We start from the raw sequence: 72,089 nt of genomic DNA on the forward strand, positions 1-72,089 counted from the left end.
GAATAAGGCATAAGGAATCACACTATTAACTATTTACCTAATAATACTTAGAGTACACATAAGCTGGTTCATAAATATGCATATAGTTTTTAAAAATCCATTTGGGTTGACAAAAGTCCCTCCAATAACCAAGGACCATATATGATAAAAAAAAAGACACAAGGCATGAGAAGTCCTCTTTTAAGTTCTGGATCATTATCCAAAGGACTCCCAAAATATTGTAAGATGTTACTATTGCTCTTGGTTGTCCCCAGGGCCTTAAGGTAAATCCCTATTGCTGAACCCCTGATCTTTTGAGAATGTAAGAAACTTACAGTTTAAAAATAACTTTCCTCAAAGGAAAAAAAAAAGAAAGGAAGAAAGAAAGAAAAACAAACAAAGAAACAAAGAAAGAAAGACAGTACAGCACAAATAGCAAAATCATAAAATAATTTATTACTTTCTTTTGGTAAGCCTCCATGTTTAGGGTAGGTAAAAATCTTCTTCCTTTTTTAATATAATGAGAAAGAGTCACATAAGCTTTTAAGTTATTTGATATCAGGAATGAAGAAAAGTGAAGGAGAAATAAACATGTTTTTTTTGTTTAGATCAGAAGTGAGGAATGAGAAAAAGACTGGTGAGAGAGTAGGTTTATACACTTAGAAGCCGAACCACCATGTGGGGGAGAATGGTTATTAACCAGCTGAAAAACATCCTTGAACAAATGCTGAGAGGAGGTATAGTTGTGAGCCAAAAACAAGAGGTGAGGCCTTTGGAGACTTGGAATATTTTGACTGTTCATGGCTCCACTTTGAGAGGCTCCTAGAGAGAACCACTCCAGGGAAGACTTTGGGGATCCGGGCTCAGACTGAGGTTCCAGGTTCTGGTTGCTCCCGGTTTCAGCAGAAGAAATCCTGCTGATTATGCCAGGAGAATCATTCCTTGGAACTGATACCCTTACGGTTCCATTACTGTATACTTTACTCTTCTTTTCCTATTGTTTAGGTTAGTCGGGTTATAAGTGAGGTAATCTGGGTTAATAAGTTTGTAATAAAATATGTTTGCTAAGAAAATTGAGCCTACAGAAAAGAAAATCACTAATTTATTATAAGTAGAAAGAATCTTAAAGTCCTCCTGAATGATTATCAAATATGTTCTTCCAGAATAATAACTTAGAATATATGCTAACTAAAGTAAAGGGTGTGGGGTCAATATTCTTTGCAAAAGAGGCATAATGTCAATTAAATGACTACATTAATAACAATAGCCTGTGGAGTGCTTTCTGATGAAATACACAGTGTTTATATTTCCCTATGAAATAAGGGAGGGAATATTTAAATGTCATAGTGCCAAATGGGAATAAAACCTAAGTCAATAAAAGCTTGTGGCATACAAAGAGAGTTTCAAGAAGAAGGTGCATGGCTTTGAACTTATGATTCTTCTCAGAGTGTTTTCAAATATTTATTTGTTTTTGTTATTTGAGACAATCTCACACTGTAACCCAGACTCTTCTCAATTTCACAGAAATTCTCCTTACTCAGACTCACAAGCAGCTGACTCAGCCTTCCTATAAATCAATGGTAGTTCTTTCTTTGCTGTAATAATATTATAATGATACTCAAAGTATCAAAACTAGACAAAGGCAGGGAGCCCAAAATGAGCAAAAAAAACACCAACAACAAAACTTCAACAGCTATTGTATTGGACTTTCTTCTTAAATTCTCTAAAGCTGGGATCTGCCAGATGGCAGAATGGTTGAGTTAAAATTAGACTCCTCTCTTTCCTATAGTGTTGGCTATTGTTAATTAATGGCAGACACTTCCAGATGTCTCCATAATGGGTTTCCACTCAGAAACTCCTCTTGTTTGCCCAACGGGGCACTCTACTAACCAAACTTCCCTTCATATTGAAATGTGTGGACCAGACAGGTTCTCACACACACTCAGGGATACCTAACACACCAGGCATCGTATATTCCAAGTGCATGGGAATATGTGTACTGGGATCTGTGCAGGAGTAAGAGGTCCAAGCACAGAAGACAGAAAAAGAGGAGGGTTACAAAAGGCAGCTGTGAGAGGGCACCAAGGCACATGCTAGACCAGCACAGAAACACAGGCCAGCAGCACACAGCTTATGTGATGGTAGGCACACAGACCTATAGACAGACAGGCTGGTGACTGCAGAGGCTGAACATTCCTGCAAAGGTTCAGGCCTTTAACATCAAGGCCACATTTATATGGTGAACGCATGAGTGCCTATAGACCCTGAGACAGCTACAATGTCTAGAGAGCTAACAGTGAGACTAAGACACCAAAGGGTCTGAGAGCCTGGGGAATTGACATTCTCCAGAGAGCCAACGATTGTCCTGAACACAAACTGGATCTATAAACCTTCAGGCCATAGAGTTTTACTGTCTATACTGTTACCGTGGCTCATGCGTCCAAAGAGCACCCCTATGGTGCTACTGTGTTAAAGCAGAACTTGTGAAAAATGGATGAAATAAAGGCAAACAAGGGACTTAAGTGATGTTTATATTTAGACAAAGTGGTGCTAATATGTATATCTAGTGTCAGTCTGGGGATCATGGTGGGGAGACAAGGTCGACCAAGGTTATCAGTCAACACAATATAGCTGACAGTAGATGCCTGGGGAACCATAAAAGGAAAAATGATGTGATCTGTTCTATATTTTTATCAATTTTTGTATCTTTGTATGAATATGGCTTTCAGGTAGGAACCCTAAGCCTCTATGTATGCACTTAGACACCACTTTTACCAGATTGTTTCTGTGTGTTTGTCTATGGGCCAATATGTGTATTACCACAGCGCCTGTGTGCAGATACCAGCATGTTACAGGAAGCCTGTTTAGGAGTCTTTCTGGTCTATGACCCCTGGGATCAACACCACAGGCTCCGAGGATTTCCCTGCTTTCATGGCATTGGAGTTTGGGTCTCATAAGCAAGACTAGTCTCTATGCTTCCTGTGTCCACCCAGTATTAAAACCCATAGCTTAGTAAGATGAAGCTACAGAAGTGAAACACTCTACTTAAACTCTGGAGGTCTCAGTCCTGCCAACCAGGAAGTTGATGGTAGATACTTAGTTCCAGAAGGTGAGCTAGTCTCTGACCTCAGACTCCAACATATCAGACTCTGTGGTTTTCCTTTGGTCATATGACTCACCCTGTGTTGTTGTTGTTGGTGGTGGTGTTAGTTGGTTTTTTGTTTTGGTTGGTTGGATTGTTTGTTTGTTTGTTTTCACCAAATGAGGCCTTCAATGGTGTGAATTTTTTTATTTGTTTATTTATGGTATATGAGTGCTTTTTTGCAGAAGAGCACATCAGATCACATTATAGATGGTTGTGAGCCACCATGTGGTTGCTGAGAACTGAACTCAGGACCTCTGGAAGAACAGGCAGTGCTCTTATCCACTGAGCCATCTCTCCAGCCCAATAGTGTGAAGTTTTAAGTCCTGGCCATATCCTGCTTTAGTACTGCCCCCTGCAGTTATTTCTCACCTGCGGACTATGGTAGGCTTACCTTAGCTCCCTGAATAGTGATTGTTATCTGCTGGCAGTCCTCAACATAGCTCAAAAATATTGTGTATGTGTGTAATTGTGTTGACTCTTCCAATGGACCTTCCTTTTCCATTGCCTCTTCTTACAACTCCCCTCTACATACACAAAATAGTCCTCCTGTCTACTTGCATACTACATTTATTTTATTACCCTGTCTTATCCTTTTGACTTGTTCCACTACTTTTATAGTTTTATTTCCTCTCTCTCTCTCTCTCTCTCTCTCTCTCTCTCTCTCTCTCTCTCTCTCCCCCTCTCCCTCCCTCCCCCCCCCTCTCTCTCTCTCTCACACACACACACACACACACACACGTACTCCTGCATCTATACATGTACATAGAAGGAAACTCAAACTCAGTCTTGAGCAATAGATTTTTAAAAACAAAACAGACTACAGCCCTCTAGAACTTGGAATAAGGCAAGACCTGTAGGAAGTATTACTGTTTCATGGAAATCTTCATCTGGATTCAAGCCTTGGAGTATCTAGGGTCTTGGGAGGTGGGTATGACTGTCAATCTCTTTCACTGAGCTACGTGCATTACCCTTTGTATAATGGTTGTATGTCCCCTCCCACTCCCCTTATCTTCTATCTGATGCATCACCTCTGTCTTTCCATGATTTTTAGCCCTTTCATTGCCATTTTGATTTCTGACATTTTAAAAATAATTTTCTTTCTCAAGAGACTCAAATATCATTTTATTCTATAATCACTTTCAGAAGTCGTATGGAGGCCACATCTAAAAACCCATCCTTAGAAGGTTCTTTAAAAAGTGATTACAGGGGAGTTCCAAGATGGCGGCACCTATCACGCACTGTATCTGATCTAATGCATGGAGAACAGGGACTGGATTGGGAGCCACAGACTGCAAGAACTGGAGAACACTAAGTGAGTGGGGTCTTGCACAGTGCAGACCACAGGCAGGCTTGGCCCAGGGCCAAACAATAGCCCATGGAAGACCTGGACACACTCTCCAGACTTTGGAATGGAACCCACCTGCGGACTGCAGTCAAACTCTATAGCCAAGGCGCAGTGTGTCCAACACCAGACCCCCTGGCATGGGAATGTCTCAGGGAAAAAAGTGAATCTGTCTTCAGATACCCGTCCCCAACCTACCCCAGCCCAAGGGGAGCCCCTGAGGCCACGGCGAAGCCCACAGTACCCAGAAACAGCGTGCATGATCTGGGCGGGTCCGGCTGGAGCCAGGCATCTGGCATCAGCAGACCTAACCTGCAAAATTGGGCTTATGGAACCCGGCTAGGATAGTCCCCATGGCCCACCAGGGATTCCCATACTCCTGTGAGAAGCTGGACTGCCCTGAGGGTCTAGAACAGGGTCTGAATTGCGGCCATCTATCAGTGGCGCTGAGCCGCCAAAAGTGCGCAATCTAGGCTGATATGCTTTCTAGACTGATACAGACAGGAACCTGTCATGGGCCACAGCAGTCAGGGCCTAGACAATTGAGCAGATAAAGCCACAGTCCCCAAAGCCTGACAGGGACTCCCACGCTTGTGGGAGAAACTGGACTGTCCTGGGTGTCTGGAAAGGAATCTGAGTTGTGGCTGCAGCTCCTTGGGACTGAGTTGCCAAGGGTGTGCAACCTAGACTGGTCGGCTCCCTAGGCTGCTCTGGACAGAAACCTGTCTGCGGAACACAGCGGACGGGGCCTGGACAATTGGACAGATAAAGCCACAGTCCCCATAGACCAGCAGGGACTCCCCCACGTCTGTGGGAAAAGCTGGACTGCCCTGGGTATCTGGAGGGGAGTCTGGGTTGTAGCTGCATCTCGGTGGGACTGAGCTGCCAAGGGTGCCCAATCTAGACTGGTCTGCTTTCTAGACTGATCTAGGCAGGGACCTGTCTGTGGACCAGCGTGGTCCAGGCCTGGACAATTGGGCTGATAAAGACAAAGTCTCCTACATGCTTAGGAGAGGCTAGACCGCCCGAGGGTTCGGGACAGAAAATTAAACAGCAGCCCCCATTACAGCTAGTCTGAATCCTCTCAGTAGCATGAATGGTATCAGGCAGAAGCCTACCTCTGCTGACCCAGTTAGGAGCTTAAGGTGTAGAACAAAATCTCCTGGAGCAGAAACCAGGTCACCAGCCTGTTCCAGAGAAGAGCTCCCTGATCCCCACAGGCAAAAGCACATGACCTATAATCACTCACCAACTACCCACTCTCAACAACCAGGGAATAACACTAGACAAGGCTGCCCAATATCTCCATATCTCTTCAGTATAGTTCTTGAAGATCTCTCCAGAGCAATAAGACACCAAAAGGAGATCAAGGGACTCCAAATGGGAATGGAGGAAGTAAAATTATCCCTATTTTCAGATGATATGGTAGTGTACATAAGTCACCTCCAAAATTCCCCCAGAGAACTCATATAGCTGATAACTACCTTCAACAAATTGGCTGGATAAAAAATTAACTCTAAAAAGTCAGTAGCCTTCCTATATACAAATGACAAACTTACAGAGGAAGAAATTAGGAAAACTTCACCATTAACAATAGCCACAAGCAATATAAAATATCTAGGAGTAACTCTAACCAAGCAAGTGATGGACTTTTTTGAAAAAAAAAAAAACTTTTAATCTCTGAAGAAAGAGATCAAACATGACATTAGAAGATGGAGGGATCTCCATTGTTTGTGGATCGGGAGAATTAACATAGTAAAAATGGCCATCTTACCAAAAGCATTTTACAGATTCAATGCAATACCTATCAAAATACCTACACAATAGTTTAAAGACATTGAAAGATCAATTCTCAACTTCACATGGAAAAACAAAAAACCAAGATTAGCAAAAACAATCCTATACACTAAAAGATCCTCCGGAGGAATCTCAATAGCCGATCTCAAGCTGTAGTATAGAGCAACAGTAATTAAAACAGGATGGTACTTGCACAGCAATAGGCTGATTGATCAATGGAATGGAATTGAAGACTCAGAAATGAATCCACACACATACAGTCACTTTATTTTTGACAAAGAAGCCAAATCTGTTCAATGGAAAAAGGATAGCATCTTCAACAAATGGTGCTGGTCTGCATGTAGAAAAATGCAACTGGACCCATATTTGTCACCATGCACAAAACTCAAGTCCAAGTAGATTAAAGACCTTAACATAAAACCAGAGACACTAAATTGGTGAGAAGAAAAAGTGGGGAAGAGCCTGGAACACATTGGTACAGGAGACAACTTCCTAAACAGAACACCAACAGCCCAGGCCTTAAGGTCAACAATTAATAAATGGAACCTCATGAGGCTGAGAAACTTCTGTAAGGCAGGAGACACTGTCAACAGAACAAATTGACAGCTTACAGACTAGGAAAAGATCTTCACCAACCCTACATCTGACAAAGGTCTAAAATCCAAAATATATAAAGAACTCAAGAAATTAATTACCACCAAACCAAGTAACCCAATTGAGAAATGGGGCTCAGACCTAAATAGAGAATTCTCAACAGAGGAATATTAATTGCTGAGAAACACATCAAGAAATTTTCAACGTCATTATTCATCAGAGAAATGCAAATCAAAGTGACTCTGAGATTCCATCTTATACCCATTAGAATGGCTAAGATCAAAAATTCAAGTAACACCACATGCTGGCAAGGCTGTGGAGAAAGAGGGACACTCCTTCATTGCTGGTGAGAATGCAAACTTGTACAACCACTTTGGAAATCTATCTGGCGGTTTTTCAGAAAACTGGGAATAGGGCTTCCTCAAGACCCAGCTATTCCACTCCTTGGAATATACCCAGAAGATGCACCAGCATACAACAAGGACATATGCTCAACCATGTTCATAGCACCCTTGTTCATAATAGCCGGAAGCCAGAAACAGCCTAAATGTCCCTCAGTTGAAGAATGGATAAAGAAACTGTGATACATTTACACTATGGAATACTACTCAGCTATTCAAAACAAGGAAATCCTAAAATTTGTGGACAAATGGATGGGACTAAAGATGGTCATACTTAGTGAGTTAACCCAGAAGCAGAAAGACTCACATGGTATATACTCACTTATAATGGGGCACTAGTTCAAAAGACATGTCCCACAAAAGTCTTCACTTACCAGGAGATTTGGGTAGATGTGAGGACATCCTACTGGGACTCTAGGTAACAGAAATAAAGGAGATGGGGGAAATAAGGACCCAGAGCATCTTCAAAACCTATGAGAAGAACATCATGATGGATGGATTGGGGGCCAGGAAGGTCTGCTCAAACTATTGCACTAACTAAGGACAATACAATAGTAAACATCAAACCCCTACTCTGATCTACCCAATGGACAGGCCATACTCCTCACTTATGTGAAGAGTGCGGACTGACTTTGATATGAACTCTGATGCTCCATATTTGACCAAGATGAGACTTGATAGCCTATGACCATATAGTGAGGGAGGAAATCACCCTTGGTCATAGATCTAGGGGAGGGGAATAAGGTGAAAACAGGAGGGAGGGAGGAATGGGAGGATACAAGTGATGGGATGACAATAAAGTTTTAATCTGAATAAATTAATAAAAGTTTAAAAATGAAATAAATTAGAGTAAAAGAAAAAGTGATTACATTTAAAGGGAGTCCTAATCCAATCTGACAAGTGTTTGAAGAAGGCTATGTAGAAATGGGGGAGGAAAACAACCCCTGTGTGACAAAGAGGGTTGAGTACAGGATCATACTGCCCTTATATGTATCTTGAACACTAGCCCCCAATGCTATTTGAAAATATGAGTCTCTTGCATAAACCAACAGCTCTCTACCATAGTGAACTAGTGGGAAAATCCATGATATCTTTTGAAGATGATGGCATTTTTGCCTTTGTGGACATTCTTCAAACAGGTATAACAATATTAATAAAATACCAACTAACTCCCCTTAAGGGAATTCTCATGAGCAATATGTAAAATTATTAAAGTCATCAAAAGAAGAAGGAAGAAGAGAAGGAGAAGGAGAAGGAGAAGGAGAAGAAGAAGAAGAAGAAGAAGAAGAAGAAGAAGAAGAAGAAGAAGAAGAAGAAAGTGAGGAGGAAGAGGAGGAGGAGGATGAAGAATTACAATCTAAGAAAAATACACAAACATCCAAAAGAATAGTGATAAAAAATATTATCCTGCACAGGATTTTGAAAATCAACACAAATAATTAACATTAGTTAATAATGATACATGTATGTTCATTCATGATTTTTAAAAATATATCATATCTATAAAAATTATCAAATAAATAAATATAAAATATGAAATATATAAGAATAGTATAGTGGCTATGCAAATTTTATGAATCTAAACTTTTACATGAATGAAAACTGATATGTGCAATGAGAGAAACATAGTTTAAACCTAAACATAGTTTTTAAAAATCTCTTTGAAATATCTTCCTGTTACTTTGCCTCACTTCTTTTGTAAGTCCTTTATATAGTTTTCATTATTCAAGAGATATATTAGCTTTAGATTACATTTTAATTGAATTTTAAATATGATATTGTGTATAAAATGGGATTTTAAGATGTTATTTTAGGTGGTATAATAGTTACAAAAAAGTATGAGATTACACAGAAGAAATTCTTGTTAGAAAATATATAGAGACATATTTAGGACAAAAGTGATGTGATGGTTGCAATTCACTTTCAGGATATTTTTGAAGACATTTTAAATATATTATTGAATAATACATGAATTGAAAAATGTGAACAACTGATAATTCTAGCTGAATGAAAAGTAAATTTTCTTTGTCCTATTTTTTCAAAATACATTATAAGTTACAAATTCAGAGAAAGATAAGAATAAATAATTTAATGAATCCAAATGATTTTGAAAACCTAGCATTCCCAAGCATTTTGTTACATGTTACAAAATGTCATGATGTGTTATTGGTGAACTATGGGTTGAAATTATGTGTAAACACTCCTTTCGCCTCTGTGTCAACCTCTCTTGCTATGCATCTATGTTCCTGGGAGTTTTTCTTAAGAGACATGGTCCAAATAAAATTGCAGTAATGGGTTAAACAAGCCAGGAATAGCCTTTGTGGTCCAGTTTCTAAATGTTGAGAAATCCTAGGCTTAGTAGGAGTCCTGTATGGGACAGTCTGAATTTCTGGACCAATTAGGATTGGAGGCTTTCTTCAAAGCTGTTCTAGGTGCTGTCCTGTTATGATGAGTAACAGCAACTGAAGAGCTTGAGGCTGAAACATGAAGGATGCAGGATGTTAGCCTCCAGCATGCTGAGAGGAATGAATCCTGTCAGGTCTGACCCAGCATCAGTGTCTGTTCTTTTGCTGTGAAAACATACAATTTCTCACAAGTACTATACAGTCCTGAAATAATAAATGAAGTAGGTGTGCGGGATGCACAAAACAATTAAGGCTGGCACCCTGCACTTTGTATGAGCAGAAGGAAGATGTGTGTAAATCTTCATTCATGCCATAAGAAGAATGCGTCTAGTAATGTCACCAGGATTTTGTGACCAACAAGAAGCCTTGTCTATGCATAGAGATTCATGTCTCAGCCAGTCCCAGAGCTATTCTCACGTAGTGGGATTGGCAATATAACTTAACTGCTTGTTCTGCAGTTTGAATTCTTTACATCCCAGATTGTAACCCCCTCCCTCATTGCCTCCCTATCCCTCCCCTACTCCTCAGAAAGGGGGATCTCTCCTTTCCTAACATCTGACCTCAGCCTATCAAGTATCATCTGCACTTCCTGTGTCCTCTTCCCCTGTGGCCTAGCAAGTACACCCTGCCATGGGGGAGTGATCAACATTGGGAGGCCCGAGTCAATGTCAGAAGTAGTCCCTCTTCCCCATATTCTGGGATTCACAAAGAGACTGTGATGCCCATCTACTACATCTGAGAAGAAGATCTAGATCTGCATCATATACGGTCCTTGACTGGAACATCAGTCTCTATACTATAATGTGGTTACCCTGTATTAAGTGGCTAATATCCGCTTATGAGTGAGTATGTACCATGCGTGTCTTTCTGAGTCTGGGTTAGGTCAATCAGAATGATTGTCTCTAGTTCCATCTACTTGCCTACAAATTTCAAGCTTTCCTTGTTTTTAATAGCTGAATAGTGTTCCATTGTATAAATGTACCATAATTTCTTTATCCATTTGAGAGAAATGGGTTGAGAGAAATCTGGGTTGTTTCCAAATTCTATTACAAGTAAGGCAGCTATGAACACAGTTGAGCAAATGTCCTTGTTTTATGGTGGAACATCTTTGGGGTATATGTCCAGAAACAGTATGGTTGGTCCCTACATAGGTATTATTTGCCCCAAATCAGCCTGAAGAAACCTTAAAAGAATGACATCCCATTTATCCTAAGGGGGATTGGTAGGTTTTTTGTTTGCTCTCTTTGGCTACAGATACTTCTTTCTATTGGAAGTTGGTTATAAGTTATTATTGGTCATATTCAGAGATAAAATGAAGTTTTACTCAGAGATGTCTCTCTTTTCCTTTATCTTCCTTTCATGGGATGAAAAGAAAAAAATGAGGACTATAGAAATATATACAGATGATAGAGGAAAATTAGATTATTGAATCTACTCTTCAACTTAAGGCCTCAGTTGTTACTCACTAATAAGGTAATTTTTAACTCATTGGTATAGAATTTTGTATATTGATACAAAATAAGTTTATATTTGATACATTGGTATAGAATTCAAATTTAAGATTATTTTTCACACACTATATATATATATATTTATGTATGTATATATAGATCTACTCTAATATGATGTATTGTACTCATAGAACTCAATTATAATACAAGGATACTTCCACTACCTTGACACTGTTATTGCAGGCTATTTAGAATAATTAAGTAATACAAGCTAATTGTTAGTTGATGAAATCATGCTCATTCCAATTACTAGTCTATTTTTATCACAAGATAATACATTCTAGGTTTAACAGATTGATATGATTCTAAATATAGATAGGTAAAATAGATAAGGTCTTCAAAAACCTCAGAGGCCTACAGAATATGACATTTAAAGATGTTTTTATTATTTTTAAAATTCTTTGAAAACAAGACAGGTTTACTTCTGACAACGCCCAACCTACCTCAAAGAAGATGATGAGCATTGAAGAACCTCCTTATGGAGATGGCTTCAAATGTAGCAAACAAGCCACTGGGAAAAAGTCCTCTTTTCTGCCACAGACAGAATTCTGCCTAAAAATGGGCAAGTTTGGATGCAGGCAGAGTCAATAGCCAGACTCTGCCAAGACAGGGTAAGCAAGTCCTCAGTAGTTCCTGCTTCACGAATATGTATGTTGATTTATTGGGCCAGAAGGCTGAAGATGATGCTCCAATGTTATTGAGTGTTGGGTGACTGTTCAGGCAGTAAACTGTCTCTGTTATTATTTCCTTTAGGAAGCTGACAACATCCACTTCCTGTCTACTCAGGTAATTAAGTTTTATTCCTTCTCAAGTCTCTGATGGAGATGACTACTAGATAGTTTAGTCTTATAATTAAGCCTAGTTGTTTAGGGGTCAAGATGTTTTTAGGTCAAGATAGATGTTTTAAGTTGATAGAGATGAGATATGATAGATATTGCTTTACATTCAGAATTTTAGGCTCACCAATATCGGAATGATGTTTTATTCAAGGCTGCCCAATACAAATAGCCAACACACTAGGAACATAACTTTTATATGATTCCTGATTATTTCATGGTTCTTCTTGCTGTATGTAGTTTATTTCATTTATGCATAATACTGTAAATATATATATATATATATATATATATGTTAAAAAGGCAAAAAAAAAGAGAGAGAGAGAGAGAGAGACATGGTCCATAGGCATCACAGATGGGTAGGACTACCGATTGTCTTCCTTCCTGGGTAGCTTGAATGGTACCTTAGGATTAAACACAGGCATCAGAGATATTACAGCAGATCTAACCCTAAGGTACCACTTAAGCTACCAAGGGAGAAAAACAAGTGCCTCCTAGAAATTGAAGGTGATGCTTCAGCAGTAGGAATTCACCTTCAGTTCCCAGGAGGCAGCTGAAAGCAACAGAAATAGCCTATAGCATTTAGGCATACTCTTGGATACCCCTGGAACACTTGGAAACCATTTGAGCAATGGGAGAGTAATACTGTTCAAATTACTTGGTCACAAAAGTCCCTGAGCTGGAATATAGAATTATTTGTTCTGTCTACTTCACTTATGAAAGAAACAAATTGAAAAACATCAATTTCTTTAAAAAAAAAAAAAAGCCTATAGTCCTTTAGGCATGCCCTGCCGTATTACTTTTCTCCATTTATTTTTTTTACAAAATCCTCCCTATACAAGATTTTTATTATGCAAATGATCCATTAGTTATGCAAACACTAAAATGTAAAGAGACAGAATAGAAAAGTCAAAACATTCCTAGTTCTCCTGGAAGTTTTTTTTCTCCTTTATTAATTTATTCTTGTTACATCTCAATGGTTATCCCATCCCTTGTATCCTCCCATTCTTCCCTCCCTCCAATTTTCCCCTTATTCCCCTCCCCTATGACTGTTCCTGAGAGGGATTTCTTCCCCCTGTATATGCTCATAGGGTATCAAGTCTCTTCTTGGTAACCTGCTGTCCTTCCTCTGAGTGCCACCAGGTCTCCTCCTCCAGGGGACATGGTCAAAGGTGAGGCACCAGAGTATGTGAGAAAGTAATATCACACTCTCTACTCTACTGTTGAGAGTGTTCTGTCCATTGGAAGTTTTTATTGGAGTGCACAGTTGTTTGTAAAATGTGGTACAATCAGAAAGGCATTTCGTTTGAGAAGTGCTCAGTGCCCCGCAAATACATACAAGGAGTGTTCTGATCTACGGTGTAAACATTCACTTCCTCTATGAACAAGCTTTAACCTCATGGCAGATTATGAGAATGGAGTGGGACGCTACCTTCAATGGTTGAGCTGTGTAGGCTCCTCACACCCACCGCTGCTCTTGTCTACTTGCATAACTTACATCTGCTCAAAGACCTCCTGAATCATACTGTGCATCGTTGAGTGAAGACAATTCTTATTTTCCTTCGCTGTTAGTAGGCTGCCCTTAACTTCTGAGATAACCCCAGCATGTTACAGTTAAGCCTGTTCATTTCACTGGCTGTCATTCCCCAGCCCACTGGGAGGGATGCTCCACACCTGCATCCTGCAGAAGTCTCCGCTCACCCTGAGCACTACTGTTCTCCTTCTCACCTCCCTCGTTCCACAGTCTACCATTCCCTGGCATCTTGTAACAGATCGCAGCTCACAAAGAGTTTTTTTGAAATTTCTGAATAACAATATTTTAAATGGCTAGCAGAGAAATCACAAATTCCCTTGTATTCAGTTACTATAGTATTTAATGTAGCCTTTGACACTGTGTATGCTCTTATCTCGGCATTTATATTGTAGCTCTCTTGACCTCTAAAGCAACCAATGTCATTGGGTTTCCTTGACATATGAATCGCTGCTCATTTTTAGCTCCTCTGACAGCTTGCTGTCTGTTTAACTGCTATATTTAGACACATCTCCCTTATTTCTGAACATATTTATATGTGTTTTTTCAAAATTTTCCTTTTTGCACCTTCTGTCCAAGAACCATGCTTTTTTTTCTCCCAGAAATATATAAATATGCTATGTAAAGTATGTGGGAACTCAGGACCATTATCTCAGTGGTTTTTTAAAATGGGTCTTCTTCTATAATGCTCAATATTATTTTTCAACTGATTTATATCATGGAAATATTTGGTAGTGTGGTAAACTGATAACTCCACATCACAGCCACCCATCTCACTCCTCCTTATTTTTAAAGTGTATCCTCCATTTGAATCAGAAGTTTTCTTCTTCTAATCAATTCTGTCAATTAATGTCCAATTCTACTTCATGAGGCTTCATCGTAGATCTATCATGGAGGAAAGATTAAAATGACATATCAATATGAAAAAATCCACCTGAATTGGTGGTTATGATGCTGTTATTACTTTATAATTTCAGTAAAAATTTAAATTATACAGTTCAGACAGGTAAGTTCCTGGGACATAAATTATACTTCAACATATCTGTTTTTCAAAACAAAGCTTGTGAAAGTCTTTTGTTCATTCACTGGTTACTCAGGTCCTTTGCTGATTGCTGGGCCACTCATAAGCAGGCGAGTGTCCTGTCCTGTCCTGTCCTGTCCTGTCCTGTCCTGTCCTGTCTTGTTCCTGTCCTGTTCCTGTCCTGTCCTGTCCTGTCCTGTCCTGTCCTGTCCTGTCCTGTCCTGTCGTCTTGTGTTCCTGGATTGCTAAGGCTGCTCATTCTCTGCACCCCTATGCATTGTGGCTCCAATACATTTGTGATCCATAGCGATTCTTTATTATGTAGTTAGAATAGTGTTAACTACATCATGTTTATTCGCTTTGCAATGCTGCGTAAGTGACTCTTTTTTCTTATAGTAATTGGAGAATAAAGTAATTTAAATCTACATCACTTGAATTATCCTTCCCATAAGAAGTCTGTATTATTTTTTAAACACACAAAGTAGAAGTAGTTCTTATAAAATCCAAAAGACTATAAACACTGCTGTCTCCATAACATTAGCCAATCATGCAGCAGCATGGTGCCCAGCTTTGTCAAGAATACCACATAAAGTCCTTAAAAAACAGTTTCACAACATTTACAATACATATTCTCAGTTACCTGTATAGAGACAGGCATTCTACAATGAAAGACAGTGCTACATGAGTTCCCACATTAATACCATGATTCTGTACTTCAGGGTAAAATGTAGAATATACTGCTTTTCCAAATTTATTCTTTTCTTTCTTTCTTTCTTTTTTTATTTTTTTCTCCTTTATTAATTTATTCTTGTTACATCTCAATGGTTATCCCATCCCTTGTATCCTCCCATTCTTCCCTCCCTCCCATTTTCCCCTTGTTCCCCTCCCCTATGACTGTTCCTGAGGGGGATTACCTCCCCCTGTATATGTTCATAGGGTATCAAGTCTCTTCTTGGTAACCTGCTGTCCTTCCTCTAAGTGCCACCAGGTCTCCCCCTCCAGGGGACATGGTCAAAGGTGAGGCACCAGAGTACGTGAGAAAGTAATATCCCACTCTCCACTCTACTGTGGAGAGTGTTCTGTCCATTGTCTAGATCTGGGTAGGGGTTTAAGGTTTACCGCCTGTATTGTCCTTGGCTGGTGCCTTAATTTGAGTGGGACCCCTGGGCCCAAATCTGCCTATCATAATGTTCTACTTGTAGGCTTCCAGGACCCTCTGGATCCTTCTACTTTGCCATTCTCCCATGCTTCTCTCATCTAGAGTCCCAATAGAATGTCCTCCCCTCTGTCTCAGTTTCCTGGTAAGTGAAGGCTCTCGTGGGACATGCCCCTTGGGCTAATATGCAGATATAAGTGAGTATATACCATTTGAGTCTTTCTGCTTCTGGGTTAACTCACTCATTATGATCATTTCTAGCTCAATCCACAAATTTATTCTTTTATCCAGAAAATATGAGTTAGCTGGACCTATGATTATGGTATTTTTAAAAAATAATTCAACTATTCTTTGTGATCATTTACACACACACACACACACACACACACACACACATCAGATAGCATTGTGAATTATTGCTGAGACATAGTATTGAAACAGACACCATATTTGATGTTCACAAGCTGAAAACTGTTCCTTCCAGCTGTTTTCTGGGGCCTGGTGACCGGAGAGTTCTCCACTTTCAAGCCAAACCCCAGTTTTCACCATGCTTCTATCACACCCATGTCTAAGGCACGTACTCTACTAATAGTCACTAATGTCACATTTGCCCTGAAAGCAATTCTCTTCACAGTAAAAGTTCACTTCCAAAACACTACAGGTAATAAATTTAATCAATATTTTTAATTTGAATAAATTTTCCCTGACAAAGATTTGGCATTGGCCATTTCACAAGCACTTAACCAGTTATTAGAAAAATCTAAAACGAAATAGATGTTGACACACAGCTCCCTCTTGCCATTTACCTGTTTTACTTTAATTGACCTCAGTCTCTAAATCGATTTGGGTCCAAATCAGTTTTCAAATAACCTTTCACATCACTTTTGCTCTATGCACTTCTGTCTTGGATACTTTAAAAAAATTTTTTTGCATTATTTAACTGCCCTCCTCAGTTAAAATGACTGACATATTAACTTTATAATTTATTTTTTTGCATGCTGTAAACGTGAGAGTCAAACTGCTATGGAAAAACAAAACAAGAGAAGTCTTTAAATAAGTAATATTAATACCTAGCCTCAGAAACCACAATTCCACTTATGTGTACACAGTCGAAACTGTAGGAGCCACAGTCTCAAACCACATCTTAATTGCACTAGTTATCGTTGTATTAATCACAATATAGGAAACAACTAAAATATCATCAACAGATGAATAAATAAAAACAAAATCATGATATGTAATACAGCCGACTAGTATTAAGCCTTGAAAAAGATGGAAATTTGACTTGGGACAACAGAGGTAAATCTTGAAACATTATGCTAAGTTAGTTAATTCAGTGTTAGAAAGGTAGATGGGCATGCCTTGGAGTAAGCTAGCATCTTTCCTGTGTGGATTCTGCCTCAAGCTCCCGCCTTGAGTTCTTGAACACTAACTACTCTCTCTTACATTACTGCCCTCTGACCTCTGTCTACTCACATTTATCCCCACAAATCTTTCTCTTGTATTAATGTCTATTCATTTATTTTTGTAACCCACCAAGACCAACAAGGGCCATTTTTGACCAATGATTTGGAACTATCCATTTTAGCTTGGTGGGCTGTGGAGAGTATGTGAAACTAAACAGTGATCCCGCCCTTTCCCCGTCTATCAATAGTCAAGAGGTCAAAGGTCAAAAGTAGTTCTTGTCAACCACGCCCCTTGACCGATTCTTTTTGGGTTAGCCTTTCGTGATACCAGTGGCAGCACCTACTGTTGATGTGAGATAACGACTATAGTGGCTAACTAAGTGTAAGGAATTGTGTTTTGTGATCAATTTTAAAGCTCTTCTATGCTCTCTATGCCTCTCTTCTGCAATGTTTCCTGAGCCTTATCAGAAGTCTTGACATTCAGCACTGTCCGCTGTGAGGAGAAGCTTCTCTGATTAATCTGGAAGCTGCTTTCATTTATGGGCACAAGCATAGCTGTGCAGAAGGCACAGGAAAGTCTCTAGAAAAATTTCTTGATTAATGATTAATGTGAGAGGTTTCCAACCCACTGTGGTTGGTGCCATCCCTGGGCAGGTGGTCCCAGGTTGTGAAGGAAAGCAGACTGAGTAAGCCATGGGGAACAAATCAGGGAAGTAAGCTTCAGTTCTTGCTTACCAGTCCCTCCCTTTCCTGAGTTCCTGCTTTGGTTTCTATCGGTGATGAGAACTGCATAAGATAGAGAGGTACGGGAAGAATAACCCCTTTTCTTCCCAGGTTACTTTAATCATGGCACTTCTCACCGAGACAAAACGTGAACTCACAAATCTGTTGCTATGCTCAGTGTCTGCTGCAGAGGACCACATCAAGATGCTTGTTTACCTTGAGTAGCATCTCATGGTTAATGGCTTGTGTGGGCTCACATCCTCCTGCCACAGCTTCCGGCTCAGGCAGCCCCCCGTTTTCTCTGCTGCACATTCCGCCCCACTTGAGGGTTTGGATATTTTGTGTTCTCCCCCATATGTTCAAGCTGTATTTCTGGGACACTTGCAAATAAGCTGCTACGTGTAAATGTTGTAGGCCTTTGAATTTATACATAATGCAGTGTTGTGAAGTATAAAAGAAGCAGCTAAATACAACTTTTGCAAAAATATTAAACTCGTTTGTCAACTGGAAAGTGCTAAACTCTATTAACCTTGGACATTTTTTAAAAAAGAAGCTTTAGTCATTTCGCAAGGCTCACTGAAAGTGATTTGCTCCTGTTGACTGTGGTACTGAAATGAAACTGTCATGAGACTAAAATAACATACAAATCCTCCAAGATCACATATGCCATCTTCCTCATGTCTGAAGGGACAACAAAATCAGGGGTGATTAAAAGCCCAACGTTCACATGTATGGTACAATGCATATTTAGACGACTTCAAAGTGATGGCTTCTTCTTCTTCTTCTTCTTCTTTTTACACCCTGAAACAAAAACATTTTTAAATTTATTCATATTTCGTCTTGATTGTTCCCCTCTCACGTGTATCTTCCCATTCCCACTCTCCCTCCTCATCCTGCCCTATTCTCCCCGCTTAGACCTTTGATAGAATGGGCCATCCTCCCCCACCATATGACCACAGCCTATCAGGTCTCATCCAGATACCCTGCATCCCCTTCCTCTGTGTGCCAGCAGGGCCTCCCCACCAAGGGGAAGTGATAAAATCAGGGACATCAGAGTTCATGTCAGAGGCAGTCCCTGTTCCCTCCATAACCAGGGAGGTCCTGTACCCCTGTTTTTAATATTTTTATTTGTTGACATTTACATTAATATTATTGCACACATTTAAAATAAACTACATACAAGATTAAGAACCATGAAAACATTAGGGATTATATAACTGTTATATTCATAGTTTTTGGCTATTTGTATTTGGCAATCTTGAAGAAAACATCTTTCTTATCTTGGTGAGTCTAAAATTCTGAATGCAAACCAATATCTATCATATCTCATTTCCATTAACTTAAAAAACACCTTTCTAGACCTAAAAACATCTTACCCTTAAAAAACTAAGCTTAATTGTAAAGCTAAACTATCTGGTCTTAACTCCATCAGATGTTTGAGAAGGAAAAAATTAATCACCCAAGTAAACAGAAAGTGCAGGTTAGCAGCTTCCAAAGAGAAAAAAAGAGAGAGAGAGAGACTTAGCTGCCTGAACAGTCACCTAACCCTGTTTTTAATTAGATATTTTGGTTTGGTGTTGTTTAATTTTTTGAGTTCTTTATATATTTTGGATATGAGCGCTTTGTCAGATGTGGGGTTAATGAAGATCTTTTCTCAGTCTGCAGGCTGTCACTTTGTTCTCTTGACAGTGTCCTTGCCTTACTGAAACCTTTCCAATTTCATGCGGTACCATTTATTAAATGTTGATCTTAGAGCCTGAGCATTTAATGTTCTGTTCAAGAAGTTGCCTCATGTGCCAATGAGTTCAAGGCTCTTCCCCATTTTTTCTTCTAACAGATATAGTGTGTCCGGTTTTATGTTGAGGTCTTTAACCTTCTTAGACTTTAGTTTTCTGCATGGAGGTAAATATGGATCTACTTGCATTTTTTTTACATGTAGACATCCAGTTAGACCAGCACAATTTGTTGAAGATGCTAACTGTTTTCCATTGTATGGTTTTGGCTTCTTTGTCAAAAATCAGGTGTCCATGGGTATATGGGTTTATTTCTCGGTCATCACTTCAATTCCATTCATCAACCAGCCTATATCGATGCCAGTATCATGTTGTTTTCATCACTGTTCTCTATAGTACAGCTTGAGATCAGGGATGGAGATTCCTCAGGACAATCTGTTATTGTACAGGATTGTTTTAACTATTCTGGGTTTTTTTTCCATATGAAATTGAGAATGAACCTTTCAATGTCCATAAAGAATTATGTAGGTATTTTGATAGGAATTGCATTGAATCTGTAGATTGCTTTTGGTAAGATGGCCATTTTTACTATGTTGATCCTCTTGATCTATAAGAATGGGAGATCTTTCTATCCTCTGATATCTTCTTCAATTTCTTTCTTCAAAGGCTGGAAGCTTTTTCCCTACAAGTCTTTTAATTGCTTGGTTAGAGTTACTCCAAGATACTTTATATTATTTGTGACTATTGTGAAGAGTGTAGATTCCATAATTTCTTTCTCAGCCCATTTGTCTTTTATATACAAGAGGGCTACTGATGTTTTAAAATTTATCTTTAAAAAGTATCCAGCCACTTTGCCAAAGGTGTTATCAGCTCTATGAGTTCTCTAAGGGAATTTGTGGGTCACTTATGTACACTGCCATAACATCTAATGCCGACAACTTTAGGATAGTTGCTACTATTAATTTACAACAGCTGGTTTGATCTTGTAGTTATTGCCTACTTTCTTTGAGATACAAATTTCATTTAACCTTTCTGTTTCAAGTGTACCATTAGAAGGGCTAGAATTATTTAATTTGAACCACTTGTTTTCATACCATGGCTTCTCATTATTTTCAGTTTCAAAGCAAAATCAATGAAAATATCCCATTAAATGCCCTGTAGCACTGATAGTTCATCAATAATAGATTCAATCTTGATGTCACTCCTTCCTCTGCTGTGAAGGTGGGGAGTTCTGGAAGGGAGACTGCAATCTGGATCAAAGTACATGAATTAATTAAAAGTATTGGAAGTTATCTGTGATTAATTACATATATATCTTACAAGATCCTCTGTATACTCTAATACATTTATTTAAGCATCATACTTGTAAGCAATAATGGTATATGAAGCTGGAAACTAGAGCAAATAAGTATTCTGATCCCTGGCACGGAGCCAAATAAAACAGCAAATGGTACACTTAGCTCAACCATATCCATAACTGCATCAGATACTACAGTTCATAATACCTGAACAGCAATGCCTGTAAAATCTGATGAAAAATCAGATTGATTTTTGTGTTTGATCAAACCACTGCCAAGTAAAAAACTAAATGGTACGCCTTACAAACAGTAAGCTTCATAAATCTAAAGTGGCTAGATTGATCACACAATGCCTTGGCAAGATGCACAGGGGAATAAGTAATGTATTCCATATAAAGTTCAATTCACCAATAATAGTAACTTTAAATTCGTACAAGTCCAAAAGTAGTGCTCTAATCTCCATAGCATAAAACACTACAGTGGCAATTAATATATGATTGTCACAAATCACTTTTTTTTTTGCTTTGTGCAAACAACATTTGAAAATAACATTATAAAATTATTGAGCAAAGTGACCAAATTTAAAAGAAAAGTGTACAGGCAAAGAGAGTCTATAAATTTATTTCGATATGACTTCATGATATACTGGAAATGTGTATATAATAGTGATGCAAACTATGTTGTTATACTAAGGAACTTTTTCCTTATAATTAAGTTTGATATTTGTTATTTTCTTAAATGTTTGCAATGCATGTTTATTATATTTACCACCCATGCTCTCTTTGTCTTATCCCTCCCTATCCTCTTCTTTCCTACAAACTTCTTCCTCTAGTCCTTGGAAAGGGGAGCCCTCCTCCCCTAACATCTGATCTCTGCCTATCAAGTCTCATCTGTGTTAATTTTATTCCTTCTCAAGTCTCTGATGGGGTTGAAGACCACATCAGTTAAGTTTTACAATTAAGCATAGTTATTTAGGGGTTAATATGTTTTTATGTCTAGATGTTTTAAGTTGATAATGACAAGATATGATAGATACTGATTTACATTCAGAATTTTAGACTCACAGAGATAGAAAAGATGTTTTCTTTAAGGCTGCAAAATACAAATAGCCAAAACACTAAAAATGTAACATTTTATAATTCTTGATTGTTTCACAATTCTTCTTGCTGTAGGTAGTTTATTGTATATATGTGTAATAATATAAATGTATATGTAAAAATATTTAATAAAAAAGTGTAAAAAAAAACCTCTTCCTCACATTCATCTATATTTTATTTTGTTTTATAATCCATTGAGTTTTTAAAAGTGTCACTGTGTGCCCATAAATTTGGAGTTTTTCACTGAAGCATTGTATCTGCAGTGGAAACACAAGTAAATACAAGGATTTTCCCCTTCATAGAATCTATTAGTAGCTAACAGTTCAGCAGTAGGTGGAAGGCCCCTTCCCTTCCTAACCTGCCAATAAGCATGGATTATTGACCATTCTTACATTCTTGTACTGTATTAAGAGTGTCCCATGTGGCCTCTGAAACCTACTTACTTGAATAACATCTTCTATGTGGCTGGTTTCAAAGACGTTTACTAATGTGTACATGTACATAAGTGCACATCACATTCCAGGTGCTGTCGATGGCAACTGCCAGTAACTCACAACATTGCCCCCAGTTATGTTTAATCATCATCAGGAACAAGCCATATTATCAAAGTATCCCAATCATCATTAACAATTGATCACACTTTGTCTGCTAATGAAGGATAAAGTTTGATACATCTCTATTCCGCTACACTTTTGCCTTACCTGCAGACATGTCCACAGTGTCTGTGTAGCCACTGTTGCTGCTGTTACTTTTCATGAAGGCAGGAGTTTCAAACAGAGAATAATTTAACTTGTTCATATAAATTTTATGATTTTTGTTATTAATTTTACCCTTAGTAATTAGATTTTGATTTTGTGTAACTATATATACAACTCTACATTAATAGAGTGCTTGTAATTTTTTAATATTTATATGTATATATTGTATGAAAGTTTTTAAGATTTTAATGTAATGGTATCAACCAAAAAGAATGCAATAAGACTTTGTAGTACTCTCTTTACCGTGTGTGTGTGTGTGTGTGTGTGTGTGTGTGTGTGTGTGTTTTGAAATAAAATTAACCACTCCCTTATAGCTCTCTTCCAACACTGTAGCCAATATTTGCAATATTTAGAAGTGCAAAAAATGTAGGTTATATGAGCCCATCTCACACAGCTGTAGTTCAGTGTTGCTGAATGTTGCAACACTTGCCTATCAGGCTCTGGGTGCTTGATTCTATCTGAGGCAATACAAAATGCTCGCTTCAATCACTGCCAGGTGTGGTGATGAATCTCTGTAGTTTCCGCACTCAGGTCTCAAGACAGGAGGATCACAGGTTCACACCTAGTCAGAGATAGTTACATACTGAATCTCAACAAAAAATAAAAAACACCGTGAACAAAGCTAGAAAGTATCTGTGACATAAACCATCACGCCCCATACTCTGCCAGTGATGGTTTATAACTGGTGAATATTTTCCTGTCCTAGCACAAGTGCTTACCCTTAAAATAAATTAATATTTCAATTTTTATAATGTTCTAATGTTGTTCAATAAATTTTAAATGCCATGTCATTCCCATGCCTTTACTGAAAGTAAATTTTGAATGTACTTTCCCAGAGGCAGACATTGCTATCATTCAAAGGCTTCATTTAAACGTTATCCATGGAGCTGATCTCAGAAACTTGGGCAGATGTTTTTCTGGTATGCTGGGGAAATGCCTACAGACACATGAAAGGATAGATGGTGATACGAAGTTTCAGATCTAGCTATCTTGCCTCATGAGATACACAGAAAAAAATCCTGGAAGTCTAAAACATATTTTTGCTTGCATTACTATGGATGATAACTATCAGTCGATTCACTAAAAAGTTTCATTTATCAGGGGAAAATGTACAGAACTCCATCTTTGTATCTAACCACCGTATAGCAGAATAGATTGTTCCTATAAACTCCTAAGAAAAAATTATCCTTAGGTAAGCTACAGATGCTATATAAGTTTTTCTGGGATTGATTTTTAAATAATATTTCTATAATAAATGAATCAGGCAAATCTTTATTTTAAATTTACCCTTTAAAATGGTTGTTGGGCAGAGTAGAGTCGTTGGCTCTGCCTGCGTCTAAGCTGCTAAATTCCACTTGCGGTTTACTCAGGTAATTAATTTTACTCCTTTTCAAGTCTCTGATGTGGTTGAAGACCAGATATTTTATTTTTACAATTAAGCTTTGTTGTTTAAGGGTTAAGATATTTTTAGATCTAGATAGATGTTTTAAGTTGTTAAACGTGAGATATGATAGATATTGATTTACATTCAGAATTTAAGGAAAAATGGTTGTTGGCAATATGTTAATCATAAATAGCTATAAATATACTCAAATTAAGTAAAATATACTATTTCTTTTATTATAAATTTTATTATCAGCTCATCTTGAGATCTTTTTATTTAAACTTAGGGATTTTATGATGCATCGGAAATACTGATAAAGTGTTATTTTAAATAATACTGGTTGTTTTTCGTAGAGGTTTTCACATGTGGCAAAGTGAAGATACTTGGTGAGAGGTACTACGGAAAACCATTGCCAACCAAAATGCAGATTTGTGGATCCCAGTCCCAATAAATTCATCTACAAAACACTCACACGTCTAAGGTTCAGGCACCATTAGAGAAGATGGGGAGTAATGATTATAAGAGCCAGAGAATGAGGGTATTTGCGGTGGACTGTGTCTCTTAGTATCATCAAAAGCTATACCCATAAAGTCTCCTTAACACGACTGCCCAAATGGGAGCTGGATAAGGAAGACACGAACAAACTCACCAGATTTAATGGAGAAAACACACAAGGCTACAACCCCACACAAAGAACTACTGACAACTGAGTAAAGCTTGGAATGGGAGAGGTGACACACTCCGAGGAAGAGCACAACAACTGGTCCTGGGGCAGATAATTCTAAAATATGCACACAGGTAACAAAATATGGACTTAAAAGGTCATATTTAGGGATGTATGTATATGTATATACTAATATGCCTAGGTATTCAATAACAATAAATAAGAAGACCTGGATTTCAGGGAGTGTGGTAAGGAATATACGGGAAGGTTTTGAGGAAGAAATGAAATTAAACGATGATTAAAAACTAAAAACAGCAAAACAGAATCTTAGCAATAAAGGCAATTTTTTGATTGTTTATTTTTTTATTATCCTTTTCTTTCCTTTTTTAAAAATTTATATTATTAATTTATTCTTGTTACATCTCAATGGTTATTCCATCCCTTGTATCCTCCCATTCTTCCCTCCCTCCCATTTTCCCCTTATTTCCCTCCCCTGTGATTGTTCCTGAGGGGGATTACCTCCCCCTGTATATGCTCATAGGGTATCAAGTCTCTTCTTGGTAACCTGCTGTCCTTCCTCTGAGTGCCACCAGGTCTCCCCCTCCAGGGGACATGGTCAAAGGTGAGGCACCAGAGTATGTGAGAAAGTAATATCCCACTCCCCACTCTACTGTGGAGAGTGTTCTGTCCATTGGCTAGATCTGGTTAGGGGTTAAAAGTTTACAGCCTGTATTGTCCTTGGTTGGTGCCTTAGTTTGAGCATGACCCCTGAGCCCAAATCTGCCTTTCATAATGTTCTACATGTAGGTTTCTAAGACCCTCTGGATCCTTCTACTTTGCCATTCTCCCATGCTTCTCTCATCTAGAGTCCCAATAGGATGTCCTCCCCTCTGTCCCAGTTTCCTGGTAAGTGAAGGCTTTCGTGGGACATGCCCCTTGAGCTAATATGCAGATATAAGTGAATATATACCATTCAAGTCTTTCTGCTTCTGGGTTAACTCACTCATTATGATCATTTCTAGCTCAATCCATTTATCCACAAATTTCGGGAATTCCTTGCTTTTAATAGCTGAATAGTATTCCATAGTGTATATGTACCACAGTTTCTTTATCCATTCTTCTACTGAGGGACACTTAGGCTGTTTTCATGATTTGGCTATTATGAATAAGGCTGCTATGAACATGGTTGAGCAAATTTTCTTGTTGTGTGCTGGAGCATCTTCTGGGTATATTCCAAGGAGTGGAATAGCTGGGTCTTGAAGAAGCCCTATTCCCAGTTTTCTGAGATAGCACGAGATAGATTTACAAAATGGCTGTACTAGTTTGCATTCCCACCAGCAAAGAAGGAGTGTCGAAAGCATGTGGTGTCGCTTGAATTGTTGATCTTAGCAATTCTGATGGGTGTTAGATGGAATCTCAGAGTTGTTTTGATTTGCATTTCCTTGAGAACTAAGGAGGTCAAGCATTTCTTTAAGTGATTCTCAGCCATTTGATATTCCTCTGTTGAGAATTCTCTGTCTAGTTCCAAGCCCCATTTCTCAATTGGGTTATTTGGTTTGGTGGTGTTTAATTTCTTGAGTTCTTTATATATTTTGGATAAGAGACCTTTGTCAGATGTAGGGTTGGTGAAGATCTTTTCCCAGTTTGTAGGCTGTCGCTTTGTTCTCTTGACAGTGTCTCCTGCCTTACAGAAGCTTCTCAGCCTCATGAGGTCCCATTTATTAATTGTTGACACTAAAACCTGAGCTTTTGGTGTTCTGTTCAGCAAGTTGTCTCCTGTGCCAATATGTTTTAGGCTCTTCCCTACTTTTTCTTCTAACTCACTTAGTGTCTCTGGTTTTATGTTGAGGTTTCAATCCACTTGGATATGAGTTTTGTGCAAGGTGACAAATATGTGTCCAGTTGCATTTTTTTTACACATAGACCTCCAGTTAGACCAGCACCATTTGTTGAAGATGCTATCCTTTTTCTATTGAATGGATTTGGCTTCTTTGTTGAAAATCAAGTGACCGTATGTGTGTGGATTCATATCTGGGTCTTTGATTCAATTCCACTGATCAATTAGCCTGTTGCTGTGCCAGTACCATGCTGTTTTAATTACTGTTGCTTTATAGTACAGTTTGAGATCAGGTATGGAGATTCCTCTGGAGCACTTTTTATTGTACAAGATTGTTTTAGCTATTCTGAGTTTTTTGTTTTTCCATATGAAGTTCAGAATTGAACTTTCAATGTCTTTAAAAAATTGTGTAGGTATTTTGATAGGGATTGCATTGAACCTGTAGATTGCTTTTGGTAGCATGGCCATTTTTACTATGTTAATTCTCCCGATCCATGAGCAAGGAAGATCATTCCATCTTCTCATGTCATCTTCAATCTCTTTCTTCAGAGTTTTGAAATTTTTTTCAAACAAGTCATTTACTTGCTTAATTAGAGTAACTCCTAAATATTTTATATTGCTTGTGGCTAATGTGAACGGTGTGGTTTTCCTAATTTCTTCCTCTGCAAGCTTCTCATTTGTGTTGGGGAAGGCTACAGACTTTTTTGAGCTAATTTTGTATCCAGCCAATTTGCTGAAGGTGTTTATCAGCTGTAGGAGTTCTCTGGTGGAATTTTGAGGTCACTTATGTACACTATTATATCATCTGCAAATAGGGATAATTTGACTTCCCCTTTTCCCATTTGGATACCCTTGATCTCCTTTTGTTGTCTTATTCCTCTGGTTAGAACTTTGAGTACAATATTGAAGAGATATGGAGAGAAGGGGCAGCCTTGCCTTTTTCCAGATTTTAGAGGAATATCCTTGAGTATCTCACCATTTACTTTGATTTTGGCTATTGGCTTGCTGTATATAGCCTTTATTATGTTGAAGAAAGTGCCTTGTATTCCTGATCTCTCTAAAACTTTAAACATGAATGGGTGTTGGATTTTATCAAATGCTTTCTCTGCATCTAAAGAGATAATCATGTGGTTTTTTATTTTCAGGTTGTTTATATGGTGGATTACATTGATGGATTTCCATATATTAAACCATCCCTGCATGCCTGGAATGAAGCCTACTTGGTCATGATGAATGATATCTTTGATGTGTTCTTGTATTCGTTTTGCAAGTATTTTATTTAGTATTTTTGCATCGATGTTCATGAGAGAAATTGGTCTGAAATTCTCTTTCTTTGTTGAGTCTTTGTGAGGTTTAGGTATCAATGTGACTATGCCCTCATAGAATGAATTTGGTAATATTCCATCCATTTCTATCTTTTGCAGTAGCTTGAAGAGTATCGGTATTAACTCACCCTTGAAGGTCTGGTAGAATTCTGCACTGAAACCATCTGGCCCTGGGATTTTTTTGGTTGGGAGACTATCAATGATTGCTTCAATTTCTGTAGGGGAAATGGGACTATTTAGCTTGTTTATCTGTTCTTCACTCAACTTTGGCAAGTGAAATTGATCAAGAAAATCGTCCATTTCCCTCAGATTATCAAGTTTTGTGGCACATATGCCTTCAAAGTAGGATCTTATGATTCTTTGTATTTCTTCAGTGTCTGTTGTTATGTCTCCCTTTTCATTTCTGATTTTCTTGATTTCATACTGTCTCTCTGCCTTTTAGTTAGTTTGGCTAATGGTCTGTCTATCTTGTTGATTTTCTCAAAGAACCAGCTCGTGGTTTTGATGATTCTTTGGACTGTTCTTTGTTTCTAAGTTGTTAATTTCACCCCTGAGTTTGATTATTTCCAGATGTCTACTCCTTTTGGGTGTTTCTGCTTCTTCTTTTTCTAGGGCTACCAGTTGTGTCGTTAAGATGCTTATGTGTGATGTTTCCAATTTCTTTTTAAAGGCACTTAGTGCTATGAATTTTCCTCTTAGCACTGCTTTCAATGTATCCCACAAATTTGGGTATGTTGTTCCTTCATTTTCATTGAATTTCAGAAACTCCTTGATTTCTTTCTTTATTTCTTCCCTGACCCAGGTGTCATTTAGCAGAGAGTTGTTTAGTTTCCATGTACATGTAGGCTTTTTGTTATTTCTGTTGTTGTTGAATTGCAGCCTAAGAGCATGGTGATCTGAAAGGATACAAGGTATTATTTCAATCCTCTAGTATCTGTTAAGGCTTTCTTTGTGACCTACGATGTGATTAATTTTGGAGAGGGTTCCATGAGGTGCAGAGAAGAAGGTATATTCTTTCTTGTTTGGGTGAAAGGTTCTATATATATTAGATCCATTTGACCCATGGCATTGGTTAATGATGTTATTTCTCGGCTTAGTTTCTGTTTCAATGACTTATCCTTCAGTGAGAGTGGGGTGTTGAAGTCTCCCACTATTATTGTGTGGGGAGTGATGTGTGGTTTAAGCCTTTTTAGCAGATCTTTTACAAATGTGGGTGCCCTTGTATTGGGAGCATAGATGTTCAGAATTGTGATGTCATCTTGGTTGACTTTACCTTTGATGAGTATGAAGTGTCCTTCGGCATCCTTTTTCATTAATTTTGGTTGAAAATCTATTTTGTTCGATATTAAAATGGCTATGCCTACTTGTTTCTTGTGACCATTTGCTTGGAATATTTTTTTCCAATCTTTTACCCTGAGTTAATGCCTATTGTTATGGGTGCGATATGTTTCTTGAATGCAGAAAAATGTTGAATCTTGTTTATGCACCCATTTGGTTAGTCTGTGTCTTTTTATTGGAGAATTGAGACCATTGATGTTGAGAGATGTTAATGACCAGTGACTGTTAAGAGTCTTAATTTTGATGTTGATTCCAGTCAAGAATTTGTGTATTTGCATTTTTTCCATGGTCTAGTCATCTATTTCCTGAATAGTTTTGGCTGTAGCTTCACCCTTTGGGATGGAGTTTTCCTTCTAGTTCCTTCTGTAAAGCTGGATTTTTGGATAGATAATGTTTGAATTTGTTTTTGTCATGGAATATTTTGTTTTCTCCATCAATGGTATTGATATTTTTGCTGAGTAAAGTAGTCTGGCCTGGCATCTGTGGTCTCTTAGGGTTTGCAGGATCTCTGTCCAGGCCCTTCTGGCTTTTATGATCTCTGATGAGAAGTCGGGTGTAATTCTGATAGGTTTGCCATTAAATGTTATTTGGCCCCTTTCCCTTGCAGCTTTTAATATTTTTTCTTTGTTCTGTATGTTTTGTGTTTTGACTATTATGTGACAGGCAGTTTTTCTTTTCTGGTCAATTCTGTTTGGTGTTCTGTAGGCCTCTTGTATGTTATAGACATCTATTTCTTTAGATCGGGGAAATTTTCTTCTATGATTTTATTGAGAATAGTTTCTGGACCTTGGAGTCTGATATCTTCTCTTTCTTCAATGCCTATTATCCTCAGATTTCTTCTTTTCATGGTGTCCTTAATTTCTTGGGTGTTTTGTGTCAGGAGTTTTCCAGATTTGGCATTTTCCTTAATGGTTGCCTGAAGATCTGTGATTGTATCTTCTAGACCTGAGATTCGTTCTTCCATCTCTTGGATTCTATTAGAAAAGCTCACCCCTGTGTTGCTCGCCTTCTTCTCTGAGGTCTCGCGTTCTTGTTATTCTTCTGTCTGTGTGTTTATCATTGAATCCATTTTCATCTTCAGATCTTGAACTGATTTTTTATTTCTTTCATCTGATTGTTTGTATATTCCTGAGTTTCTTCCATTGCCTCCTTATAGGTCATTAGAGCTTGAACCGTTTCATTTCTTTCTCTCATCTGGTTGTTTGCATTTTCCTGAAAATTTTCCAGTTCCACTCTATGTGCTTCTTTTATGTGTCTCACCTGTTTGGCTGTGTCCTCCTGCATTTGATTATGAATTTTATTTGTTTCCTCCATAAGTATCCTCATTACTAAGGATTTGAGGTCATTTTCTTGTATTACCATTGTATTTGAATTCTCTGGGTTGTTTTCTTGGGATAGCTGGAAACTGGAGATGCCACGTGGTTTTGGGGTTTTTTGTGTATGCTTTTACGCTGTCCTTTAGACATCTTGGAGTCTTTGTTTTTGTTGGGTAGCTTTCACAGTTGGATGGAGGGAGTCTGATGATAGATTCACTTGTTATCTCACAATTTCCATAGGCTTGAAGCTCTGATACTTCACCGGTGTGGATGGCAGGACTTTTGGACTCTTACAGCCAGTGATCCTCAGCTCCCTTGTGCTGTGGGTCCTGCAATCGTTCTGGGTCTCTGATTGAGTGCTGGGTCAGGCCAAGGTATCCACTGCCTTCTGTGTTCCCTGCCAAGTCCAGCCAGGGACACTGGGCCCGAATCACATGCCAAGCTCAACTAGATTCTCAGGTCCTGAACCATCTGCTGAGCTCAGCTAGGGTCTGGGCCCAAAAGTCACACTGGGTCTAGCCAGAATTTTTGGGCTGGAACTGCGCACCAAGCTCAGCTAGGGGCTTTTGGCCCAAAGTGTGTGCTGTGGTCAGTTATTGACTCAGGGCCCGAACCATCCACCAAGCTCAGCCAGGAATCTGGATTCAAACTGCACACTGTGTCCAACCAGAGTCTTAGAGCTGGGGCTGCGCCAAAAGCTCTGCTAGAGTCTCTGGGCCCAATCTGTCTGCCAAGCACAGTTAGGGACTCAGGCCCCAAACTGCACGCCGAGCTCCACCCGAGTCTTGGGGTGGGATTGTGCACTGAGCTCAGCCAGGGACTCTGGACTCACACTGCATGCTGAATTCAGCCCAGGACTCCGGGCCTAAACTGCGTGGATAGTCCAGCCAGAGTCTTGGAGCCACCGAGCCTGTGCGCACAGCTCAGCTAGAGTCTCTGAGGCCAATCTGCCCGGCAAGTCCAGCTAGGGCCTCTGGGCTGAATCTGCATGCTGACCCTCAGCCTGTGTCAGTGCCCCAGAACTGCCCACTGAGCTGAGCTAGTGTTTTGGGCAGAACTGCTCATTGAGGTGAGCTAGTGGCTCTGGTGGAGCTGAGTGCTCCGCCCAACCTGCATCACAGCACGAGAACTGTGGCTGTGCTGAGCTGGTGCCTAGGGTGGAACTCAGCGCTCTGCCCAGTCTGCATCACAGCAGGAGAACTGCAGCTGCACTGAGCTGGTGCCTAGGGTGAAACTGAGTGCTCTGCCCAGCCTGCGTCACAGCAGGAGAACTTCGGCTGAGCTGAGCTGGTGCCTAGGTTGGAACTGAGCCCTCTGCCCCACCTGTGTCACCACAGGAGAACTGCGGCTGCTCTGAGCTGGTACCTAGGTTGGAACTGAATGCTCTGCCCAGCCTGTGTCATAGCAGGGGAGCTGTGGTTGAGTCAGGCTAGTGCCTAGGGCAGAATTGCTTGCTGCTCTGAGCCAGCATCTCCAAGGCACTACGCACTGAGCTGAACCCGGGACTCTGGGGCTAAACTGTCAGCCGAGTCCAGTTTGGGTCACCAGGCACCACACGACTCAAATCCTGTCCAGAGTCCCCTCTCCCGCAGCAACTCCCACCAGCCACCACACTAATCGCCTCCACCAGAAGGCTCAGAGCTGCAAATCTCAGCCACTGCCACTGCTGACGCTGGTGCTGCTGGCTGTCTCTCCCGCTGCTGCTCCAATTCGAGAAAGTCCGAGCTCCTCCCATGTGCAGGGGCACGCAGATTCTCCACACTGTGGTCCCTCTGAACCGTGGAGCACTCTTGCTGCCGTGGTGTGGGGACCTTGGTGGACCTTGGTGTTCCTGGCTCAGAAATCTGTACAATTCCCTGAATTGTTCACTGGAGCTTTCACACAGGGTCTATACTGCTCGCTGCTATCTTGGATCTCCAATATTGATTGTTTAAATGGTGCAAAAGATAAACATCTGGTTAAACCTTATTAGGTAAATATTAACTTTTTTCAAAAAATTTTATCACTTGGCTAGGAATAAAGTTTGACATAAGGCAGTTTCCCATGAAATTTGTACAAGGTGGTCACACACTCATATTTCTAAAACATGTTTTTTAAAAATGATGACACTTGTGAATTTTATTTACGATGCAGTCTCATGGGATATCCTGTTTGTAGCAGGCCAGAGTAGAATTCATTTTCTCTTCATGTAAGCAAAACTAAGCAAACATCTCCTCTCTTTAACTGAGGACTGTATTCCAAGTCGACTCACACAGGCGGCTGGCCATTTTAGGTTAGAAGAACACTTGGTGGTCCTTAGAATGACTTGGGTTGAATAATCTTCGGTGGATTTTAGATGCTCTACAAGGATTCTTTTGTTCCACATTATCCCTCTTGATTGCAGAGCCAATAAATTCATCACCACCTTCCCAGTCTTGTTCTTTATGTGTCATTATCACTATGAGTGATAAACTGTTAATCTTCTCTCATAAACTTCAGCCACTAAAGACTCCTGTTTCCTGCTGCTTATGATGAGCACCCTTCATCCATAGGCACTGCAGATTCCCCCTTACCCGCTGGGATCAGCTTCAATCTTGCATTGTTAGCTTTTTGGCATTGTAGCTTCGTTTCTGTTTTTCCCCTTGGATAATGGTATTATCCCTTAACCGATTGCCCAGATGTGACTTTGACGGTTTTCCTTCTTTCATCCTTTACCTGAAACCAGTTCTTACTTCCCTAGGAAATCTGCATTTTATTATCCCATCAACATAGTAATGGATACTCCAGTAATGTGTAGCTGGTTTTTGAGGGTTATATCATTTGGAAATAAGCATTTGTATATCGGAAGGATAGGAAAGAACAGAGGAAGTTGTGGGCAGATGCCTGATATTGACATGGACAGTGTCAAGTCAAAGACCTAATGCCTAAGCACCATGCGAGCGACAAAGCCTTCTCCATTTGGGTCAGGCTCAAAATGGAGAAAGCCTTCCACTGGTCTGAGTATTAATGTTGACAATGTGTGAGGCGCCAGGACTTATTATGGATTATCTAGTGGGTGCAAAAACGAGAAACTGTATCTTTTTCCACCCAGATGTTTAAAATCTAACACTGTTCACCTAAAGAGACCTCCCACTAAGAATTTCTAACGTCTTCCCTGTGCTGTACATCATAGACTCACTGAGGTTCTCCGTTGTTGCTGCAGTTGGTGCCCTCTGTCAAGGAAAGAACAACACAAAAGCCTCCAGGTTTCCTGTGTGTGTCTGCTCTTTCTTCATTCCCTCAACACCACATCCAGGTTTCCAGGACCTAACTGCACACGGCATATTATTAGGATTCACACACAGTAATTCCCCCAGAGAAGTAAAAATATCTTTTAAGATATTTTATTCCAAAATATGTTTTATTTTACATAAAAAAGTAAGGTAAATTACATTAGATAAAGTTTTATTTTACATTTAATAAATTAATTCCGGGCTGGAGAGATGGCTCAGAGGTTAAGAGCAGTGGCTGTTCTTCCAAGTGTCCTGAGTTCAGTTCCCAGAAACCACCACCATGGTGACTCATAACCATCTGTAATGAGATCTGGTGTCATCCTCTGGCATGCAGGTCTACATGCAGAAAGAACACTGTATACATAATAAATAAATAAATATTAAAATGTTTTACATATACACTTATATGATTACACATAAATTCAATAAACTACATACAGCAAGAAGAACCACAAAACAGTTATTTTCCTAGTGTTTTGGCTATTTGCATTTGGCAGCCCTGAAGAAAACATCTTTCCTATCTTGGTGAATATAAAATTCTGAATGTAAATTAATATCTATCAGATCTTTATCAACCTAAAAACATCTATCTAGACCACAAAACATCTTAAACTTTTAACAACTAAGCTTAATTGTAAAACTAAACTATCTGGCCTTCAACCTCCTCAGAGACTTGAGAAAGAGTAAAATTAATTACTTGAGTAAACAGGAAGCATAGGTTAGCAGATTCCAAAATGAAAAAAAAAATCAGTGACTGCTGCCTGAACAGTCCAAAACTTGATAACACGGGAGAATCATCTTCAGCCTTCTGGCACAATATATCTGACAGACATTTTTGTGAAGCAGAAACTATTGAGGGCTTGCTTACCCTGTCTTGGCAGAGTTTGGCTGTCAACTCTGTCTGCATCCAAACTTGACCATTTTTAGGCAGAATTCTGTCTGTGCCTGAAACAAGAACATTTTGCTCAGTGGTTGGTTTGCCATATTTGAAGCCATCTCCATAAGGAGGTTCTTTGATGCTCATCATCATCTTTAAGGTAGGCTGGGTATTGCCAGGAGTTATCCTGTCTTTTTGTCAAAGAATCCTTAAACTAATAAAAAAAGAATCTTTAAACGAAATGTTCTATAGGTCTCTGAGGGTTTTGAAGACCTTATCTAATATAGGCTCATATCAATCTGTTAAACCTAGTATGTATATTCTTGTGGTAAACTTAGACTAGTAATTGACATGAGTGTGAGTTGATCAGCTAACAATTAACTTGTAGTACTTAATTATCCTAAACAGCATGCAAAGCAATTTCAAAGTATTGGAACTAAAACTTGTATTATAATTGAGTTGTATGAGTACAATACCTCATATTAGAGTAGAAATATAAATAATGTGTGTGAAAAACTATCTTAAATTTGAATTTTATACCAATGTATCAAAATTAACCTTATTTTCATCAATATACAAAAGTCTATACCAGTGAATTAAAAATAACCTTATTTGAGTAACAGTTAATGCCTTCACTTGAGGAGCAGATTCAATAAACATTTTATCCTATCATCCCTTTGTATTTCTATATACCCCTTTCTTTCTTTTCTTTTCTTTTTTTAAAGCCATCTTTCTTTGTTTACATTTTTATTGTAATTTACTCACATTATATCTGGATTGTAATCCTCTTGCTCTTACCCTCCTGTCCCCACTCCCTCCAGCCCCCATCTGTTCCCCTCCCTTAGACCTCTGACAGGTGGGGTCTCATGAAAAAAAAAAAAAAACAACAGACCTGCAGACATGCTCCTGTGTTTCCATTTAGAACTACATCCTCCTGTGACGACACCAGCACAAAGGCTCTTGCCATCATCATTATTATAAACCCTTCATTTCACAAGTCTGAGTTGGAAAACCAAATGCATTTACTGAGTGGCTAATCATCCCACCTCAGAGTATACTGCTTATCAAAAGCTGCAGTATTCCTTATGTGGTAAGGATTTCAAAACGAAGATTGTTTTAAAAGCTTATGAAGCATCTAAAGTTTTTCCAGTGCTACAAATTCATTTCAGGAGAATAATATTACAATTTACAGCACCATTTGGACAGGCTTTGAAATGGTATTTTGAGACATGTTAAACTTACCTACTAGCTTAAACATCAGAACAAAGAGAAATATGTTCATGGGTCATGAAAGGCATGTTTAGAATGTCAGGCTCTATTGAAGTACATCAGTGGTCCATGACTAGGAAGAAAGGATGGAGGCAGAAACAGTCCTCTTAAACAATGGCAGCAAAGCTCTTCACTCAGACTTTTTGAACAGTGTTTTTAAAGGCTTTTTATTTTGAGGAATTATATGGTGTGGAGTGTCATTCTCCTTCAGCATCCAGCTCCATAAATGGTTTTCACTCAACAAAAGATGCACCTATCTGATTTTTTTTTGTTGCCATGTATATGCCTGTGCCATTGAAGAAAGTTTCCTTTACAAAATTTCCGTTGAGATACTATAAAAAAATATTTTATCAGATTTCAGATAATTATCCCAAACAAGTGTCCAATGAAGCTTTACTTAGTATTCTTAGAGTGTGAATTTTTTCATTATTTATAAATATTTCTGTTAGAAGAATAATCCTGCAGATATATGGAACTAATGAATAATTTTCTGTGAAGTTAAACTAGGGAGTATGGAGTCAATGTATCAGGATATGATTCAATTCTTTCAAAGATAATGTCACTATAACAATTAGTTCTTGTAGTTCTGAAATTTTATACTGCAGTAAATGAGCCAAAGATATTCAATACAAGATGCAAAATACAAAGAAAAAATTTTAAAATTATTTGTTGTAATGTCCAAATCCTTATTCCAGTTTAAAAATACATTTTATCTAGTGCCACGCACATTCCATCTTTTTGCCTCCCTTGGGGCAGAGAAATATATCATCAGCACTCTGAAAAAGGGAGGCAGTAGCTCCTAGACACAGTTGTTTGTTGGAGAAACACTTGTAATGAGCATGCTTTCAAGATCTAGGGTCAACAAACTGAGTACTGAGAAGGCAACGCAATGCTCCCCTCCTCCTACATATTATGGAGACATCACTGGTGGCCCGAGAATGAGCACCAGACAACTAACAGTAGGAAGAGCTGGGAGACACTCATTCTTCCATGAGAGGTGTTCACAGACTTTGACAGCAAAGCCAGAGAGCCCAATCAAAGAGGGTAGATCGGATGGTCGTGAGACCATTTTGACTACAGCTGATGTCAAATAACCCCACTTCCCATCAGAGCAAAGATGTCAACCTCAGTGCAGGACTACCACCTCCTTCAGCCTGATAGGTATGCCCTGTAACAGGATTTTGTAGGGCATGGCAAAAGAAAAGGGAGAGTCTGAAGATGCGTACAGTCTTAGACGTGATATGGATGCCACTGTTATGAATGGGATAAATAGCTGTAAACAAAACTAATATTTAAAGTCCTTAATGAAGTTGATAGGGCTGTGGAGGTGTTAAGTAGCCAGCAGCACCTTGTTTTGTAAGGGGCTTTCTGGAGTGATCAGTAAGTGTGTGTCTAGATTCTAGAAGTCTGGAAAAATAATTTTGACAATCTTGTAGCTCATTGGCTGCCTTTATGTTGAAGAGGAGCCCTGTATCTCCTTCCTCTTCCTCTTTGGTTGCCATTTTCATTTAAGAAATTTTGCAAACCCCCAAAGCCTTGAATTCCTTAGCAGAGACATGGGTAGATTGGCAGGTTTGCAAGTTATGCCTATAAGCAGGTTACCACACTATCCAAAGGTTACATATGTCTTAGAGGAGATAATAAAAACCTCAACAGATAAAAGAAAAAATTACTTAGCTTTTGGTTTCAATCATATTTTAACTTTATACTGCTAATCTATTTCTACAGTGACCAAACTTACTTTACATCATATAATAATGAGAAAAGCCACAGAATTACTTGAACTCTCTTGAGCAGAAAACAAACAAACAAACAAACAAAAACAACAACAACAGCCATTGGGGTGGAGATTGCTGTCAGAAACTTTGTACACAGCTAAGCACACAGCCCATCTTTAGTAACTCCCTACCACCACTGCAGTAAGCTCATCTGCTTATTCCCTAAATGTTACCTGTAACTTTTGTCACTACTGTTGTGTGCAGTTATAGGCAAAGTAGACAAGTGCTGAAGCATCCTGTGCACACATTCCCAGCATGGCTTGACCAGGCCACTGTGTTGTTTCAGCAAAACTCTGAATGCTACAAACAAGTGTCCTCGTTCGTTTGGTCAGTATTTGATTAGTATTGTTTTCTGTAATTTTGTAAGTTTGTTTTGTTTTTGTTTTGTTTTGTTTTGTTTTCAGAGAATTTGATGTTTAGAATTGTCCCTCCAAACATATTAAGATGCTGTCTGGTACTCCTAAGGACGAGAATGATGTGATGTGCACTGAAGAAAAACTACACATGTTAGACAAGCTTTGTTCAGGCATGAGATATACTGCTGCGGACTGGGAGTTCAACGCTAATGAATCAATCATAAGGTACAAAGGCAAAAGAATTCAGCTACATCACCCAGGGACTGAAAATGTTAAACCTTTTCTCCACTAGGGCTGGCTTACACTCTTCAAAGGCAATGATGTGTGAAAAATAAACTTGCAAGTGAGAGAAGTTCAGCAGCTGCAGGTGATTTTTAATAACACCTGTTTGGTGTTACACAGGAAAGGGGCTAAGTTGAAGAGAAAAATCTGTTTTGTAACAATGTCAACAACTGTACCTAAAATGCAATTAGCATTTCAGTTAACTCATGTGGCAAGAACCAAATTGTGTACTTCCTTACAAAGTAACAAGCTCAAAATCCATGCATTTAGTGTCCCAGGTGACTTTATAAAATCAAACTCCTACCAAAAATGTGAGTATTCACTCTTTATTTAATTGTGGTTCATCTGTTCCACTTCTTGACAATAAGACAACCTTCTGTCTTTTAATCACAACTTGATTTTTCCCAAAGATTCAATCTGTTGAGATATTCTAATTAGAATACTTTGAACATCTAAGAGACAGCATTTATTGTCATATTTTGTAAAAATATACTAAATGGCTGCTTCATCCATCAGGACTATACCCTTTGCATTGAAATAAAAATACTTCTGGTGGTCTCTTGACAACAAAAGTCCATTTTTCCTAGTTTTACACTTAATGCAGTATCACGGGCACTTACTTGTATGTAAGTGGCTTCAATTATATTGTGTTAGTGCCACAATGCGCCCTGCCAACACCACTCATTCCAAAGCAGAGGTGGCAGAAGGCTTTGCGGACTGTGAATAGGGAGACATTGTCTGACTTAGTATAGCTATTCACAGAAGTGACACTTAGTCTTCCGGATTTCTACAACAATCACATCTACATGGACTCTTTGCTTCTGCTGAGTTTTTGAGACTTTGTGCCTTCTAGCAAGCGGATGCACTGTTTTTTGTTTTTGTTTTTGTTTTTAACTTGGCTATATATCCCATGTTAAGATTTTCTAATGTTTATGATTTATGTAGTGCATTCTAAATCTACCTAAAGGAAGTTCTATCTTGCAGGGGAAATGCCCTTTTATTCAAAGGAAATCTCATAAATATAAAATTTTGAATTTTTATTAACAGTACCAGAGCATCCAGAGAGTACAAAGATTTTAGATACTGTGATAGAAATAAAAGACTGTGCACAGAGGAAAAAAATCTATTTTAATTCATGGGCCACCTTCTGATTTAGAAAACGTCCAAGAAACCTGTGAACATAAGAAAGAAATAGGCTTTTCTGAGGCTATATCATTCCCTGAAAGCGTTTCTCTAAAGAGAAAGAATCCAGTCATGAGAGCTGACTTTCTGCCATTTACGCATTGTGGTTGGATGTAAAGATGGGTGTGTCTGCATTATTCCCAAAGTAATCTCCAGAGTTATTGTTCATAGCACATGGAGGCAGTGATCATAGCGCTAATGTCATAAACTATTCCCATGCATAACAGTTTATAATCCCTCCACTTTGACAGGGAACACAAAGAACTCACTGTCATCTCTTATATACTTTGAGGCAGGTGAGCATGGTGAGCAGGGGGGAAGGGAAAGTGCTGGACAGAAGATAATATTTTAGGGCACTTTAAATCATTTCTTTTAAGAAACAGGCTTTTTGAATTTCTTCTTCATAACTGGATTTCTGTACCACAGCCTCTTTCAGTCATAGTCACTTACAAATGATGAACGCATACGGACATGTGTCCTTCTGGATACATGATGCATACATCCACTGTGACAAACAGTTAATAGTGATAACCAGGGATGTTAAACATTGAGGCATATCAACAGCTCAGTTTTTAGTATTTGCTCAGGGAGGCAGCCTCACCAGAAGCCGTTGGAGAGTATAGGTATGGATTACACCTTACACGGTTTAGGGATAAGGAAAGCAGCTTGAGCCACATCTTCTCTTCTGAGTCAGCTTCCGTGTCAGTCTTTAACTATAGAAAACCAACAGCTAGGAAGAAAACACGAGCAGCATGTTAAAGAAAGTAATGGGAAAAAAAGAACACATGTGGATGAATAAAGTGTCTGAAAAGCACACATTTGTATTAATAACCTGCAGTTCTTCACCTTGAATAATGTAGGTGCTGACAGAAGAACAAGAGCCCTTCCTTGTCGACCTGCCTGGAAAACCAGAACAGAGTTTTAGAAAGCTGAGCATGAAGGCACTGCAGCTGCAGCTTCCATATGTGCTTACTTACTTAGCCAAGTATGTGACATGGGGCCCCATCTAAGCCTACACTGCCCTTTAACAGAGAACAGAGAGCCCTGCCCTCCAGCCCACTTTCTAAGTGTGTAGTGTGCATGGGATGTGCTGTTTTACCCCGTCTTTAACATTTTTGGTCAAGGTGTTTCCTGAGATGGAATGTTCAATGTTTTAACTACTTATGGTATTAACGTTGATGTGAACAGTGGCGTTTTCTTTATTATTTCTATTGCAGTGTAGTGTTATAGTTTGAAAGAACTGCCGAGCTAAGATGAAAATATCTCAGGTTGTTGTCTGTTATATTAGATATTTAATGCTAGCATATCCTTTATAAGCAAGCTATTGTAGATAAATTGTTCTATTCTGTATAAATAACTAATGCAATAGCAGGTGTGGTGTTTCCTTGTTTCTCTCCATTTGTTATCTTTAAAGCTGGCAGGAATGGTTTCATTCAGACACTTATAAGGTACTACTAAGGTTTGCTTCATATTGCAAATAGGAACTGTAGATGGCAGTGACCACTTTACCCAACCCAGGAAGAAAGGAAAATTGAGGCAGAACCTCATGGAGCAGCTCATGTGTACACCGACCTCCAAATGCTTCGTTTCCCTTTTCAGGCACACCTTAGCCAGATTTTATTCTCTTATAGAAGACTGTATGCACTTACGCAATCCAGAACAACAACATAAATAATCATTTCTGCAATTATAGAATGGTAACCGTGCAACAGAAAAGCAGATTTTTTAAAAAGTTGCTTCAGAGATAGCTAAACAAAAAGTTTTTTTTTTAAGATGGTGTTGGGGGAGCAAAATTCCACATATAATTAATTCATGTGACTCGTGCACAGGAAATGCTTCAATGGTCTCTGTCATTTCCTACTCCCTACCAGTCAAAGTAAATAAATGGCTACTTAATTTGCTACCAGGCTTAGAGTTACTGAATGTATATATTCAGTGATATATATAGTAATAACACTTACAAACAATGTGCTTCCTTATGACTTTTTTTTAATGAGATAAGAGAGATAAAGCTTAGACACAATACAAAAAGACCTAGAATCATTGAGCCTAAATAATAACTATTCTTTATCTCTGTTATTTCCTTATTTAGAATTTCTTATCTGTCTTCATTTTTACTGTGGCGTTTTCAACCTTTGCAAGGCCATCATTACCATAACATGACATTGTCACCTTGTCCATGCAGCATAGAATCCTTCACACTCTGCTTAGTTTAAGTGGCCTCCAGTCACAACAAATCTGCATACTAGGTACAAAGAGGCTTCACATAGCTTCAGTTTCTTTGAAACATAGCCATTGACGAAGCTCAAAGATTTCTCTAAATTCAGGAGGGATATTAAGAACATTTAAGAACATGGCTAAAGTGTGGGGCGTCATGTGTCCTTGTAATTTTGCTTTTCCCAGTTCAGGAAGGCTACAACTATACACTAATTTTATATGACGTTTAGTGATTTTTACTAAACTTGATCTTCCACAATTAATAAAATCAGTTTTACCAAGCAGCTGTTTAGCCTGTCTTTCAAAACTTCATTTACTTCTTTAAATTTTCTGTATGTGTAACAAATAACTTTAAAACAATGATGTCTTTATAACATGGCTGTCTGTATCTTGTTAATGCTGTTTAGTATATCTTTCTATATTGAACTGAAATTTAATTTTTTAAACTTTAGCTTTCTATCAAACAATGCATCCCTGCCACAGCTTCCCTGCCTTCTCTGCCTCCCAGTCCCTCCCATCCCCAAGATATACTGTGCTTATGTTCTCCTTCACAATAGAACAGGCATCCCAGGGACATCAACCAAGCACAGCATAATAGAACGTAATAAGACCAGGCACACACCCTCATATCAGTGCTGGATGAGGCAATCTAGTAGGAAGAAAAAAATGTCCAACACAGAGGTAAAAGAATAAGAGACATCTCCACTTCCATTGCTAGGAGTCCAACAAAAAAAAAAACCCCAAGAAAAAGAACCAGAGCAGGTATACAGTGGGCGTGGTGCAGACCCATACAGGCTCTGTGGTTGCTGCTTCAGTCTCTGTGATCCTCTATGAGCCTTAGTTGACTCTGTGGGCTCTGTTCTCCCGGTGTCCTTGAGATCTCTGGCTCCTACAGTTTCTCCTTCCCCGCTTCTGCAGGGTTCTGTATGCATCGCCCACATAGACATATGCCAAGTTGTTACAGCTCTCTCATCTCCTTAATCATTCTCAGTACTCATATGTTCCTACATTCTATATTCTATAATTCAGTGGATTTTGATAGTGACATTTTATTGAAAAATTTTGTTCATTGACAATTTCGTACATGCATATAATGTTTTCTGCTACTGTCACTTCTATATCCTATATTGATGAGCAGAAATGTGTAGCACTAATAAACTCCAGCTTATGGTTTTTTCTACTAAGTTTTTCCACCTAGAACCATGCATAGAAAACATTTTGCCTAATGGTCTAAAAAACTGGGCACTTCTTGGGTCTGCTTCTGGTGGGGAAAAGAGGCTGTAACAATTAGAAAAACAAAAGAGTCTGGAAATGAAGAAGCCAGGTACTTCTGGAATGAGAAACAAGACTTGTGTTCCCTTGCCTTTCATTTATGGTTCTAGTATAAACTATCATTTGAAAAGTAATATGTAGGCCCAAAAGGTGAAAATCTGTTTCTACAAAAGGCTTGTGGTCAGAGACAAAATGAAACAATGGCTGCCTCTGCTTCAGGCTTTTGTAGTTTCTGGAGTCTTGGGTTACAAGGGAAGATTTGCGTGGAGCCATGATGGCTCTCCCACGTGTTTTAGCAATCCACAGATAACAGCAAATAATTATTATTCAGCAGTTATTATAATTACAGAGAAGTTCTACTGGTGTGTAAAATGATCTCAGTGTTAACAAGTATTTCGAAATGTCTCAAATTCTGTCTGCTGCCTACTAGAATCTACTCTATAAAGTGACATTCTCATGAACAAAGTTCTAAGTGTGACTTTTAAAAAAGAACCTTGGCTGGTGTTAGTGCAGTCCAGACACAGAACTGATTTTGAGAATCACTTATTTACTCTGTCTTCTTAGGGTTTTCCATTCTCTTTTACCACGCAGTGGTTTGTTTGAGCCCAAGCTTTGGATGCTAGGCTTTATACAGATAGCAACAATGTTCTTTTCCAGCCATGAGAAACATAGGCATAGAAAAGAACTAGTAGCCTGGGACAGTCATCCTCTATCTACAGCCTGGAACAGTCATCCTCTATCTACAGCCTGGAACAGTCATCCTCTATCTACAGCCTGGAACAGTCATCCTCTATCTACAGCCTTGGACAGTCATCCTCTATCTACAGCCTGGGACAGTCGTCTTCTATCTACAGCCTGGGACAGTCATCCTCTATCTACAGCCTGGGACAGTCATCTTCTATCTACAGCCTTGGACAGTCATCCTCTATCTACAGCCTTGGACAGTCATCCTCTATCTACAGCCTGGGACAGTCATCCTCTATCTACAGCCTTGGACAGTCATCCTCTACCTACAGCCTGGGACAGTCATCTTCTATCTACAGCCTTGGACAGTCATCCTCTACCTACAGCCTGGGACAGTCATCCTCTATCTACAGCCTTGGACAGTCATCCTCTATCTACAGCCTGGGACAGTCATCCTCTATCTACAGCCTGGGACAGTCATCTTCTATCTACAGCCTTGGACAGTCATCCTCTATCTACAGCCTTGGACAGTCATCCTCTATCTACAGCCTGGGACAGTCATCTTCTATCTACAGCCTGGGACAGTCATCCTCTACCTACAGCCTTGGACAGTCATCTTCTATCTACAGCCTGGGACAGTCATCCTCTATCTACAGCCTTGAACAGTCATCTTCTATCTACAGCCTGGGACAGTCATCCTCTATCTACAGCCTGGGACAGTCATCCTCCCTCTACAGCCTGGGACAGTTATCCTCTATCTACAGCCTTGGACAGTCATCCTCTACCTACAGCCTGGGACAGTCATCTTCTATCTACAGCCTGGGACAGTCATCTTCTATCTACAGCCTGGGACAGTCAGTCATCCTCTATCTACAGCCTGGGACAGTCATCTTCTATCTACAGCCTTGGACAGTCATCCTCTACCTACAGCCTTGGACAGTCATCTTCTATCTACAGCCTGGGACAGTCATCCTCTATCTACAGCCTTGGACAGTCATCCTCTATCTACAGCCTGGGACAGTCATCCTCTATCTACAGCCTTGGACAGTCATCTTCTATCTACAGCCTGGGACAGTCATCCTCTATCTACAGCCTGGGACAGTCATCCTCCCTCTACAGCCTGGGACAGTTATCCTCTATCTACAGCCTTGGACAGTCATCCTCTATCTACAGCCTGGGACAGTCATCTATCTACAGCCTGGGACAGTCATCCTCTATCTACAGCCTGGGACAGTCAGTCATCCTCTATCTACAGCTTGGGACAGTCATCTATCTACAGCCTGGGACAGTCATCCTCTATCTACAGCCTGGGACAGTCAGCCATCCCCTATCTTTCACAGAAAATGCCAAATTTGAAAAGTGCAGTACTGAGCTCTGTATAAGGAAATGATAATTTTTAGGTACTGACAAAGTAATTCATAATTTTAACAAAATTTAAGGCATGTTGACTTATGAGGTATTTCTTTAAGAAACGTTGAATAAAAGGATACTTAATTTGCTTCCAGAAACAAATTTAAGACTACTAGACAGCATTACCCACATGTAATTTTGAGAAAATTATGAACTAAATGGTATTGAGAAAGTAAGCTAAATAATATCATGGTACCCTAATATTTATACTATTTGTTACCAAATGAATGCCGACCAGAAGTTTTATATTTAATTATATGCAGGAGAATTAAGATATTGACAAAAAGACCAGTAGTGAGTAGATGACAAATGAACGCATAAGCATCAGTGTTTAAACCAGACAAACAGCAAAAATGACTATATTTAAGGCAGTTTTATTCCTATTTCATAATGCTAAACTATAATTTTTTTTCATTTTAAAAATGTAGCAAATTTTTATTTTTTACTTAATTACCCCACACGATTGTATCAGATAAGGTGTGAGAAGTGGGGAGAATCTTCCGAAGGACTTTAAATTTTGGTACTAAATTCTTGAACGCAAGCCTTTAAAAATAATTCTTGGGTCAGTTTTCCCATCACTTTAATTTTCGCCTTAAGATAGCATTAAAATTCCTTGGCAGGGAAAGGTGACACAAACAAAGTACAGGAGAGCCTGCGTGGCTAAGGTGCTGATGCTGTGGCTGTGGCTGACTCACAGTAGAGAGGCCAGAAGGAGGTCGCTGATAACACTGAGCATTCTAAACAGCAAAGACCAGAAACACTTTAATATGTTATCAAATAAAAGAATATTGTATTCAAATGTTCGATTTAGAGTTACATATAAAAATGTAATTCAATATACTGTAAAAACTATATATCATTTTCTACCAAGGAATTACCTCTTCTCACTTTTTACTTATCTTCATAAATAAATTAAATATTTGTTTCACTTCTTTTGTCTGATATTTAGTATTTTACTGTGTTTCTAAATAACATAAATGTGGCTATCTCTTGATTTGCAGGTTTCACAATCATTTGGTATGGATTTAGCTTGTCTCCTATATGCCAGAGTCTGAAACATGTTTCCCAATCTTCTATTTCTTCATTAGCATTATCAAATACAGTTTCTTAAAAGTCAATGTTTAGAACCTTTGGCATCAATGTCACTATCACACAGTGAAAAAAAAAACACATGACTGAAATGTAACAATTTTAACTACCTTTGTGTGTGACCATGTAGTGAGTTATATCTTGTTCTCATCTTGTTTCTTGTGATTTTAACCTATCAATAACTGATTCCTACACTACTTTGCATAATTATAAATATTTTCTTAAAGAAACTAAAAGATATCTCCTATTTTTTCCCTTGAAATTGGCCCTCTGCAGCTCAGTGACCTGCTCAGGTCCTAGGGGCGGATTCTGCACATGCATGCCTTGCAAAGCTGTCATCTCCTAAGGTCGTCAGGTATCTTCTAAGTACACAAGAAAACATTGCCTTCCTTGACTTCACAGCCTTTGTGGTGTTTTGTTTGTTTGTTTTGTTTTTACTTTGTATGTTTGAAAATGTTCCCAGTCTGCTCTAATCACTAAGTCTATTATGTCAAGTGGGCAACTGTAGGTTCAAAGAAGCTAAGTAGCCTCCTCTTTATTCTCTGGTTTCCAGCGTGACCTTTGGAGACAAAGTAATTTTGATTCTAATATACAGTTTAAATGCACAATTTGAATAACCCACAAGAGCTAGGAAAACAAAAACAAAAACAAAACAACAAAACAAAACAACCAAAAAACAGGATGACACAGGTGCTACAGAGCGGGAGGAGGAAAATGGAGCAAGGGAACTTACTGGAGTGGGGGAAGTGTAGCACAGAAAAGAGGACAGAAGGAGGAGTAAATAATACTCTGGATATTTAAGAAGCCATAGAGAATATTTTATAAACTCACTTAAGAATATATATATATATATGGTCTATGTAAGTGGGTCAGACTCTGGATATATAAGAAGCCATAGAGAATATTTTATAAACTCACTTAAGAATATATATATATATATATATATATATATATATATATATATATGTATATATATATATATAATGGGTCTATGTAAGTGGGTCAGAAATTAAGCACACTGGCTGTAATTTCCAGAGGAGCTAGGTTCAATCCTCATGCTAATATGGCTGCTTACAACCATCCATAACTCCATCTCCAGGGGAGCTGATGCCCTCTGCTAGCCTCTGTAAGTACTAGACACATATGTGCAAAAACCACCCATACGTATTTAAAAAACAAAACGTTATTTTAAAATATCAATTATATGTATATTTTGTATGTAAACATGCAATTTAAGTGAATGTTCCTACCCTGCTGATGATGTAACCCCCTAGAGGTCAAAGATTAGGTACCAACCCCACAGTGCCAAGCAAGGTAAGAGTCCTTCTAAGTTGTTGGTCAGGGGGCCTCCAACCGCGGAAAATATAGGCTATTACCACACACTTTGGGAATAGGACACGAAGAAGTCAGCAAGTATTGACCAGGAAGCCCCTCCTTTAGTTCTAGTTCTCATAGCTCTCAAGCTAACAGAAAAAGTTATGAATAGTCCTGACAAGTTGTAAAACCTACCAACCACAACCATGCACTTATGCCTTATGGGTAACCAACTTCCAACTGGAAGCTCATACGTAGCCAAGTACCAATGACTGGAGAAGTCAAAGTCCCTAGGAAGAGAGCTAGGCCTATCTCTTACTAAAGCCAATATAACTTTCAACTATATTCTGAACATTTATATCCATAGCCACAGGAAATCAACTTTTCACCCTTCATAAAGGAAGCTTCGTTTTGCAGCACCTGCAGGCTTCTACAGAAATTCACGACTGTTCAAAACATACAAAATAAATGACAATGGGATGCCAGCCCCAAGGGAGATGTCTGCAACACAGCCTCCACAGATAACTTCCTAGGAGAGTGGTTGATTACGAGATGCCGAAGACTAGGAGTCCTGTTCTGAACGGTCTTGTGGTTCCAAAAGGAATGCTGTACCCATGAGCTTTCAGCAATGTGGCTACCGGAACAAAATCCGCAAAAGACCACTCTAGTAAGACATGCCAACCCAGACTGGGGAAATTGTCACAAGACCTTATTACTGTATAAAGAACTATGAGATCAGTAGCTACTGAGGAGCTCACATTGCCACTAAGAGCTGTGAGTGCTGGGCACCTCTGTCTTCACATTTTCCGTTTTCACCTTTACTGTGGGTCAGCTTCCTGAGTGATGCTGTACACTTATGATAACCAATAAGGAAACTCTATGCAAAAACCCAGGTAGGCCTGTCATACCCCTTCAAGGATGAAGGCACAAATACACCCAAACCTATTCTAAACTTGAAGTCACCTTGGATTTCATCAACAGAAAAGTGCCTTGTAGAGTTTAAGGATTCCACAAGGTTGATTGATGGCTTAGAACATCTGTGATAATGGAGAAGGTGAAACTTACAGATCTAAAGTATTCTGTGGGGTGTTTTGTTTTCTCTTGGGGAGGTACTTAAAAGTAATTTATTGCTCATATGTTGTTTGTGACTTAACATCCTTATGATTATCAAATGTAAATGTTGTAATTGACTTACATATCACCAGCATCTACCAACCCACAGGCTAAGAATAACATCAGAAAATGTTTGAGGCCTGTAGAAATGACTTCTCCTACTTAGTCACAAACTGTTTATCTGTTGTCCTCCTGTTTAAATTTTTCATGATTTTCTTTTGTTCTGTCATTATGAAAACATCATAAAATTAGTAGCTCTTTGGAACTTGATGTTTTTGGTAATCGCAGTCGATGTTCTTGGGCTATGACCACTCATATTTGTCTCTAAAATGAATTATTTTTCTCCATGAGGCAAAAGCTGTGTTTTTATATTGACGAAAGTAGAAGAGAAAATGCATGCACTTGACAATTGGCAGCTGCAGACAATGGCTGTGTCCCTTCCGTTTCTTCCCACTGCTCATAAGTGAACTATCTTTGCAGTATTATTTTTAGCCTCTTGATTTCCAATTTGATCTTCTATTTCCATACCATTTCCACTTTCTTTACCTAGCCACAATACAAAATCAATGTGAGCCTCACATTTATTATTTTTTTTTACTATGTTATTTTGTTTCTACTTGTTTTGAAAATGATAAAACTGATTATTTGACATTTCCTCTTTGAGAGTACTGAGAGGGTACCCATTAGTCCTTTGGTTTATATAGTTATAATATTCTTTTTTTTTATCTTATCCTAGACTGATCACAGAACAATAATACTTACAAATTTAGTGACAATGTAGTAGAAAGTATCTAGAACCTTTCCTCTCATTCTTTTTTTACCCTCTCACTCTTTTCACATAAAACTTTTCACCTATTTGTTCATGACCATGAGTCTTCTTCACTCTTTTTTAAAGTGTTAAATCATATCTGTGAATTATAGCACTGAATTGTTTGTTAACTGAAACACATCTTTTTACATAGGAGTTCGTTGTAAGTTATAAAGTCGATAAACTAATCATGTGCTACCAGAAATATCATGCCAAAAAAAAAAAGACTTGTGGAGTGATTTGTGGAGTGATAATGTATTATTTGCAATTTCAGAGGAAATAAAAAAAAGTTTGTGTTATTTTCATCTTATAGTGAAAGATCAGCAGCTCTTTAAAACATCAAAAATTATATATGATCAAAGCTCTCCATAGCTGTGGTTGTCAAACTATCATGTGCAAAAGCTTGCTTAGAAGCCTTGATAACAAAGATTCAGACATCTCTTCCTATTGAGCCAGATTCAGTAGCTGTGATATGCTGCATGGAAAAGTGGTTTTAAAATTAGTGTGAGGAACTCTGCAGGCAGAATGTCAAATCTGACCTAAAGAACAACAGAACTTGCTGTGGTAAACAGAGGAGAAAAATCCCTCAAACTTTAGGAGTTGAACCCAAATAAATAACAGAAGCTCGAAAAGTGTATATTTCAGAAGGGCATATCTGAGGAGGACAGGAATTGACTGTTGTAGTAAAGCCAGTCTACAAGTTAGACAGAGTAAAGGTAGCTAGAGACTTACTATACTCTGACCTGAGCACTGGTTAGGCCAAAATTATTTGTAAAATATCTTAGCTTAACTTATATGTGGTATCAATTTTGAAGACAAGATTATATTTTTCAATTAATCAAAAGCTAATCTCTTTATCGTCATGAGACCACAAATATTTTTTCCGATATATAAATTAAAATGTGGTATTTGAGAGGTTTGTTTCTGAAGTTTATTCTAATATTTACTAACAAACTACAATTTATGAAGATTTTAAAATTATTTGTGTCTGGTGTTTTGTGCAAAACCCATCACCATACCGAGCAGCATCTAGATTTTCTCTTATGCTATCACCTGTGAGGGAATTTTCAATATTTACAACACACGAAGAAATAAATAAAGAGCTACCCATATGGCTCAGTGATAGACCAGTTCTGTAATGTGGGGAGGTTCTCTCTACAAAAGAGGGAAAGGAAAGGGAAGAGGACAAAGACAAGTATTCAGAGGAAAGAGAAGCAAAAAGGAAGATGAGAAGAGTATCTTCTCAAACAAACAAAAATCTCATGGTCTGCAGCTACTATGGTGCAAGAATCAGGGAAACACTATAAAAAGACTTTGCCTAATCATATTTTATATTAAGTGAGACTTCATACTCTCAAATCTTTAATACCTGACCAAAAATATTCTATGTGGAATGAATGGGTAAGTGGTGAATTACTGAGAATCTCGACTATGAATTGCAAAGGCTGTCTTGCCTACAGTGATTGACAGGACATTATTAAATATTGATGCATTCACATATGGAATGCTCTTTGGAAAATTAAACCTGACACTCCTTTCACAGGAAAATTATCCCTTTACACAGCTTTCCATGTGTTATCCTTAACTATCAGCTCTGGGGGAGTCATTTGACCTGAGAGACGCATCTGAGAATTCTGTATCTGTGGGATTTCCGATCCCATAATTTTGATTCATAAAAGGGAAGCATGTCTATTAGCTTTGCTCATGCATAATCTATACTGATGAATTATCTGAATATAGTTAAATTATCTTTTTTAAGTGGTACAAGTGTCCTATTCAGTTTCACTCTATGATTTATAACTGGCTCCGTCAATCAGTCACTAAAAGGAAGTACCAAAAACTGGAATAGCAGAGGCGTCTGCAGTCACTCAGTGTTGCATGGCGCTAACTGTAACACAACAATCCAAAGACTGCAAAGCCATCTCTTTGATGTTGAAAACCAATTCTGAATTTCCATTCAAAATACATCCCTTAAGCTTTATATCAATGAGTGAAATTAACTTCTGAGCCATCACACTGTAGCTCACACCCAACAGCTGTGCAGCTAATCATGTAACTTCCTCAAAAGTACTCCTTCCGTACTGCTTTACATCATACTCACCAGCTTTTACGCCTCACTTTCCACCAGCCTACATCTTTGTGTATGCATTGTCAGTTTTCAAGTTTCATTTCTCATGGTCGCTTACTTTAGGTTTCTAGAGGCATTCACAAAATTATTTGCTTACACCCTTTCATTCCTTTCTCTATACAACCAACAAAGTTATGCTTTAAAAAGTTCTGAAAATTGCGTCCGTGGGTAGGTTACACTTCCAATGGCCAGCCATCATACATAGGATTGTTACTTCCTTGCCAATTAACTTTCTAACACAATCTTTAGGAACTTACCCCAATCCGACTACATGGCGTACCTTCTGCTACACTCATCAAAATTACAAACAAAATTCTGTAATCTGAATCTGGAATGTTACCCCAAAATCCCATGCCTTAGCTGGATGATTGTTATTTAGGCTGCTGTTATAGAAGTCTGTAGAAACTTGAAGTAACTGGTCCCAGATGGAAATATTAGGTCACTGTGTTTATATCCTAAAGGGATAAAGAGGTAAAGGGGCCCTGGTAGATTTTCTTTTTCTTTTTCTTTTTCTTTTTCTTTTTCTTTTTCTTTTTCTTTCTTCTTCTTCTTCTTATTTTTTTTCATGCTGGCCATGATGGGAGTGGCTCTAATCACCTACTCATTCTCTACCATAGTGTGCTGACTTGTGTCTGGCCCAAGACCAATGGCACCAGCAAATCATGCCGTAAGTGGGTTGTACTTCCTTTTATATAGAGTATTTGGAGCATTTTGTTACATAACAAGATCACTAATATAGCCCCTAGCCTGTAGCCAAGCATATTTTGGGTTTTACTTAGAATCTTGCATCATGGAAGAGAGTAAGTGAAGGAAACACTATTGCAGCTTTGTAAACATGGATGAACATATATTGTTACAATATTTATATTTATGCTCAGTGATTCTAGAGAAGATGTAGAAAAATATAGGCAGTTCTGGGAAGGGTGCTTTCAGGGAATAGGGACAAATCAAAGATGATCTTCATGTTTTGCTTTTGTTTCTTTTCTTTTTAACTATCTATGAGGGGAGTGATTTAAATTAAATCTAGAAATATCACTGCTAGAAGAAAAATCCAGTCATTATTGCTTGCAGAAAAAAGATATTGAATCATGTCTTCCCTTTAAAGTTGTCCTTCTCTGACTTATGTTATTGCGATCATAGAGTGGCCTTGACTTAGAATTGATTGCTTTAGGGGAAGGTGTTTATGTTTACTTTGGAACATAAAGACCAACCTGTCACTAGTGGGTCTCAGGTAACCAATGAAGAAGTACACACGAGCTTGTGATAGCAGGCTACAAGAGAATGGTCATCTAGGTTTTTCCTGTAATTGGGAAAAATCTAGGGTACAGGACTCTCAGCAGATGGGGGAATTTATCTTGGTCATTTTCATAGAAGTCTGAGGATTGGGCCAAGGGTGACTCTTGGGACTTGTGTACCATGAGTTTGATGGTAGAGATACAGTTTTGGATGCACTTCAGGAAGGCATTGATGAGGCAGGGACTGCAGATTACAGTTAGTAAGAGGGAGAGCAGGGGCCCAGCTAATGCAGAGCCTAAGGTGGTTGCCCAGGGAGACCAGGAAAAGAGTGACTAGAACCAATTTTCTGAAGAATCACAATCCCTGGGCCTATCTAGTAATCTCTTCTTTATGATGGACAGATACTCCCTGATTATGCCAGAATAATCAACATAAAAATAATATTGTTCACCAAGGGCCAGGCATAGGCCCCCTTGGAAAAAGAGTAAGTCTAGTCCTCATCTGTTTTGTGAGTTGAGGGGATTTTCTAGGTAAGAGATAGAATTTTCTAGATCAGTCAGGTCAGTTTTCACCACTGTGCTGATCGTTTTGAAGTTTTATACCTGGAGGATGAGAGATGCAGTACTTGTTCCCGATGCAATGCCTAGCCTCACCAGGTCAAGAATTAATAGGACAGGTACATGTAGGGTTCATTTATATTCGAATGAGCCCCCACAAATGATATAATCTAGGCCGCTTTTCATTTCACCCCTTATGCCTGGTCCACCACCACCAACTCGAGAAAGCTCATATAAGTAAAAAATTATACCTGGGAAGAAGGTTCTGGGAAGGTTTGTATGGGTGATGTCATGAATCACCCTCCCATCTTCAGTGAAATTCAACCCAGGCCGTGATTACCAGAGTGTAGGCATTGGTTGGCAGAGCTGCAAAGGTCCAGGGCAGCAGACAGGGCAATAAATCTAACCTTGAGAGTAATGTTGGTGTGTTAGCAGATTCTCCATATTTCTTCTCATTGGCTGTCCAGGTAGTCTGGACATGCATCTGGAGCTGCCTTGATGTGTGATGAAACCAAAATTTGATTCCATCAACCTTGACAGCGGTTGGGGTGGTCAAAATCACCATGTGGGGTCCTTTGCAAGCATGGTCCAAGGGCCTCCTTGTGCCTTGGCAGGTAGCAACTTGTAGACATGCCTTAGGAGTGAAAAGATATTGCCCTGAGCTGCCTGGAGTAGCTGGATGGACTTAAATTTACTTTCAGACATTGTAGCCATAACTTCTGAGAGAAGTTTAGGAACCAAAGGAGGGGGACTGTCAAACATGACTTCATAGGGCATCAGCCCACAGGATTGGGGGCATTCTGTACTCAGAACAAGGCTAAGGCTAAGAAGGATGTCTAGTCATCATCAGTTTCTAGGGTTAGTTAGGGTCTCCTTTAAGGTCCAATTCATTTTTTCTACTTTCCCTGAACCCTGGGGGTAACATATACAATGTAACTTCCAATTAGTCCCCAGTATCTTAACTAAGTCCTGTGTAACTTTACATCAGGCCTATTGCTTTATCCTATTACAGATTGAATATCATACCTTGGGATGAGCTCAGGGATGGTCTTTTTGATTACCATGAAAGCTGTTTTGGTTTTGATAAGGAAAGCTCCTTTCCAACCTGAAAAGGAATCCAGAAAGACTAAAAGATCTATACTTACCAGGTGTTACTTCAGTGAAGCCCACTTCCCAGTGAACTCTGGGTGAAGTCCTTCTGCCCCTCTGGTTTTAAGGGAACTCATTTTTCTGTGGGTTAGTAGCCTAGTAAGGGAGTCCTCTATTAATTTATTTATGTTAAATATTTTAAGTACTGAGTGTCCCAGTATCTCCTTCAGTTTTCTTTGACTAAGGTGTGTTACTTTGTGAATTTGGTAGATCAGGGACTTAGCCAGTTAGGTTGGGAGGATAAGTTTATAGTGTATCTGCATTCACTTTTAATCTGAGTGTTTGATAAAGAGGCAAACTCTTTATCCTCTTGGGCAGAATATTCCGGCATCTTAGGCATCTCCAGGGATGACATTGTTATCTGTAAATTGGTAACAGCCAGAGCAGCCTCATTGGCTGTGTGGTTTGGTTTTCCATTGCCCTAGGGTTCATAGGAGTCCCCTTTTTGGTGCCCTGGGCAGTAGATGATAGTCAGTGTTTTGGGGAAGCCAGAGGACTGACAGGAAGTACAGCATCTCTTGTTTGCTTTCAATAGCCTTTCTTCAGTGGCTAATGGTCCTCTTTCTTGATAAGTGGCCCCATGTACACAGGCTTTTCAAAAATATATTGGCCTGTGGTGTAAATGTTATCAATCTTGACTTGTCCCAGTTGAAGGGCTTTTGTCGATGTTATTAGTTCAGTTTTTTTGGGCAAATGTGCTGCATGGCAAGGCGAATGCCCAGACAGTTTTTGTAAGTGTCGTTATTGACACATCTGCATACCTGGTTCTTTCTCCTATGAAGCTGCTGACATAAGTGAAGTAGAATTCATCTGTTTGCAGGCAGGATGTGTCAGTCAAGTTTGGTTGGGTGCCATGTATTTGTGGTAGGATCTCTTCTGCACAGTCATGCAGAGTTTCTCATCTGAGTCACGCAGCAGGGCAGCTGGGTTGAGATTGTTATGTGGGAGGAACTTGATGCAAGTAGGCTAAAAAATAGAGACTGCTAATGAGTCAGTCTGGCATTTGTCATCTTCTGGTCTAGGGAGGGTTATTTGAGTATTCCTCCACCAAATGAAGAGTGGTTGTAGTCAGAGGTTGCCCCAGTGTTACCTTGTCAGCTTCCTTGACCTGGAGGCAGCTGGGCCATCCAGAAACTACAGTGTCTAGTCATTTAGACAAATAGGCCACCAGTGGCTTTCAGCATTCACATTGTTGTATTGATTCCCTTGACCCCCTAGCCCTTTTGTCTATAAACATCTGCAAAGGCTTGATGATGTCTGGCAGGTGCAGGGCTGGGGCCTTTAGAAGTCTTTGGTAGTCAAGAAGGCTTTATTTGGGCATCAGTCCAACTGGAAAAGACCTCAGTTCCTTTGGTCCCTTCCTAAAGAGGTTTTGCCATCTCTGCAAACCCAGGCATCCAAAGCCTACAGAAACAGTCTGACGCTGATTTTATGAGCAGGGATACCCAAGATGGCTTGTTTCAGGATGGGAGATAGCCATCTCTTACCTTCTTGGAGTATATATCCCATGGAGCTGATTTCTGGGACACAACCCTGGAGTATTTTTGGCTAAAACTTTATACCCTAGATGGCCCAACAGCAGTAGTAAGTCTTTAGTGGCCCATAAGCAAGAATGATGGTCCTTTGAATCAATTAGAAGATCATGTATACATTGGAGGAGTCTTACTGCCAGGTGTGAGGTTCGGTATTTCTTTTAAATCTTGGTGATGTGCCTCATCAAAGATGGTAGGAGATTTTTTGAACTCCTGAGGCAGTCTGGTCCAAGTGATCTGCCTGCTAAAGCCCTGATCTGAGTCTTGCCACATGAAATGAAATATGGACTCACTTTTGGCTTCCAGGGCCAGGCTAAAGAAAGTATCTTTGAGGTCTAGGTGTGTATAGAGTATAATGGTTGGGGTCAATTGGGTGCATGTTCTCAACCCATTTGTTGATTTCCTTGAGGTCATGTACTGGCCTATGGTTACCAGTTCCTGACTTCTTAATGGGCAGGAGGGGTGTGTTCCAGGGTAATTGTCATGGCACCAAGATTCCATGTTCTCTCAGTTATTATGTTTTGAACTAGAAAGGCAGCCCTGACGAATTGGAGCAGCCTCCTTATAATGCAAAATGCTATGGACAGATGTTAAATGCACTTAGAAAAGAGCTCTAAGTTGTTCTCTAAATTGTTCTCTAAATTGATGGGTCTGTCCTTGGGTACCAGCCCACTCAGGATGTGATAACGAGGAGGGAGAGAGCACATGAGAGTGAATGTGCCCCAAAGTTTGTTTGTGATAGTAGGGAATGCAGGAAGGGAAGTGCTATGTCAAGGCTTGTGATATCGGGGCACATGGGAACTAGACATCCCCATTTGTGATAGCAGAGTGGGGAGTTCAGGAATGCATTGAGAAGGGAAGTGCCGGAGGTTGTGATAGCAGGGTGCAAGGGACAAGTCATGTAGGTTTTTCCTGTAATTGGGACAAACCTAGGGTAGGGGGCTCCAGCAGATGAGAGGTGGCATGGAGAGGCTCTGGGCACTACAGTGAGCTCCCAGCAGTGATCTTCTATGCTCATTTTTCATTCTCTCACTGCCCATGTCAAGTTCTATATCCAAGTTTACCAGGCAGCTTACAGCGTTTTGAAAGACCTGTGTTCTTGCTAGTGTGTGAGTCTCAAGATGTCATTTACAGACCCAGAAGAGTTTCTTTTTTATTTTTTTCATTTTTTTCTCCTTTATTAATTTATTCTTGTTACATCTCAATGGTTATCCCATCCCTTGTATCCTCCCATTCTTCCCTCCCTCCCATTTTCCCCTTATTCCCCTCCCCTATGACTGTTCCTGAGGGGGATTACCTCCCCCTGTATATGCTCATAGGGTATCAAGTCTCTTCTTGGTAACCTGCTGTCCTTCCTCTGAGTGCCACCAGGTCTCCCCCTCCAGGGGACATGGTCAAAGGTGAGACACCAGAGTATGTGAGAAAGTAATATCCCACTCTGGACTCTACTGTGGAGAGTGTTCTGTCCATTGGCTAGATCTGGGTAGGGGTTTAAGGTTTATCGCCTGTATTGTCCTTGGCTGGTGCCTTAGTTTGAGCGGGACCCCTGTGCCCAAATCTGCCTATCATAATGTTCTACTTGTAGGCTTCTAGGACCCTCTGGATCCTTCTACTTTGCCATTCTCCCATGATTCTCTCATCTAGGGTCCCACTAGAATGTCCTCCCCTCTGTCTCAGTTTCCTGGTAAGTGAAGGCTTTCGTGGGACATGGAACATATTGGCACAGGAGACAACTTCCTGAACAGAACACCAACAGCCCAGACATTAATGTCAACAATTAATAAATGGGACCTCATGAGGCTGAGAAGCTTCTGTAAGGCAGGAGACACTGTTAAGAGAACAAAGTGACAGCCTACAAACTGGGAAAAGATCTTCACCAACCTTACATCTGACAAAGGTCTAATATCCAAAATATATAAAGAACTCAAGAAATTAAACACCACCAAACCAAATAACCCAATTGAGAAATGGGGCTTGGAACTAAACAGAGAATTCTCAACAAAGGAATATCAAATGGCTGAGAAACACTTAAGGAAATGCTCAACCTCCTTAATCATCAGGGAAATGCAAATCAAAACAACTCTGAGATTCCATCTAACACCCATCAGAATGGCTAAGATCAAAAATTCAAGCGACACCACATGCTGGCGAGGATGTGGGGAGAGAGGAACACTCCTTCATTGCTGGTGGGAATGCAAACTAGTATAACCACTTTGGAAATCTATCTGGTGCTATCTCAGAAAAATGGGAATAGGGCTTCCTCAAGACCCAGCTATTCCACTCCTTGGAATATACCCAGAAGATGCTCCAGCACACAACAAGAAAATTTGCTCAACCATGTTCATAGCAGCCTTATTCATAATAGCCAGAACATGGAAACAGCCTAAGTGTCTATCAGTAGAAGAATGGATAAAGAAACTGTGATACATATACACTATGGAATACTATTCAGCTATTAAAAACAGGGACTTCCCAAAATTTGTGGATAAATGGATTGAGCTAGAAATGATCATAATGAGTGAGTTAACCCAGAAGCAGAAAGACTCAAATGGTATATACTCACTTATATTTGCATATTAGCCCAGAGGAGTTTCAAAGGCCCTTCATCTACAACTTCCTCTTCCTCATCCTTCTGCATGTGCATGTAAGCTCATTACTACAATAACACTGGCTGAAAAGAAAATCCTGTGAAAAGTATTAAAGAAAAATAGAAAAGGGAATGCCCACATGTCACTCAAAGGCCGTTTCATATTTCGTCAATGCAGTCTTTGTATCATGTTTAGAGTATTTTCCTATATTTTATTAACTCAATATCACATTGTTAAATGGGCATAATGCGTTTCCTTGAGGTTTTAGTATTCTTTGCTGAACACCCTTAAGAATGGCTTGCAAGTCTTTCTATGTTTGTCTTACATTGTTCCTTTACCAGAATGCATTATCCTTGTGTCGTGTTGAAGTTTTCCAGGGGAGCTGTGAATAAATGTCTTCTAGCTCCTCATACAGAAATGAGGATCAAAGTAACAATTCCATCAAAGTCCAATTGGGTGAGCTAATGGATTTATTGGGGTTGTTTACAGGGGTGTGGAGAGGGTTTACTTATGGGAACACAGATGATACAAAGGCATGCACATCACCAAAATGCACTTGATTTTGGATGATGAAAGAGTCCCACTCTAAGACAGAATAGTAATTCTTAGAGGACAGTGCAACACACCTTGGCAGTACTCTCTGTATTGAATTTCAATATTCACAGTGCATGGGACATACATCCCTTAATGAATAAAAATTCTCATTCAGGACAAGAATAATCACACAAGAAATCGTTTTTACACCTCTGGTGGATATCAAAAGAGTATGGGATATTAGTGAGGGGGTCTGAATTAATGTTCTTTGAAACATTGCCTTTCATTGTAATGTTAGTATTAACGTTTGTTTCTTTTTTAAAATTTGTTCACTTTACATCCTGATTGTAGCCCCCCTCCCTTGCTGCCTCCCTGTCCCACCCTCCCTGCTTCATCCCCCTCCCCCCCCCCCTAGTCTTCAGAAAGGGAGAGCTCTTGTTCAAGAGTTTTTTTTTACTTTCTTGGGAATTGGGCTTAAAAATATAAAGAAAATAGTGAGTGTTTTGCATATTCTTTTTTACTCATAATACACTGAGTAATTCAATGGGGATTTGACCAAAATATGAATTAAATGACTCGAGGTGAAGTGTTTTTCTTTGCAAAGGCACTTGATATTAAAGACTAAAAGGAGATTCACATTCTTACATTACATGTGAGTTAGAAGTATATTATCAGTGCTCTTAACATCTCTCAGTGTTAAAGCCCTTGCCTGCTATGCCAAAGGCCCTGAGTTCCGTCCCTAGGACCACAGAAAGGGATAAAACGTGTCTTTCACACTCTTTGAAATTTCATCTTAATAAGAAAATGTGTAGCTGCCAAGAACAAACGCAATTAATTGACAATAGCTTTATCCACACTATTGATCAAGGACATTCAGATGAATGGGAGAAAATAGGAGAATGGGATACTCAAGTGTGTGTGTGTGTGTGTGTGTGTGTGTGTGTGTGTGTGTGTGTGTGTGTGTGTGTTTGGAGAGTTGAAATGCACAGAACATATGGTGTTGGTGGTTTTTATTAGCACAGTGCACAAAGATGGGTTTGCCTGCATAATTGAAACAGTGACCTTAGAAAATACATGTCTACACCAAATTAAACTAAATGACCTTTTAGATGGAGCTGTTTGTAATTAGCCAAATAAAGTGTTTATCTGAAAGAATCAGGCAATTTTTAGCATGGACAAGACAATGCTGAATCATAATTGCGATGAGAATTGCTCATAAGACATTGCAACACTCAGCCCTAAATGGGATGTCTCCATCCAATCCCTCCCCCTCCCCCTCCCCCTCACTCTCCCACTTCCCCCCACCCTACCCCCGGAGCTCAAGGAATTCCACAAAAGTGGAGGCAGAAAGATTTGGAGAGCCACAGGGGAAGGAAGACACTAAGAAAGCAAGATCCTCTAAATCAGCATGAACGAAGCCCATATGAACTCACAGAGACTTAAGTAGCACGCACGGGGCCTGCTCAGGTGTGCACCAGATCTTCAGCCTATATAGTATGGCTTCCAGTTTTGTGTTTTTGTGAGATTCTTCAATGCGCAAACGAGTAAGTCTGCCTTCTCTTCTGTTGATTTGCCTTGTAAAATTTAAATGTGATTGTTTTTGTTTTATCTTATTATATTTGTTATGTGTTTTTAAATGAATGAATGAAAACAAATCAATGAATGAATGTAAACCTAGACATCTGGGTAAAGGTCAACAACTGAGCTGTCACTTATGCCTGCTGGGAGAGGGAAAATCAGTTTTCTCCAATGGGATGACACTGAGTGTATCAACTACTCTAGGGCAGGTTTTGTGTTCAAGATCAGTTGACCAACATGCCATAAACTCCACATTTTTTGGTATGTGCTTTTATTTTTTTACAGTTTGATGTTTTTCTTTGTTCTTTTTGGGTGCGGTTTTGTTTTGTTTTTTGTTTTGGGGGATCTTGTTACTATTTTGGGTTTTTGGTTTTGAGGAAGATCTTAAAGTTTTTGAGGGAGGGGAAGAATATAACCAAAATATATTTATGTTTAAAAATTGTCTTAAATAATAAAACCATAGAAAAATTGTCAGTAACTTTTCTTTTCATTTAGCAACATGAAAATCTGTAAATGTCCACTGAATTTTGAGACAAAAACCCACTTGAAAGCACGAAGGAAAATTGGATCTTACATCCTGATGAGATATATGCTATGGTTTGCATCAAGAATGTATTGGGAACATAAATTAAAATTATATACAGTTCAGAAAAATCAGATATGTCTTGAAATATGAAACAACTTTCTTTTGTGAATGTTTGAAATACTGAGATTTAAAATGCTTAATCAAAATTCTAACATACAATGAAGGTTTCATTGATAACTTATGAAATAATCAAACCTTCATGAAAATGCAAGATACCAAAAGGCTGATGTGTTACTTAAATGTATTTATTAATTATTATAATTTTGTTTAGTGTATATGTGTATATGTACACACGTGTACTATGGTGTGCAAGTGGAGTCAGAGAAAAAGTTGCAGAAGTGGGTTTTCCCTCCCTCTCTCTGTGGGTCATAAGAGCTAAACTTAGGTTTTCAGATTTACTGGTAGGTGAGTTTACTCATTAAGTCATGTTAATTGTCCCCCAAAATGTAATTTTAACGTATTTTAAAGTGTATCTTAATATTTCAAATTTTACTAGCAAATTTCTAGTTTTCATACATGTGTCTCAAGTGCACTGAAAAAGGAAAGTTTCAAAATGAAAATGATGTTGCTCTATTTAGACAAAACACCTGGGAAGACAAAAAGGAAGCAATATCAAAATTGTGTACATTATGCAAGAGATGGTGGTGTGCTCACTCAATTTGAAGATCGATTTCAGGGATCTTAGAATTTTACACAGCATATTTCAAAATATTAACATATTTTAATTGATAATGTCTTTTCACAGAGCTATTGTAAATTAAAAAGTTATTTTCCTAATTCAACAATTCTATAGATGTTATTTTAAAAACTAAATCTAGATTTTAAGGAAATATAATCTAGTATAGAAATAAATATTTTAATTATACAAGAAACTGTTTCTATGAAGTATAACTTCACATAAAAGCATTGAGATATAAGTTTTACTTACAAATCAATGAATAAATCAAAATTAGCAGTATGCTACAATTAGTAGTTTAAATGAAACTACTTTACATTGGCTTCAGCTGTCATAGGGAACCAGCTCTATGGTTAGTAACCCTTATTAGACTTTTCAACCACTTGCAAATTTAGCATGTAACATGCAATTTTAAAAAGTTCAAAAAAGTAACAAAAACTATAACAATTTTAGGTCAAAACATAAGTTTCTAAATTTTAACTATATTAAAAATTCTAGTATCCTAATATGTTACAATGTAAGCATGTATCAAAGCATCACAAATCACATCATGCTTATATGCAATTATATAATTTCAAAGACATAGTTAAAATACAAAAAGCAACACAGCAATAAAAATTTCAGTTCAAATCAACCATGAATTGTGTTTTAAGCTGTTCACTCTCAAATTTATCCAAATATCATATGAACTGCTAAGTTTATAAATTTTTATTATGTAACATGATAAACATAAATTAAACTCACTTGAACAACAACAACAACAAAAAGTTTACAGCTAAAGAGGCAACCACTCAGGTGAGAATTTAAGAAAAATGTGAAGCCATATGAAAGAACTACAATTCTTTTTTAAAAAAACATAATTATTATAATAAGACAAACATAGTTTTTGCTAACACTAAAATGAAATAGAAAATAAAATTGTAGAAAAGAGAAAAGTCTAATTTATATATAAAAGAATGAAGTATCACGAAAAACTGAATGGTGTCATTAAAAGATTGAAAATCAGGTAAGCATTTGACTATGTGTTAGGATGTAGTCCTAACATGTCCAAAGCCCTGGGTTCCATACCCAGGTTACACGACTTTATATAAACTGATAAATATTTATAGAGTTAAAAACTTATGAAAACAGCTTTACATTCACGATCAAATTTACCTTGAAAAGTCAGTCAGTACAATCGTTTATGAAAAGAACATTTAAAAGGATATCAAGTCTTCCTCAAAGAGTAATTATACGTAAAATAATAATTAGCTTAATAGTAATATCACTTTTATATCTATGCCCATATCCTATAAATAAATACATGCAACACACCCTCCCATAACTATATTGTTTTAGCCTGAATATTCATGGAGAACAATGCAAGAATAATAAATATTTTTCTACCTTAGCCCTCACCTACATGGATAAGCCTTTGATACTGAATAGGTAAAAATAAAATAGAAATGCTTTTGTTTAATATGCTATTAACCTAAAACTCGTAAGCTCTAAACCTTTCCTCCATTGCCTAAAAGAATTCATAAAATTTTATTGACTGGATATGAATTTTTATTATATAAGTAATTAAACATTATGACCTAAATTAATCACTATGTCTCGAATTACTTCATAATAAAAAGCCAACAAATAATCAAATTTTGCTTCAAAGGTACTAGCCGCTCAGAATGCCTAACTATTTTACTTGCCTCAGGTGTTTTTTATATTTGTTTGTTTTTGTTTTAGACCAAGCATATTTCAGTAGTTCTTTGATAATTCTCTACAGCTATTCCAATATCATCCACATCCCTCTTTCCCACCCCAATTTGTGTCTTTTAAGAGAAATCACTTCAAGAAAAATTGGTGCTGTCTAAATACTCTTGGATATATGGTCTTCCAAGAAGTACAGTCAATTTACCAGGGCATACAGTCAGACAACAATCTGGCTCTTCTGTAATCAGATTGGCAATAGCTCTACCAGGGGGTAAGACTGTATGCCCAACTCCCCTCTCCTTGGAAGGATATTGTGTGGCTTGTATTATGTGCTCTGTCACAACTACTGTGCCCTGCTATGTCCGAAAGGTAATGTTTTAAGAATTATTATTACATACTTTTCAAGTGGTATGGATATGAAGCTGATAGAAAGCTTTATGACTTTCTTCTAGCATCTAAAAATCCTAAAATTCCTCTGATGGAGTGGCTCAGCCGGGGAACACTCTTGCTACAAAGTCTGAAGAACTGAGTTTGGTCTACAGGACACACACACAATAGAAGAAGAGAACTGACCGTTACCAGTTGTTGTGCACCTCCTCCAGTAAAAACATTATGTAAGATATAATTATATATTATTTTGCTCCAATTTAAATTATTTGTAATCTGAATTCTGATCAAAACAATTATGTCTTTTTCACCATTGTCATAAAGTATAAAAAGAGGGAAAATAGAGGTCAAATATGTCCTGATATATCTAATAGATATCTATATTAATTCAATAAACTATTTAAAGTAATTTTCTGCCTATGGAATTCACTGAGGCAAAACAAACAGTGATAATGTAAATTTGAGACTTTCTTTTTTTGAGACTAATATTTTTCTTATTAACTAGTAGTTACTACTTTTACCTCTGATATTAACCTGGGCCTTCCTAATAAAACAGTGGAAAATATTTAGGGCACACTGGAGTTCTAAAAGAACCAGCTATTACAGATCCATATACATTTCTCCAGACAAATGCAGATGCCAGAAAAAATATACATGAAAGATTCATCTTGACTTTAATGGAATAAATTATAATACATATGTGGCACCTATGATGGTCTTGAATCTGGGTTTACATCTGAATGTCTAAAACATGATATACTACATTTAAACCAAGAATGAACATCTGTCTATAACGAGTACCTAGCAATGTACCTCATCAAGCTGATAATACCAGCAGTAACACAAGTGCCACACAGGCTTGTGAAAATATTTATTCTGTGATTTGTGATAAGGACTGCATATGTTCACACATATGCTATTTACACTAACAGATAACTCTGTGTTCTTATTGGCTCTGATCCACTTAGGGGAGAGGAGGGCAGAGCTGTTGTAGTTTGCAATATTTCTTTAACATTGTAGTTTAACACATAAATTAATCCTACTAGTTTAGTGAATGAGTGTCATTAAAGCTGCCCTTTGTACTTTCTGTGTTAAGGCTGACCTCAGCACTCTGCGCAGATTCATCTACTCCTAACCTTTCTCAACAGATCACAAACTGGTCACTTCATGCCTGAACAGGGGAGTAGAGGTATTCCTGTCCCTACTGATTCATCTTGGTCTTAATCAACCATCATTTTTCTTTTTTTCCCCTCTTTTTATTAATTTATTCTTGTTACATCTCAATGGTTATCCCATCCCTTGTATCTTCCCATTCTTCCCTCCCTCCCATTTTCCCCTTATTCCCCTCCCCTATGACTGTTCCTGAGGGGGATTTCCTCCCCCTGTATATGTTCATAGGGTATCAAGTCTCTTCTTGGTAACCTGCTGTCCTTCCTCTGAGTGCCACCAGGTCTCCCCATGCAGGGGACATGGTCAAAGGTGAGGCACCAGAGTATGTGAGAAAGTAATATCCCACTCTCCACTCTACTGTGGAGAATGTTCTGTCCATTGGCTAGATCTGGGTAGGCGTTTGAAGTTTACGGCCTGTATTGTCCTTGGCTGGTGCCTTAGTTTGAGTGGGACCCCTGGGTCCCGCTCAAATCAACCATCATTTTTCTTAAGGGATTAGATTAATATATATTATAAGAACATTTATAATAGTATATTTATTAACTTATTAGATTGTATTTCTCAATTTCAATCTTAATCATAATGTTTTTTACTGCAACACTCTCATTCTTGAGAGATTTTTGAAACTCAACATGATCATCAGCAATAGCTGTCTATACTGAATTCTAATAAAGTTGTTTTAATTATTGCCACCGAGATTCCTTTTGCTTGAATCGTCAATTGTAACCTAATATAAAGAAAGGGAGCACTGGCCCACCCTCTTGTCAGAAGCCTGACACCAAATGATACAGCGGCATTTATTGCTGTCCTTCTCCATTAACCGGACCACAATGGTTTGGGTTGTCTTTTTTAATCTATATAATTAATTTATGTTAAAGAACATTTTAAGATAAGAAGATAAAGTATTTCTTAATTTTGTATTAAATATTCCATTATGAACAGCATCACACTTTAAAAATTTTGTAATAATATAATAGAATGTACTCTTAATAAAACACAATCTATTCACATGTTTTACATAACAACAAACAGAGCTCCAAATTGCAATAAAAATGTGTTCTGTTTGGATGTACAATATGGACTAAATATAATTTGAAATGATTCTGTATATTTTAATAATCATTCCGAAATGTAAATAATTTTAGACAAGGCCTGAAACAATAATGCAAGCTCCCCTAAATCTAATGGCAATCCTCCTGCCTCAGTTTGGAATTACAGGCATGAGATACCATATCAGATTCAGACAAAAAAAAAATAGTTAGTTGTCCTACAAATAGTCTGAGTAGTCTCATTAAATGGGCCTTTTTGATTTGGTGAATAACAAGTTATAATTTTTCCCTACTATGCCACAGAGGCAACTTCTCTTAAGTACAAAGGGGGAACTGATGGACCACATTGTCCAGTGAGGCCATTGCTCAAACCATCACCTCATGGGGATCACATGAATATCCGTTCTACTATCTTGCTGATTAAGTACGAAAGAAAATGGAGAACTTCATTCCCTATAAAATTGTAAATTTATTTTTATTCTGTTTTATTTAGCACTGAGTTATTATTTCATAGTTAAATAACTCATAATACTTTAAGAACAAATAAGTATTAAAATAATTACAAGCAAAATGGCTCAGATGATTCTTAATACTTAAACATGTTTTCTCCATTTTTTTAATTAACCTTAGTTTATATTAGACACACAGTATACAATACTTATGAGCTAAATTATAAATACTATTATCAGCCAAGGAAATGAGAAACCAGAGATTAGCTGCATACAAAATGATTTTATTTGAGGAATAACAAAAATTAGAATTATAAAAAGAGACATGCAGAGAATTGGTGGCCACTGACATGTCCAAGAAACAAAGATGAGATAGTTTTTATGAGGAGAAAGATAGCTAGACATGGTGTTATAAAAATAATCATTCATGCTTGAAGAATTGTGAGAAACCTGGGAAGGATTGTCAGGCAGTTGCATTCAGGAGGTAAAATTAATCCTAAAGTCTCAGAAAACCATTAACTTGAATTGGATCTGGAAATGGGCATTTTACTATGGGCAAGAGCAGCTATTATTCCTTTCACCATAAAACTGAAGTATCACTAGTTTGTTTCATACTCCAGGGATCTCCTCTTGTTTATAACTCTTTTTGTCATAGTCATTACTCCAACACTACTCATGTGAAAAGCAGTCCTAGCCTTGTGTTTTACAGCAGATGTAATAGCTTATTCCTCTTACCCAGTGGACCACACTAGCCTAGTGCTCATTATCCCAGAAACTGGCTTAACATATAACTAATTATGTAATCAGTCTAAGGCAGTATCCAAACGGACCATGGTGTCCTGCCATGTGGCACCTGCCATGGTTTCTGCTTGCTTCTAATGTCAGATAGTGTTCCTTATTCTGGTACTTTGTACACTTGTGCAGCTCACAGTTACCGGAATTCAGTTATTTGCCTTCATCTCTTTAGAAAGACTACATTTACAGGTAACATAATGATCTGCCACACGTGCTATCATGCAATAAAATGTAAATGCCTACCCACTTGCAGGAGCTTTCCAACGCACACAAAAATGACATCTCATTTATTTATCTCTTCTATTTATTAAATAAGCGAACACTGTGTTAAAGAAGAGGAAACTATCTGAAGGGGAGAGTCACATGCTCCAGAGATCACTTATGTAATGATCTTAGGCATTGAACAACTCTTCAATATGACAGACACATATTTTTTTTTATCACAGTCTCTCTTTGAACTTTCATTTATGTGCATCCCTATACCCAAATTTGACAGACTGATCAGAATCATGTACCAAACTAATAAACCACTGTATTAAGTTACATTTTAGAGCTACTACAAATATACGGGTTCCAGTAGCTCATGCTCTGAATCAAATGTGGAATGCTCATCACAGAGTGGACTCAGTGTTTGAACACATGCTCTCCAGCTTGGCACTGCTTTAGGAGATTATGAATCCTGTGGGACAGATTTAGCTGGTAAACATAGGTCACTGCAGAAGTCTTAAAGGGATAAAATCTTTGCTTCCTGCCTTCTATAACCCTGCCGGATTAATTATGCTTTACTTTCTTAAATTGAAGATGTCACAGTTTGTGAATTAAAACTGCCTCATGCTCCTACCAACAGTCACTAAGCCATTCCCTCTGGTATGACTTCTCCATAGTGGTGGACTGAAATTCTGAGTCATTTCTCCCTTAAGTTATTTCCATCAGTTAATTTGTCACAGTAAGAAGAAAAGACACTGATGCTGTCTCTATGACGTGACATTACTTCTTTGAAAATAGATCTCATAACGGAATGAAACTGCTACATGGGCATTCTTCAATATATTCACTCTATAGTCAATAATGTTTTTCTTGATATTTAATTATTTTGTTGGTAATCTATATCTTTATATGACAAAATGTTGACAAAAATCTTATTTATATACTAATTGATAAAATGATAGGATGTCAATTTTAAGTAATATAAATAATTAATCGCACAGGCGGAAAGTTGTTTATAAAATTTAGCATTCATAGTAGTAATTTCACATCTTAATTTACAAAATTATTATGTATATACAAAAATTAAAGCCACATAATTTGGGATTTGAGTAATTAAATCTCTTTCAACCTAAAATTTTAAACAAGATATTGCCTCTCTGTGGCAGAATCATTGTTGTTTGGCCCCACAGTTTAATCTTCCCAACATTCCTTTGGGTTTTTCATCACATCAGCCTAAACATGGTATTTATTAAAAACAGCAGTTTGCTTCATTTTACAAACATATCCCACCAATAAATTAAGAAAAGTTAAAATTACATGGCTTAATAAGGCAAATTAGACACACTAAGTTACGGTTAAGACCATAATTAACTAATATATTCATTTATGAAACCTTCTGCTAGCTGAAATCACATGCATTTTATGTCTTAAAATTATGCTATGGAATAAATTCACTTTAATGCTTAGAGGAGAATGAATAATCCGTTATAACGTATCAGTTTTAACACTGCATGTTAACCTAGCAGCAAGAACTATGACTTATTGTTTCTGTTGTTTGTTTTTCTTGGCTTTCAGAAAGCTCTTTTAGGCTTCAATGTTTTAATATTTTTCCCAATATATGTGTTTTTAGTCTCTAAATTATAAATCAATTTTCATGTCTTACCATTACTTTTCCACCTTAAATGTGACCCTTCAATAAGCCTCTGAACCATCATAACTTTGTAAATACTTATGTCATTATTTATTTACTGAGAGAAGTTTAAGACTTTATTGAACTATTTCAACCCACTATCCACAACCATACCATTAGTTACACACTAATGTGACCATTCCTTGGAACTGTTGGTCTACTCTACCTATTCACACTGTTCAAAGTACAAAAATAGTTGCAATTGTTCATTATATTTCAAATGTTTTCACTGATGTGTTAAGTAGTTACATGATGATATTCTAACCATGTATACAATGCACTTTGATCATATTTAGTTTTCTCATCCTCTCTCATTTTTTTCTTATTTTTATTCCATTGTTCCTAACAGTTTCCTTCTTATTTCATGAAGAATAAAATTATGACATTTGCAGGAAAAGGTATGGGACTCGAGATATCATTTTTATTACAAATCTATTCATTCATTCATTCATTCATTCATTCACTTTATATCCTGATCATTACCCATCTCTCCTCTCCTCCCAGTATTACCCTCCTTCCCTCTCACTCCCCCATCCCCCTTCCCTATTCCACAAAAAAGGGGAGCCCCCTTCTCATCCACCCCTGTTCATAAAGTCACATCAGTACTGGACAGGTCCTTTTCCAGTGTGGCCTAGCAAGACAGTCCAACAAGGGCGAAGTGATCAAAAAGCTAGCAACAGAGCCTATGTTTGAGACAGATCTTGCTTCCTTTACTAGAGGACGCTCAAGAAGCTTGAGCTTCCCATTGGCTAAAATTGTGTTAGAGGGCCAAGGCCCAGTCCATACAGGGTCCTTGGTTGGTGCTTCAGTCTCAGCAAGCCCCTCTGCGCCCTGATTAGTTGGCTATGTCGGTGTTCTTGAGGAGCTTCTGTCACCTCCAGGTACTTTTCTCCTTCCCCCACTCTTCCACCTGACTTCCTATGCATCCCCTAATATTTGCCTATGAGTCTCAGCATCTGTTTTAAAGTGCTGCAAGGTGGAGGCTCTCAGAGGACAACTCTGCCACTTTCCTGTTTACAAGCATAACAGAGTATCAAATCAAAGACCCAGGAAAAAACTACATACACACCTACAGATACTTGATTTTTGTCAAGGGAGCCAAAACCATACAATCGAAAATAGATCTATATTTATAACCCTGCACAACACTCAAGTCCAAGTGGATCAAAGACCTCGTTATAACACCAGATACACTATATCTATTAGAAGAGAAGGTGGGGAAGAGCATTGAACTTCTTAGCACAACAGGCAACTTCCTGAACAGAACAGCAACAGCTCAGGCTCTAAGATCAAAAACTAATGAATGAGGCTTCTTGAATATGAAAAGCTTCTGTGAGGTAAAGGATACTGTCAATAGAACAGGATAGAAGTATACTGATTGGGAAAAGACCTTAACCAATCCTATATGTGACAAAGGACTAATGTCCAAAATATATAAAGAACTCAAGAAATTTAACATCAACCAACAAAATAATTCAATTAAAATATGGGGCACAGAGCTAAACAGAATTCTCAACAGAAGAATGTCAGATGGAGAAAAAGCACTTAAAGAAATGCTAAAGATCCATAGTGATCATGGAAATGCAAATCAAAATGATGTCTTACACTGGTCAGAATGGCTAACATCAAAATCTCAAGTGATCATCATGTTCAGTAAAGTAAGCTGAGCTTTTTTTTCCCACCGTGGTCCCCATAGTTGTGGCCTGTGACTAAATGAAGCAGATTAACTCCTCAGCCACCAGCTGTCAGACACTTGAAGTGAATGATGACCACAGCTCCATATCTTATATAAAACATGCATAGCAACATTAATTAATTATTGAGATTATTAATTAATCTCAGAAATAAAACAAGGAGGCACAGGCTTACAAAGACAACTGTCACTTTTCTAACATGGGTAGAATATAGAAAGTAAAAGAAATATTTCAAATAACTTTAAACATCCATTTTAAAAGTTTTATTCTATTCTACATATTATTTTAAATTATATTTGCATTTGTTATTTGTGAGAAAATAGTGGTGATGGGGAAATTACGTTGTATTTTCTATTATATACATATATTAAACCATGTCAACATTATCTGAACTGGTTTATATTTAAAGTGTAGGCTGACTAATCTTACTTCCAATGTTAACCTGTACTATCATCTAGTCCCCAATAAATAATATGTCTGGCATATATGCTAGACATATTAAAAAACTTACTATTATAGAAATTTTATAGTGACTAGAGATGCATAGCAAGATTTAAATCATGTCACATGTGGTATACATTTTCTCATAAATATTGTGACTAAGAAAATGTCTTGTACTAATGGGAAACTAATTATCAAAATATGGCCTATTAATAATAAGGCAAGCTAATATGACTTATTTTTACTCAATTGCTTTAGGAAAACATGCATTTTTCAATGTCTATCTTTCTGGACACCAGTTAGTTACTGCAATGAATTCTACCCAACTCCCCATCTCAAAAATATGCAAATTAATGTGCTTCTTCTGCCTACATAAAAAGAAAGTTGTTCATGAATATTTATATAAGAAGGGTGATTTTCCATCTTATTCTTTATTCTATAAGCAGCAAGATTTG

Source organism: Acomys minous (assembly GCF_964271855.1).
Source record: "Acomys minous genome assembly, chromosome: 1".
NCBI classification, from domain to species: Eukaryota; Metazoa; Chordata; class Mammalia; order Rodentia; family Muridae; genus Acomys; species Acomys minous.